The sequence below is a fragment of the Rutidosis leptorrhynchoides genome, chromosome 5 (genome assembly GCF_046630445.1).
Source record: "Rutidosis leptorrhynchoides isolate AG116_Rl617_1_P2 chromosome 5, CSIRO_AGI_Rlap_v1, whole genome shotgun sequence".
Lineage (NCBI taxonomy): Eukaryota > Viridiplantae > Streptophyta > Magnoliopsida > Asterales > Asteraceae > Rutidosis > Rutidosis leptorrhynchoides.
Genome location: NC_092337.1, coordinates 36,107,366 through 36,179,454, shown reverse-complemented (window position 1 = coordinate 36,179,454; position 72,089 = coordinate 36,107,366). Strand labels below are relative to the sequence as shown.

The following is a 72,089-nucleotide window of genomic DNA, read 5'->3' as shown; positions in this document are numbered from 1 at the left end:
TATATATTAATTGAGATTGATATTTACATGATTAAATGTTTCCAACATGTTAAGCAATCAAACTTGTTAAGACTTGATTAATTGAAATATGTTTCATATAGACAATTGACCACCCAAGTTGACCGGCGATTCACGAACGTTAAAACTTGTAAAAATGACTTGACGATATATATATGGATATACATATGGTTAACATGAGATTATGATAAGTAAGTATCTCCATAAGTATATTAACAATGAGTTATATACATATAAACAAGACTACTAACTTAAGGATTTCGAAACGAGACATATATGTAACGATTATCGTTGTAACGACATTTAAATGTATATATATCATATTAAGATATATTAATATATCATAATATCATGATAATATAATAATTTAACATCTCATTAGATATAATAAACAATGGGTTAACAACATTAATCGAGATCGTTAACTTAAAGGTTTCAAAACAACACTTACATGTAACGACTAACGATGACTTAACGACTCCGTTAAAATGTATATACATGTAGTGTATTTAGATGTATTAAAATACTTTTGGAAGACTTCAAGACATATATCAAAACACTCATACTTAACGAAAATGGTTACAGTTACTTTCCCATTCTTTTCTTTCATCAAGAATTCTAGTCGTATTCTTACCCGTATTATACACAGCTTCAAAACGTACTTACTATGGGTATATACCAATAGGAACTAGCATGGGATTCCACTCTTGATTATGTCATGTATGACTAATCAATTTTAACTTCTACCATGAGCTAGTCAACTAACTAGAACTCCTTTTAACCCCACTCACCACTCACCAATTAACACTCATCATTCACTCCATTTCACTTCCAAATCTCTTTCTAATTCTCTCTCAACACACCCACACTATTATGAACGTATTTTTCCAGTAGTTAATCATCATCTTCATCAAAAATCACTTCAAGAATCAAGCTATAATCATCATAGGAAGAACACTTCAAGAATACTTCAAAAATCCCTTCAAGTTTACTAATTTACTTCCAAGCTTTCTAATCCATTCCAAGTAATCATCTAAGATCAAGAAACCTTTGTTATATACAGTAGGTTATCTTTCTTATTCAAGGTAATATTCATATTCAAACTTTGATTCAATTTCAATAACTATAAACTATCTTAATTCGAGCAAAAATCTTACTTGAACTTGTTTTTGTGTCATGATCCTACTTCAAGAACTTTCAAGCCATCCAAGATCCTTTGAAGCTAGATCATTTCTTGTCACTTCCAGTAGGTTTACCTACTAAACTTGAGGTAGTAATGATGTTCATAACATCATTCGATTCATATATATAAAACTATCTTATTCGAAGGTTTAAACTCGTAATCACTAGAACATAGTTTAGTTAATTCTAAAATTGTTCGCAAACAAAAGTTAATCCTTCTAACTTGACTTTTAAAATTAACTAAACACATGTTCTATATCTATATGATATGCTAACTTAATGATTTAAAACCTGGAAACACGAAAAACACCGTAAAACCGGATTTACGCCGTCGTAGTAACACCGCGGGCTGTTTTGGGTTAGTTAATTAAAAACTATGATAAACTTTGATTTAAAAGTTGTTATTCTGAGAAAATGATTTTTATTATGAACATGAAACTATATCCAAAAATTATGGTTAAACTCAAAGTGGAAGTATGTTTTCTAAAATGGTCATCTAGACGTCGTTCTTTCGACTGAAATGACTACCTTTACAAAAATGACTTGTAACTTATTTTTCCGACTATAAACCTATACTTTTTCTGTTTAGATTCATAAAATACAGTTCATTATGAAACCATAGCAATTTGATTCATTCAAAACGGATTTAAAATGAAGAAGTTATGGGTAAAACAAGATTGGATAATTTTTCTCATTTTAGCTACGTGAAAATTTGTAACAAATCTATTCCAACCATAACTTAATCAACTTGTATTGTATATTATGTAATCTTGAGATACCATAGACACGTATACAATGTTTCGACCTATCATGTCGACACATCTATATATATTTCGGAACAACCATAGACACTCTATATGTGAATGTTGGAGTTAGCTATACAGGGTTGAGGTTGATTCCAAAATATATATAGTTTGAGTTGTGATCAATACTGAGATACGTATACACTGGGTCGTGGATTGATTCAAGATAATATTTATTGATTTATTTCTGTACATCTAACTGTGGACAACTAGTTGTAGGTTACTAACGAGGACAGCTGACTTAATAAACTTAAAACATCAAAATATATTAAAAGTGTTGTAAATATATTTTGAACATACTTTAATATATATGTATATATTGTTATAGGTTCGTGAATCAACAGTGGCCAAGTCTTACTTCTCGACGAAGTAAAAATCTGTGAAAGTGAGTTATAGTCCCACTTTTAAAATCTAATATTTTTGGGATGAGAATACATGCAGGTTTTATAAATGATTTACAAAATAGACACAAGTACGTGAAACTACATTCTATGGTTGAATTATCGAAATCGAATATGCCCCTTTTTATTAAGTCTGGTAATCTAAGAATTAGGGAACAGACACCCTAATTGACGCGAATCCTAAAGATAGATCTATTGGGCTTAACAAACCCCATCCAAAGTACCGGATGCTTTAGTACTTCGAAATTTATATCATATCCGAAGGGTGTCCCGGAATGATGGGGATATTCTTATATATGCATCTTGTTAATGTCGGTTACCAGGTGTTCACCATATGAATGATTTTTTATCTCTATGTATGGGATATGTATTGAAATATGAAATCTTGTGGTCTATTATTATGATTTGATATATATAGGTTAAACCTATAACTCACCAACATTTTTGTTGACGTTTTAAAGCATGTTTATTCTCAGGTGATTATTAAGAGCTTCCGCTGTCGCATACTTAAATAAGGACGAGATTTGGAGTCCACGCTTGTATGATATTGTGTAAAAACTGCATTCAAGAAACTTATTTTGTTGTAACATATTTGTATTGTAAACCATTATGTAATGGTCGTGTGTAAACAGGATATTTTAGATTATCATTATTTGATAATCTACGTAAAACTTTTAAACCTTTATTGATGAAATAAAGGTTATGGTTTGTTTTAAAATGAATGCAGTCTTTGAAAAACGTCTCATATAGAGGTCAAAACCTCGCAACGAAATCAATTAATATGGAACGTTTTTAATCAATAAGAACGGGACATTTCAGTTGGTATCAGAGCGTTGGTCTTAGAGAACCAGAATTTTGCATTAGTGTGTCTTATGTAGTTTGTTAGGATGCATTAGTGAGTCTGGACTTCGACCGTGTTTATTTGAAAAATGATTGCTTAACAAATTTTGTTGGAAACTATATATTTTTAACATGTGAATATTATGTGATATATTAATCTCTTAACGCGTTTGATATTATGTGATAGATGTCTACCTCTAGAACAAGTCCCATTGACTCACCTAATAATAATGAAGAGTCAAATGTAAATTGGAATGATTCGTGGACTGATTCACAAGTTCCCGAAGAGGAACCGGAAGAAGAGTCGGAACCAGAAGAAGAATCGGAATCGGAAGAAGAATCGGAACCGGATGAAGAAATAGAACCGGTGGGGGAAATAATAAAACGGTTAAGTAAAAGAAAATCCTCAACCAACCGACCAAGGTTAATTATGGTCAATGGTGTTTCCGCTAAGGAAGCAAAATATTGGGAGGATTACCAATTCTCCGATGAATCGGATTCCGACGAGAATTCCGATGATGTTATAGAAATTACCCCAACTGAATTTAAAAAAAAGAAAATAATAAGGGAAAGGGCATAAAAATAGAGAAATCTAATTCCAACCCCGATGAACTTTATATGTATCGTCAACCCCCGAAGTCCTTAAGTTGTAACAATGACCCGGGAACCTCTAAACCACCAGGTTTTTCTAAACCAATGTGGAAAATAACGGCTCGTATTAGGGGAACATCATATATCCCTAGAAACTTGGGAAAACGAACCAAAATCAAAAAAGAAGAAACAAGCGAGTCGGAATAAGATAGTTGTATTCGTGTGGTGTAATATATGTAATATAGTGTGCTTATGCTTTATGATATATGTAAAAATTGCTTGTATTAATAAGTATTTTTTTTATGAATCTAACTCTTGTCTATTTTACAGTATAAAAACACAAAATGGATAGACAACCCAATATTTTAAGAGACCTACCCGGAGACATGATTGATGAAATCTTGTCTAGAGTCGGTCAGAATTCCTCGGCACAACTATTTAAGGCGAGATCAGTTTGTAAGACATTCGAAGAACGTTCCAAGAATGATTTGGTTTATAAAAGGCTTTCGTTCGGAAGATGGGGGATATCACATTGGGAAATCCATAAGTTACGATGTGTTTACTTTGACGCATATATTGCGGGGAACCCAAATGCTATTTTACGCAACGGGTTAAGAAATTATTTTGACTCAGTATATCCAAATATAGGACTTCGTGATTTAGAAAAAGCGGCTAACATGCAACATAAAGAAGCATGTTATGCTTACGGGTTAGTAATGTTCGCTTCTCACCAAAGTGAGAACAAGAACATCGGGCTACAACTATTAAACAAAACGTTCCCTCAAGTGACGGAGTCGGTAATTGGGGTAAGAAATGAGGTTTTTAGGTTATTACGAGACTGTTGGTCATTACGTAACCCTCGTCCCTTTGACGACGTTACAACACGCTGTCTTATCAACGGCCATAACGGTTATGTTGCACAAGACCAAGGATGGGAAGTAGTCCTAGTAAAACCAGAATGCATGACTTGTTTCTGGACGTATGAATTACGTGTCTTTATTGCCTTTGCTGAACGACTTGTGTACTAGCTAGAATTGTCTTCACAACTATCTTGTATCAAAGTTATTGTGTGCTATATTTTATGCTTTATGTAAAATAAGCGGTATTGTAAGTTTGTAAAATATTGTATAAAAGTTTGAACGCGAAATATTATTATAATCAGTTTTTCATATAGAATTGTAGTAGTTGAATTGTATATTAGCTACTAAGTATGAACTTAACGGGTAGGTACTACCCGAATTTAAACTTATAAAACGCTAATATGAAGAAAAAGCTTTTATAAATGAGTTCATATTATGCTACGAAATACTATTAACTACTCTTAATATTCTGTATGATTAACTTGTTCCATTTAACTATTTTGAAGGAAATGGCACCGACTACTCGACACACCGTGAATATGAATGAAGAGGAATTCCGTACTTTTCTAGCTTCAAACATAGCCGCAGTACAGGCTGCGCTATATACCAACAATAATCTTGGATCTGGCAGTACAGGAAATCGTGTAGGATGCACCTACAAAGAATTCACTGCCTGCAAACCTTTGGAATTTGATGGAACCGAAGGACCGATCGGATTGAAACGGTGGACCGAGAAGGTCGAATCGGTGTTTGCCATAAGTAAGTGTACTGAAGAGGACAAAGTGAAGTACGCTACGCATACCTTTACAGGTTCTGCGTTAACATGGTGGAATACCTATCTAGAGCAAGTGGGACAAGATGATGCGTACGCACTACCGTGGTCAGCATTCAAGCACTTGATGAACGAGAAGTACCGTCCCAGAACCGAGGTCAATAAGCTCAAGACAGAACTTAGAGGGTTACGAACCCAAGGATTTGATATTACCACGTATGAAAGACGATTCACAGAATTGTGCCTATTGTGTCCGGGAGCATTCGAAGATGAGGAAGAGAAGATCGACGCGTTTGTGAAAGGATTACCAGAAAGAATCCAAGAAGATATAAGTTCACACGAGCCCGCCTCCATACAACAGGCATGTAGAATGGCTCACAAACTAGTGAACCAGATTGAAGAAAGAATTAAAGAACAGACTGCTGAAGAGGCCAATGTGAAGCAAGTCAAAAGAAAGTGGGAGGAAAACGGTGATAAGAATCACCAATACAATAACAACAGCAATTATAACAATAATCGCAACAACTATCCTAACAATCGCAACATCAATCGCAACTACAACAAACGGCCCAACAACAACAACAACAACAACAGCAACCACAACAATCATCTTAACAACAATAATAACCGCAACAACAACAACAATCAGAAGCAGCTATGCCAAAGGTGTGAAAGGTATCACTCGGGGTTCTGCACCAAATTTTGCAACAAGTGTAAAAGAAATGGTCATAGCGCTGCGAAGTGTGATGTCTACGGACCAGGGGTTAACAGAACGAAAGGAACAAATGGTGTCGGAACAAGTAATGGCGGAGCAAGTAGTGTCGGAGCAAGTTATGCCAATGTAGTTTGTTATAAATGTGGAAAACCGGGCCACATTATTAGAAATTGCCCGAACCAGGAGAACACGAATGGACAAGGCCGCGGAAGAGTTTTCAATATTAATGCGGCAGAGGCACAGGAAGACCCGGAGCTTGTTACGGGTACGTTTCTTATTGACAATAAATCTGCTTACGTTTTATTTGATTCGGGTGCGGATAGAAGCTATATGAGTAGAGACTTTTGTGCTAAATTAAGTTGTCCATTGACGCCTTTGGATAGTAAATTTTTACTCGAATTAGCAAATGGTAAATTAATTTCAGCAGATAATATATGTCGGAATCGAGAAATTAAACTGGTTAGCGAAACATTTAAGATTGATTTGATACCAGTAGAGTTAGGGAGTTTTGATGTGATAATCGGTATGGACTGGTTGAAAGAAGTGAAAGCAGAGATCGTTTGTTACAAAAATGCAATTCGCATTATACGAGAAAAAGGAAAACCCTTAATGGTGTACGGAGAAAAGGGCAACACGAAGCTACATCTTATTAGTAATTTGAAGGCACAAAAACTAATAAGAAAAGGTTGCTATGCTGTTCTAGCACACGTCGAGAAAGTACAAACTGAAGAAAAGAGCATCAATGATGTTCCCATTGCAAAAGAATTTCCCGATGTATTTCCGAAAGAATTACCGGGATTACCCCCACAGCGATCCGTTGAATTTCAAATAGATCTTGTACCAGGAGCTGCACCAATAGCTCGTGCTCCTTACAGACTCGCACCCAGCGAGATGAAAGAACTGCAAAGCCAATTACAAGAACTTTTAGAGCGTGGTTTCATTCGACCAAGCACATCACCGTGGGGAGCTCCTGTTTTGTTTGTCAAGAAGAAAGATGGTACATTCAGGTTGTGTATCGACTACCGAGAGTTGAACAAACTTACCATCAAGAACCGCTACCCACTACCGAGAATCGACGACTTATTTGATCAACTACAAGGCTCGTCTGTTTATTCAAAGATTGACTTACGTTCCGGGTATCATCAAATGCGGGTGAAAGAAGATGATATTCCAAAGACTGCTTTCAGAACACGTTACGGTCATTACGAGTTTATGGTCATGCCGTTTGGTTTAACTAATGCACCAGCTGTGTTCATGGACCTTATGAACCGAGTGTGTGGACCATACCTTGACAAGTTTGTCATTGTTTTCATTGATGACATACTTATTTACTCAAAGAATGACCAAGAACACGGTGAACATTTGAGAAAGGTGTTAGAAGTATTGAGGAAGGAAGAATTGTATGCTAAGTTTTCAAAGTGTGCATTTTGGTTGGAAGAAGTTCAATTCCTCGGTCACATAGTTAACAAAGAAGGTATTAAGGTGGATCCGGCAAAGATAGAAACTGTTGAAAAGTGGGAAACCCCGAAAACTCCGAAACACATACGCCAGTTTTTAGGACTAGCTGGTTACTACAGAAGGTTCATCCAAGACTTTTCCAGAATAGCAAAACCCTTGACTGCATTAACGCATAAAGGGAAGAAATTTGAATGGAATGATGAACAAGAGAAAGCGTTTCAGTTATTGAAGAAAAAGCTAACTACGGCACCTATATTGTCATTGCCTGAAGGGAATGATGATTTTGTGATTTATTGTGACGCATCAAAGCAAGGTCTCGGTTGTGTATTAATGCAACGAACGAAGGTGATTGCTTATGCGTCTAGACAATTGAAAATTCACGAACAAAATTATACGACGCATGATTTGGAATTAGGCGCGGTTGTTTTTGCATTAAAGACTTGGAGGCACTACTTATATGGGGTCAAAAGTATTATATATACCGACCACAAAAGTCTTCAACACATATTTAATCAGAAACAACTGAATATGAGGCAGCGTAGGTGGATTGAATTATTGAATGATTACGACTTTGAGATTCGTTACCACCCGGGAAAGGCAAATGTGGTAGCCGATGCCTTGAGCAGGAAGGACAGAGAACCCATTCGAGTAAAATCTATGAATATAATGATTCATAATAACCTTACTACTCAAATAAAGGAGGCGCAACAAGGAGTTTTAAAAGAAGGAAATTTAAAGGATGAAATACCCAAAGGATCGGAGAAGCATCTTAATATTCGGGAAAACGGAACCCGGTATAGGGCTGAAAGGATTTGGGTACCAAGATTTGGAGATATGAGAGAAATGGTACTTAGAGAAGCTCATAAAACCAGATACTCAATACATCCTGGAACGGGGAAGATGTACAAGGATCTCAAGAAACATTTTTGGTGGCCGGGTATGAAAGCCGATGTTGCTAAATATGTAGGAGAATGTTTGACGTGTTCTAAGGTCAAAGCTGAGCATCAGAAACCATCAGGTCTACTTCAACAACCCAAAATCCCAGAATGGAAATGGGAAAACATTACCATGGATTTCATCACTAAATTGCCAAGGACGGCAAGTGGTTTTGATACTATTTGGGTAATAGTTGATCGTCTCACCAAATCAGCACACTTTCTGCCAATAAGAGAAGATGATAAGATGGAGAAGTTAGCACGACTGTATTTGAAGGAAGTCGTCTCCAGACATGGAATACCAATCTCTATTATCTCTGATAGGGATGGCAGATTTATTTCAAGATTCTGGCAGACATTACAGCAAGCATTAGGAACTCGTCTAGACATGAGTACTGCCTATCATCCACAAACTGATGGGCAGAGCGAAAGGACGATACAAACGCTTGAAGACATGCTACGAGCATGTGTTATTGATTTCGGAAATAGTTGGGATCGACATCTACCGTTAGCAGAATTTTCCTACAACAACAGCTACCATTCAAGCATTGAGATGGCGCTGTTTGAAGCACTTTATGGTAGAAAGTGCAGGTCTCCGATTTGTTGGAGTGAAGTGGGGGATAGACAGATTACGGGTCCGGAGATTATACAAGAAACTACCGAGAAGATCATCCAAATTCAACAACGGTTGAAAACCGCCCAAAGTCGACAAAAGAGCTACGCTGACATTAAAAGAAAAGATATAGAATTTGAAATTGGAGAGATGGTCATGCTTAAAGTTGCACCTTGGAAAGGCGTTGTTCGATTTGGTAAACGAGGGAAATTAAATCCAAGGTATATTGGACCATTCAAGATTATTGATCGTGTCGGACCAGTAGCTTACCGACTTGAGTTACCTCAACAACTCGCGGCTGTACATAACACTTTCCACGTCTCGAATTTGAAGAAATGTTTTGCTAAAGAAGATCTCACTATTCCGTTAGATGAAATCCAAATCAATGAAAAACTCCAATTCATCGAAGAACCCGTCGAAATAATGGATCGTGAGGTTAAAAGACTTAAGCAAAACAAGATACCAATTGTTAAGGTTCGATGGAATGCTCGTAGAGGACCCGAGTTCACCTGGGAGCGTGAAGATCAGATGAAGAAGAAATACCCGCATCTATTTCCAGAAGATTCGTCAACACCTTCAACAGCTTAAAATTTCGGGACGAAATTTATTTAACGGGTAGGTACTGTAGTGACCCGAACTTTTCCATGTTTATATATATTAATTGAGATTGATATTTACATGATTAAATGTTTCCAACATGTTAAGCAATCAAACTTGTTAAGACTTGATTAATTGAAATATGTTTCATATAGACAATTGACCACCCAAGTTGACCGGCGATTCACGAACGTTAAAACTTGTAAAAATGACTTGACGATATATATATGGATATACATATGGTTAACATGAGATTATGATAAGTAAGTATCTCCATAAGTATATTAACAATGAGTTATATACATATAAACAAGACTACTAACTTAAGGATTTCGAAACGAGACATATATGTAACGATTATCGTTGTAACGACATTTAAATGTATATATATCATATTAAGATATATTAATATATCATAATATCATGATAATATAATAATTTAACATCTCATTAGATATAATAAACAATGGGTTAACAACATTAATCGAGATCGTTAACTTAAAGGTTTCAAAACAACACTTACATGTAACGACTAACGATGACTTAACGACTCCGTTAAAATGTATATACATGTAGTGTATTTAGATGTATTAAAATACTTTTGGAAGACTTCAAGACATATATCAAAACACTCATACTTAACGAAAATGGTTACAGTTACTTTCCCATTCTTTTCTTTCATCAAGAATTCTAGTCGTATTCTTACCCGTATTATACACAGCTTCAAAACGTACTTACTATGGGTATATACCAATAGGAACTAGCATGGGATTCCACTCTTGATTATGTCATGTATGACTAATCAATTTTAACTTCTACCATGAGCTAGTCAACTAACTAGAACTCCTTTTAACCCCACTCACCACTCACCAATTAACACTCATCATTCACTCCATTTCACTTCCAAATCTCTTTCTAATTCTCTCTCAACACACCCACACTATTATGAACGTATTTTTCCAGTAGTTAATCATCATCTTCATCAAAAATCACTTCAAGAATCAAGCTATAATCATCATAGGAAGAACACTTCAAGAATACTTCAAAAATCCCTTCAAGTTTACTAATTTACTTCCAAGCTTTCTAATCCATTCCAAGTAATCATCTAAGATCAAGAAACCTTTGTTATATACAGTAGGTTATCTTTCTTATTCAAGGTAATATTCATATTCAAACTTTGATTCAATTTCAATAACTATAAACTATCTTAATTCGAGCAAAAATCTTACTTGAACTTGTTTTTGTGTCATGATCCTACTTCAAGAACTTTCAAGCCATCCAAGATCCTTTGAAGCTAGATCATTTCTTGTCACTTCCAGTAGGTTTACCTACTAAACTTGAGGTAGTAATGATGTTCATAACATCATTCGATTCATATATATAAAACTATCTTATTCGAAGGTTTAAACTCGTAATCACTAGAACATAGTTTAGTTAATTCTAAAATTGTTCGCAAACAAAAGTTAATCCTTCTAACTTGACTTTTAAAATTAACTAAACACATGTTCTATATCTATATGATATGCTAACTTAATGATTTAAAACCTGGAAACACGAAAAACACCGTAAAACCGGATTTACGCCGTCGTAGTAACACCGCGGGCTGTTTTGGGTTAGTTAATTAAAAACTATGATAAACTTTGATTTAAAAGTTGTTATTCTGAGAAAATGATTTTTATTATGAACATGAAACTATATCCAAAAATTATGGTTAAACTCAAAGTGGAAGTATGTTTTCTAAAATGGTCATCTAGACGTCGTTCTTTCGACTGAAATGACTACCTTTACAAAAATGACTTGTAACTTATTTTTCCGACTATAAACCTATACTTTTTCTGTTTAGATTCATAAAATACAGTTCATTATGAAACCATAGCAATTTGATTCATTCAAAACGGATTTAAAATGAAGAAGTTATGGGTAAAACAAGATTGGATAATTTTTCTCATTTTAGCTACGTGAAAATTTGTAACAAATCTATTCCAACCATAACTTAATCAACTTGTATTGTATATTATGTAATCTTGAGATACCATAGACACGTATACAATGTTTCGACCTATCATGTCGACACATCTATATATATTTCGGAACAACCATAGACACTCTATATGTGAATGTTGGAGTTAGCTATACAGGGTTGAGGTTGATTCCAAAATATATATAGTTTGAGTTGTGATCAATACTGAGATACGTATACACTGGGTCGTGGATTGATTCAAGATAATATTTATTGATTTATTTCTGTACATCTAACTGTGGACAACTAGTTGTAGGTTACTAACGAGGACAGCTGACTTAATAAACTTAAAACATCAAAATATATTAAAAGTGTTGTAAATATATTTTGAACATACTTTAATATATATGTATATATTGTTATAGGTTCGTGAATCAACAGTGGCCAAGTCTTACTTCTCGACGAAGTAAAAATCTGTGAAAGTGAGTTATAGTCCCACTTTTAAAATCTAATATTTTTGGGATGAGAATACATGCAGGTTTTATAAATGATTTACAAAATAGACACAAGTACGTGAAACTACATTCTATGGTTGAATTATCGAAATCGAATATGCCCCTTTTTATTAAGTCTGGTAATCTAAGAATTAGGGAACAGACACCCTAATTGACGCGAATCCTAAAGATAGATCTATTGGGCTTAACAAACCCCATCCAAAGTACCGGATGCTTTAGTACTTCGAAATTTATATCATATCCGAAGGGTGTCCCGGAATGATGGGGATATTCTTATATATGCATCTTGTTAATGTCGGTTACCAGGTGTTCACCATATGAATGATTTTTTATCTCTATGTATGGGATATGTATTGAAATATGAAATCTTGTGGTCTATTATTATGATTTGATATATATAGGTTAAACCTATAACTCACCAACATTTTTGTTGACGTTTTAAAGCATGTTTATTCTCAGGTGATTATTAAGAGCTTCCGCTGTCGCATACTTAAATAAGGACGAGATTTGGAGTCCATGCTTGTATGATATTGTGTAAAAACTGCATTCAAGAAACTTATTTTGTTGTAACATATTTGTATTGTAAACCATTATGTAATGGTCGTGTGTAAACAGGATATTTTAGATTATCATTATTTGATAATCTACGTAAAACTTTTAAACCTTTATTGATGAAATAAAGGTTATGGTTTGTTTTAAAATGAATGCAGTCTTTGAAAAACGTCTCATATAGAGGTCAAAACCTCGCAACGAAATCAATTAATATGGAACGTTTTTAATCAATAAGAACGGGACATTTCAATTAACACCTAGTTTTATCGTTCATAAATATGTATAAACATGATTTTGAATTCATTTAGTTGAAATTTTTTCAAATTTTCACAAAATTTGGCAATTAAAACAAGTGTAAACCCGAAAGAATTTATAACCCTTCCCCACACTTGAGATCTTGCAATGCCCTCATTTGCAAGAAATCGGTAAAAATTTAAATTCATGAGGGTGATTAGTGTAGAAAAATGATTAAAAATACCGAGTTTGCAAACATATTGTTGTTATTTCACATTTGATATTTTGTTTCTTGTCGTCAAAATTAGTACCTTTTTCTGAACTTAATGACAGTCTTTGAAAGTGCGTTGTTTTACCCTGTTTTGTATATAACATAAAATACAAACATACATAATTTTGAAGTTGGGTATATTACCCCACGTTCAAAAATTTATAAAATCTAATATTTTTTTTGGCATACTTTAAATCAATTAAATTAAAAATAATGATAACAAAATTTCTCGTCCCGCCTTCGGTTAAAGTAATTTCGGTTCAACTACCTAATCTTCAACTCACGACGAATTTTAGAAATCATTTTTTTACTTAATGAAATAAAGTAAATTTTGTTTTTAAATTCACACAAAACTTAAATTTTAAAAGCATATTAATTTCATATAAAACCTACAAAATAAAATAAAAAAAATCAGAATGGGGGGAGAAAACTAGTTCTTTAGTGTCTGCTAGCGGAAAAGACCAATCGGATTCCATTCTCGAAACTACACGAGAACAGAACAACTAACTCTAGAGAGCATTTTCTTTTTAGAACACTTGAATCTCCCCACACTTAGGTAGCTGTGGTGTCGAAATTGTGAATAACTTCATCTTCAATTTCTCTTGGACCATAATCAACTTGCATATCTATGACTTTTTTTTAAGCCATTGGTCGGATTCCTGTGTAATATCCACAATTTCAACTAGTTTTGCCTTTTCTTTAGGCGATAGATTGGATACTAACCGGTTACATAACTTAGAGTTCCCCTTGGTTCTAGCATCGCGAATCCGTTTAATAAGTTTCTTCATTGAACTATTAATAACGGGATCATTTAATTTCGTATCAACAACGGGGTTCTTTGTTATCAGGTCATCATTAGGTGTTACTTCATTTTCCCCACACTTAGGCGTTTTATTATTGTTAAGCACTACCGTTGGAGTTGGTAAAACAACATGGTTCTTACCAATCGTTTCCGCTGGTTCAACGGTTTTGGTTGGTGGAGATTTAGACTTTCGAATCATAAAGGTGATCGATTTCTCATCATTACTAAGTGTCATTCTACCCTTTCTTACATCAAATAACGCCCCGGTGGACGCTAAGAATGGTCGACCTAAAATTAGAGGAACGTTTGAGTCCTCTTCTATGTCAATGACAATGAATTCGACTAGAAAGGTTAAATTACCTAATTGAACGGGTAGGTTATCAGCAATTCTAACTGGGTGCTTAATGGTTTGATCAAGGAGTCGAACACTCATATCCGTTGGACTTAACTCACCTACACCTAATCTCTTATATAATGAAAGAGGCATAATACTTACACTTGCACCTAAATCTGCTAGTGCATCATACATGACACAATCACTAAGTAGACAAGGAACAATAAATTCACCTGGATCACCTATCCTAGGTAGAGGTTTTGGTGGAACTGTCTTCACCGGGTTTACTTCTACGGTTTTTATTTCTTGCACTTTCTTATTCTTTTTCTTCTTCTTTCCAGAGGTATCACAAACTTTATTACCTATCACTTGCTCATACTCAACTCCTTTTCTTGAAAACGGGATGGGTGTTTGTATGGTGCCACCACTGGCTTTACATACTTGGGTGGTGGTGGTGTTGTAACTTCTTCATTGTTACTTACATCTAAAACTTTCCCATCTTCTGGTATTGGTTTTTCAGAATTTGTTGATATCATGTTAACATTTTCATTCCGAGGATTTACTTCATTATTACTCGGTAGCTTTCCTTGTTCCCTTTCACTCATCAATCTAACAAGAGTACCTACTTGTTTTTCTAGATTCAAAATGGAAGCTTGTTGAGTTCTAAATGACTGATCAAACCTCTCATTCGTTTGGGTTTGAGTTTCAATAAATTGTGTTTGAGATTCAACTAGCTTAAATACCACTTCTTCTAGATTTGACTTCTTCTCGTCGGTTTGTTGTGGTGGTTTATATAAGCCAGGTCTTTGTTGATTGAAAGTGTTGTTTTGAGTTGGTTGGTTATTCGTACCTTGTTGGTTGTACGAGTTATTGTTGGTTCTATTTGGATTGTAAAGAATGTTTTGATTTCGATTGAAGTTTAGCCTTGGCGGTTGATAATTATTTCCCGACCTTTGGTTCATGTAGGAAACATTCTCACGTTGTTCCATCGTTTGTTCAACATTACAATCTTTCGTTAAGTGTGGTCCACCGCATTGCTCACAACTGATTCGTATTGCGTGAATGTCTTTAGTCATCTTTTCCATTCATCTCTCGAAAGCATCTATTTTTGCGAAAACAGAATCAAAGTTATGGCTAGAATCGGCTCTAGCTGCTTTAGATGATCTAACGATATCTTTTTCTTGGTGCCACTCATGTGAGTGGGAAGCAGTGTTATCAATAATTTTGTAAGCATCAGTTTCGATTTTCTTCATAATAGAACCACCAGCTGCTGTGTCGATATCTTTTCCTGTAGCGATGTTTACGCCTTTATAGAAGATTTGCACTATTTGAAAAGTATCTAATCCGTGTTGAGGACATCCTCTCAACATCCTTCCGAATCTTGTTCACGCCTCATATAATGTTTCATTTGGTTTTTGCACGAACGTGGCAATTTCTCCTTGAAGTCTCACGGCTTTAGATGCCGGAAAGAATCTTTGAAGAAATTTCTCAACTAAAACATCCCATGTGTCAATCGTTCCTCCGGGTAATGATTCTAACCAATCTTTGGCTTCTCCCTTTAAAGTCCATGGGAACAACATAAGATAAATAGTTTCATCCTCAACTTCTCGGATTTTAAAGAGATTACAAATCCGATTAAAAGTTCGAAGATGTTCGTTTGGATCTTCTTTTGTTGTACCACCAAATTGGCACTGATTAGTGATCATGTGTAGGATTTGTCCTTTGATTTCAAAATCTGATGCTCTAACATCTGGCTGAATAATGGCGTGACCTTGGCCCGTGCGTGTGGCTCTCATTCGATCTTCCATACTTAGAGGTTCTGTTACTTCCATAATTGAATTTGTTGAATACGAATCACTAGAAGATTCCGATTTAACGGTTTGTGGTTCAGGAGGAATGATTAGTGGTTCAGGATCTTGGAATTGTCCTTGAATATCCTCCGGGTTCTTGGTTGTGAGAGCCTTTATATTTAGGGTTTAAAAATTGGATTATCGGAAATTTGAGTTGGAGTACTTGGTCGTCTAGATGGTGATTCTAAAGAAAAATCAACGGCGATAATATTGGCTAGATGTCTTGATCGAGTTACAGGTAGTGAATGTATGAAAGGTGGTGAACGTTTTGCTCGGTGCATTCACAGAATATCCTATTAGTTATAAAAATAGAAAAACTTATATAAGTTGTCCAATTAATAGACTTTTCTGATTTTGCCCACGTTTCGAATAGCCAAAAGATGCAGCAGAGGGGCAGGATTCGTTTGGTCTCAATATAATTGAGGACTGTTTGGCTCCAATAACCCGGTCCACGTACAAATCCAACTATTACTACGAACCAGAAAATTTTGATGTCTATCAATTTAACCACTTAAAATAAATTTTTGTAATTTTAAGAAATTTAGATAAGAAGTAGAATAAAAATCTATGTCCTAAAACTAGAATAGCGAGAAATAAGAAAGAAAAAGATTGCGCGTCGAAAAAGGTCGAAAAATAAAAGGTCGAAAAATAGGCGTCGAAAAATAAAAATAAGAAAGTAGCGCGAAAAACGGCGTCGCAAAATTCTAAAGCACATAAATCTTAGTCTAAGGAATAAGCACTTAAGGGATTTTACGGCAAACCTAAAAATTCTAGAAATAAAAATAACTATGGCAAAACTAAACTTAATACTAAAAATTGTAACTAGAGTCTAAAAATCTAAAGGTAATAAAAAAAAAAACTTTTTTTTTTAATTTTTTTTTATATTTCGCTTTTTAAGGATTTTAAATTTTTTTTTTTATATATTTTTTTTTAAAACTTTTTTTTAAAAAATAAAAAAAAATTTCTTTAAAAAAAACGATTTTTTTACAATTTTTTTTTAAAACGAATTTTTTTCTTTAAAAAAAACGATTTTTTTTACACAAATTTTTTTTTTTAAAAGGAATTAATAATTTTTTTATTATTATAATTTTTTTTCAAAACTTTTTTTTAACTCATTTACTATTCATGAATTGTAAATGAAAAGAAATTAATTAATTTACTATTCACATGAAAGCGACATGATAGAAATTATTAATTGCAAGTTACATAATATACCCCTGAAATATTTAATAAATACGACTTTTTAAAACTTTTAAAACTTTTACGATTCAAAATAGTAAAGGAAAGAAATTAATTAATTTACTATTCACATAAAAGCGACATTATAGAAATTATTAATTATAAGTTACATAATATATCCCTGAAATATTTAATAAATACGACTTTTTAAAACTTTTAAAACTTTTACGTATCAAATTTGATTCTAAAATATTATTATATTATTATATTTTATTTCAATATTATTATATTATTATATTTATTAAATTATTATATTTAAATTAATATATCTTTAAACAATCAAAAATTAAAAAAAAACTTAAATACCCCGTGAAAACACAAAAAGTGTCCCCGAAATTACTTTTTTTTATAACTATATTTTTACAGATATAAATTAAAAATATAGCGTTTTAGCGCTCCCCGGCAGCGGCGCCAAAAACTTGATGTTGTGTCGTGAGGGTACGAAATATACTATTATTTTTAATACAAAATACGTTACAAATTACACAAGTTATTTATTTATTTATAGAGTGGGATACACCTAAACCTTGCTACAACACTATAGGCAGTGTACCTAATCGTAGAGTAGTGTAGTTTTTAGTAAGTCCGGTTCGTTCCACAGGGAGCTGGTGATATTTACTATATTTTTAACAACTATATTTATACAAAATATATATAATTATATAAGTAGTAATATTATTATAAAAGGGGGGTTTTACCGTTTAATGACCGGTTAGTCGATTCTATATTTTAAGCGCAAAGATAAATGACGATAATTAAAGTGCGTAAAATAATGACAGTAAATAAAATTGCGAGTAATAAAATGACAGTAAATAAAGATACGATGAGAAATACAATAAAAGAATTATGCTTATTTAAACTTCCGTAATCATGATGTTTGAAGTGTTGATTTTAATTTATTACCATGGGTTAATTGTCCTTTGTCCTGGTTTATTTGATACGTCTATCTGGTTTTTGTCCATAATAGTCCATCGGTCATAAATATAAAGTGCGAGTATCCTCGTCAAATTACCCTTATACCCGAAGTCAAATATTCCAGCTGATTAAGGATTTAAACTGTGACGCAGTTATCACTTCTGTCAACAATTACACCAGTTATCACTGTATGTAATCCACCCCTGTTTTAATTAGTTTATGAATATTAATTCATCCACTTGATCAGAATGAATAATCAATTACCCAACCCAATTGATTAATTAAATGATTATAACAGATTCCATATGAACGTCACTAAATAGGACAACCATAATCATTATTAATTATTAGGTTAATTAATTTGAAGATAGGTTCGACAGACTCCAATGAGTTGTCACTCAATTAGACAATACCCCCATCTATTAATAGTCAATAGTCCAATTTCCACAAGTGTCGGTCTTTTGCCCAAACCTTAATTATGGTCCAAAGTTCAATAACCTCATCTTAATATTTTAGCCTAACATCACGATTACTTCGGCTCAAATAAGCATAATAATAACTTAGTTACGAGACATTAAATTAAAAAGGAAGAACATAGCTTACAGTGGTGATTAATCGCGTAGCGTTGCACGGACATAATTTCGACTTAAAACCCGTAAAACATTTCTTACAATAACCCAACTAAACCATAACTTTATTATTAAAATTAACTTATATTAAAATTATAATATAAATATATATTACATATTACAGAAGAGAGAAAGAAATATGAAGAAAGGTGTTCTTTTCATTACACCATGAATTTCATTTTATAGACAATTGGTTATTTGAAATTTTCACTTATGACCCCTTAACTATGCTCAATTAATAACTTTTTATTATTTATTATTATTCTTATTATGAATTATTTAAATATTATATTATATTCTTGAGCATAGTTAACTTGTAATTTTAGCTCCGTTGCGTCGAGCGTTGAAAGTTGGTTCATGTCTCGGTTCCGAATTTTCGAACGTCCTTGCGTACAATTTAATATCTTGTACTTTGCGTTTTGTAACTTGTACTCTTGTCATTTTTAGAAGTTTCTCATCAATAATTTGAACCACTTGGATTGTATCTTGTACATTTGAGCTTTTTGGACGTTTGCGTCTTCAAATCTTCGTTTTCGCCTTTTGTCTTCGCACTTATTTATTTAAACAATTACAATGAAAATATAATACAATTACATATGAAAACCTATTATTTAGGAGGGATATTGCTATGAAATATATGTTCCTTTTTAGCCTTATCAGTGAGTCTGGACTTCGACCGTGTTTTCTTTAAAAATAATTGCTTAACATTTTTGTTGGAAACTATATATTATTAACATGTATATATTATGTGATATATTAATCTCTTAACATATTTGATATTGTGTGATAGATGTCTACCTCTAGCACAAATCCCATTGACTCACCTAATAATAACGAAGAGTCGAATATATATTAGACTGATTCACAAGTTCCCGAAGAAGAACCAGAAGAAGAATCAGAACCGGAAGAAGAATCAGAACCGGAAGAGGAGGAACCGGAGGAGGAAATAGAACCGGTGGGGGAAATAATAAAACGGTTAAGTAAAAGAAAATCCTCAACCAACCGACCAAGGTTAATTATGGTCAATGGTGTTTCCGCCAAGGAAGCAAAATATTGGGAGGATTACCAATTCTCCGATGAATCGGATTCCGACGAGAATTCCGATGATGTTATAGAAATTACCCCAACTGAATTTAAAAAGGCAAAAGAAAATAATAAGGGAATTACGATTTGATATATATAGGTTAAACCTATAACTCACCAACATTTTTGTTGACGTTTAAAGCATGTTTATTCTCAGGTGAATACTAAGAGCTTCCGCTGTTGCATACTAAAATAAGGACAAGATTTGGAGTCCATGTTTGTATAATATTGTGTAAAAACTGCATTCAAGAAACTGATTTCGATGTAACATACTTGTATTGTAAACCATTATGTAATGGTCGTGTGTAAACAGGATATTTTAGATTATCATTATTTGATAATCTACGTAAAGCTTTTTAAACCTTTATTTATGAAATAAAGGTTATGGTTTGTTTTAAAAAATGAATGCAGTCTTTGAAAAACGTCTCATATAGAGGTCAAAACCTCGCAACGAAATCAATTAATATGGAACGTTTTTAATCAATAAGAACGGGACATTTCATAGTTCAACCACCCGGGCCAGCTAATCCTCCACTTAGGGTGAACCTCAAACGATCTAGGGTAGCACACCAAGCTCAACCCGTGAGGATCAGGGAACCTAGTCCAACTAGGATTGAACCAACCCTTTCCACAACACCCGAAGTAAGCAGTGACACTTCAGCAACAGCATCTGAATCATCTCCTTGAACATTCTCCTAAGAGAACTCGATACATGCCTGATGAGATGATTCAGACTCCGCCAACCCAACGAGTAACTAGATCTAGGACTTAGACACCCATCGTCCGCCAAACAGTTACTCCAACCATTGGTGATACGGACCAAGACCAAGAGCCAATTAGGTCACCCTCACCTATCTCCGTATCACATCCAAGAATAACAGTAAGCCCTACGCTAAATGAAGCGCAAGCTTCGGTAGGCAAGAGATCTAAACGCACGGATGGTAAAAAGAACACTAAGCCCATCCAATCTAAACAGGACTTAATAATAAATCCTACAAAGCAAGGTGCTTCGGCATCTAAGGAAGTAAAGTCTTCCTCTGTAGTAAAGTCTGCGTTGACTCAATCGATTGAGGAAACTCAATCATTGAAGTCCAGAACGGCCGAAGGGGAGCCGAAAAATCTTGAAAAGGCACCCTGCGTATCGGCTGGAAATCCTCCTGTACCTCAACGTACAACAGGGTCTCGAGGTCCGACTTATCTTGATGAGGAAGATCTGCCGCGTCCCATGGAAACGAGTCAACATGACAATCCTTCGGGATATTTATCAGACTTCCAGCAGACTGTTCCCTTGGTTCATGAAAGTGATCCATTGGTTCAAACCACTTCTCTTCCGGATTCTGAATCTCAGGGTCTGGAGGAACACCGATGGTCATTCGCGAGTATCATTCCCTTGTGCTTATGGTTAACCATGGTTGTGTGACTTTTGTATTAGCATATTAAATTGTGAACTATATGTTATTGGCGATGCTAGCTTATTGTGAAATGCGAATATTTAGTATGCATTGTGATTGCATGGTTGTTGAATTGCTAGCTCGTATGCGGTTTGTGTAAGTGTTTGCAAGTAAGTAGATTATATATGTATATGTATAATTATTGCATTCACTAAGCTTTATGCTTACCACTCTCGTTGTTTACCTTTTTACGGGTATTGTGATTGTGAAGCTAGCTAGTTGTTAGACTAGATATGTGTTGGAGCGCTTGGGCTCCATGAGTAGCTTTTGGATATTTGGACGCGGATTGGGGATTTGGTAGTCTCCGGGATTATGCTCTTGATATCGGGTTGGGTTATTGAGTATTAAACCGTATTTTGTGTGATTGAGTCATTATTACAATTGCTTTTGTAATGTGTCATTTGTGTACCAAGGGTCATTACAAATTGTTAAACGTATCGTTATGATATTATGTTTTTGGTTAAAACGGAGTTGTAAATGCTATGAACGCTTTAATGGGACATAACTTATATTAAAAAAATGTGTTTCGTTTTTGGTAAGCGGATTTGGGTCGTTACACAATGTGGAAGCTCGCGGTCGCGAGCTTCCACCCAACAACACCTTTCTCGTTTTTCGATTCCTTGTTTAACTCGCTTCGGACTCCTAACATCCTTGTGTCTTTGTTGGTTTAGAGTTTGGTGTCTTTGTTAATTTGTTTATAGCGTTGGCTTGTGTCCGGTTTGTTGTTCCTAAGTATTTCGGTTTTGGTTCCGTATGTTCAGGATGAGGCTTGGTTATAAGTTAACCGCTTTCTATGTACGAGCCTCATCGGGGTTATCACGTTGTATCCTTGTTGAAGACGTTTTCTTTTCGAAAACGTTTTCCGTTTTTATGCAAGTTCTCGTTTTTTTTGTCAAAAAAAAAAATTAAATAAAAAAATAAAAAAATGAGACTTTAACTGCCGGAATATGTTGTGAATTAAGATATGAAGGCTTAATTGTAACTCCATGATAGGTTTACATGAATGTACGATGTTTCATATAGGATGTTCCTCTATTACATGGACAATGTGTACACGTTCACATGGATAACATATCTATTACAGTAACATTTGAATTTTTGCCACCATCACAAAACTCATATTTTCATCTTTTGTGGAGATGATAAACGGCGATGAAGAATGTTGAGGCATGTAAAATTACTGCAAGAGACGGTGGCGACGGTGGTGAGGGAAAAAAATGCCGGAGATGTTGGTAAGGGAATGATCGCCAGAGGATATAGGTGAAGGCGGTGGAGAAGAAATGGAAAGGGGTAGGAATGTAGGTAGTAAATAACCATCTATTTTAATACACAAATAAAATAAATAAATAAAACCTATCAATTATCAATTATAATTTATAAACCCAAGTTCATTATCATTTAATATAACACGAGTTGATAAATAGAAATATTAACTTTTTTGTGAATATATCGCCTTATTTGGCGTTTTTGAAGTCTAATATACAAGAGAATCTCAAGTAAAAACCACGAAACCGGCAATTTTCACAATATTATACGTATAATTATTATTTGATTATATTTATATATTAAATTAATATGTACTCCGGATATATTACTCCGTAGTAAGTATTAAAATGTAAATTTACCGTATAAATAAATTTTAATTTTAAATTTTAATATAACGTCCAATAAATAAATAATAAATTAATAACACTTGTCAATACACCATTCATCCATATTTTTCATAATCCAATCCTGTCTTTATTTCCCCGGGTATTTAATTTAATTTAATTAATTAACTAATTCTGTAACCCAAACACGCTGATGCGATCGGCAGGAACACACCATTGTACGGACACTCAAATCTCTCGTGTAAGTTAATTGATATACTAATCAGTATTTATCAATCTATAATTACACCGTTTAGATCCAAATTACATTTTAATTTCTTGTCCACAATTCAATTCACTCTTAATGTAATAGTATCTCGTTGTTGAATTGGTTGTTCTATCTGACTTCGCTATCTGTAAGTATCATCAATCACACAGATATGAACGTTATGCCTGTTTTATTTACTTGATTTGCTACTGTATAATATAAACAATTTATTTGTATTGTCAATAGCAGTACGTTAAATTTGAAATAGTTCCGTACATTTATTTTGAATATTTGATTAATTGTATCATTTGAACTATATTAGGTTTGCAAATATGAGGTGAAATCAATTAGATGCGGTGTATGTTTTGTAAGTGTTGTTTATTTAATTAAGTGATGATTCTAGTGTTTTAGGGATTAATATGCAGGTTGATTAGTGAATATGGGTATTTACTTGAGTACGCCTAAAACCGATAAGACGTATGAGGATGGTGAGAATGAGAAATTAAGATATGGAGTTTCATCAATGCAAGGGTGGCGTATGTCGATGGAAGATGCTGTAAGTGGCTTGTCTTGGTTACATTGTTAGTATCAGATTTTAAACGATAAGCTGTTGTGCATAACTATTTGATTTTTTTCTTATTGTGGCTTCATAACCTTAGGGTTTAATTTGTTGCATACGCCTTTGTTCCAAAATTTTGATGTGGACATGGTACATACCAAGCATTTAATCTGCCTATCTGTGCTGTTTGGTAGCATGCTGCTGTACTTGAATTGGATAAATCAGCATCTTTCTTTGGTGTTTATGATGGCCATGGAGGTCAGTACATGGACATACATAATACAAAAGCGTTTGTTTCTTCATTTGAAATGGACATTATACCTTCATATAAAGTTGTTGGTATATTTAGGGAACAAAGTTAACTTCAATCACTCACCTTCACTCTCTTGACCTTATGTTCCTGCAACAAACACTTATTTATTTACGAGTATTATTTTTCTCAGTTTCACTGTCTTAACTTTGTTTATTGACAATTAATGCTGATTTTAACTTGCTATTGAATTGTTGAATTTTGTGCTATGGTTCAATGGCAGTACTTTATGCAAATCATGTTTTGTTGATGGTTTCCAGTAATAAGACACTAATAGCATAAATTGCAGTAATTTATGGAAGATAATAATGAGGATAACATCCGATATAATAATCTTTATCAAAATTTCAAGATAACAAAACACAAGGGAACAATTTTAAAAATATCCAGAACACATAATTCGTTGAAACATTATTTGCCTCACCAGGTTTATTGGTTAAATTATTAAGGTATCATTTAGATAGATAATTAATATGAAATGAAAATGCATACTTTAAGAAAAGGTCTTAATATTAATGTTGATAACATCTGTAACGAGTTATGCTGACTGTACTTTCTTTGCTAAGTTTTTTTAACTTGCAGGTCAGGCGGTTTCGAAGTTCTGTGCCAAGTTTCTTCACCAACAAGTGCTCAAACATGAAGCTTATTCTGCTGGTGATATCGGCACTGCTGCCCAAAAATCTTTTCTAAGGTTACTCTTATATATTACTTATATCCAGTCATCAATCTAGTGACATAGATTATCTGCAGTTGCAATAATTAGGCTTTAATGATAGACATATTCAGATTCATTATTTAGGTGGTTAATTACACAAGTTTTATGCTGGCTGTAACGAAAGTGAACATCTAAGGTTAAACAAAAACTACTTATCTGAATATTGGAAATTTCAAAAACTACACTATTCTTATTGGGTGTATGATGTATTCTTGAATTTCAGTACATATATAGCTTGGTGAAAATAGATGTTACTTCTTTTGTCTATTATCTTAACAAATTTGTATGCTGATTTAGAATGGACGAAATGATGTGCGGACAACGCGGCTGAAGAGAGTTAGCTATTTTGGGGAACAGAATGGATCAATTCGGTGGCATGATTCAAGGACTAATTTGGTCACCCAGGAGTGGCAACTTAAAAGCTCTAGAAGATAATTGGTCCTCCGAGGAGGTACTTTTTATGTATGCACCAAATAAATAATAATATGTACTTGATTATACCTGGGAACAAACTACTTTTAATTATCATATTATTGGTAATTTGGTTTAGTGTTGCATTCAGGGCTCTTAAACGTTTTATTTTATTTATTGATGTAGGGACCGCACTCCAATTATGAAGGACCAACGTGTGGTAGCACAGCTTGCGTTGCAATCATCCATGATAACCAAATTGTTGTAGCCAATGCTGGTGATTCTCGGTGCGTGATATCTCGTAAGGGTCAGGTATTGTGCAATTTATTATACTATATCTATATTTATATTTTTATTGGAACATATTTATTGGATAGAACTTCTATTTCAACGAGCAAACTATTTTAGAATTTTTTAACATCAAAGGTAAATTTTTGATGGTCTTTTATTACATTTCACAGATGTCATCATGTATAGTTCTGTATTTTCAGTTACGAGGTATGCATTTTTGTAACCATTTATACAGGCTTATGATCTATCGAAAGACCACAAGCCTGATCTTCAAGTTGAGAAAGAAAGAATATACAAAGCTGGTGGTTATATTCAATTTGGCCGAGTTAACGGGAGTCTAAACTTAGCCAGAGCTATTGGTAATTCTTTGTTATTTATTTTCTTGTATCAATGTGTTGATTTCAGATTAGGTTTTTCATTTAACAGATGTAAAAGACTAAATATAAACACCAAATGGTCCAAAGGGGTTGAAATTTGCTCAGAGTGCATCTCAGATGCATTCAACCTCCTATTAGTCATTTTATTCAAATAATTAGATTATCGGGTAATATAATTCTTTGGTACTGTATTATTTAACAACGATGTAAAATTTGGTCAACCCGACCCGTTTTGTTCCTTGCAATGAGTATCTGTTGTGACTCGTGATCGTTTATCATATTTCAGGTGACATGGAGCTGAAAACAGATAAAACACTTCCTCCTGAAGAGCAAATTTTAACTGCCAATCCTGATATAAACTCAGTATGTGCATTTACATTATTAATTTTCTGGACATATATAGCAACATAGTATGATAAGTTGCTTGTATTTTTCCAAAAAACACAAGCTACTTGAATTTATTATTATGTTTTCATTTAAAGCTGATATGCTTATGATTGTGGCATCCGATAACCTGACTTGCTTTTTCGTTTCTTCATCAAACTAGATTGAGCTTTGCGAAGATGATGATTTTCTTGTTCTTGCCTGCGATGGGATATGGTATATCTTTTTCGTCTCTTATGTTTCTTATTCTATGCAAGATTATTAGATAACTTCAATAAAAATATGTCCGATATATAATATCATGTCACTAAACTAGAGTCTCTTAGTTTATCTGTATAATTAATTTGAGGATATCACTATCAGCAATAGTGCATGAATAATTTTGTCAGCCAATAACCGTATTGTTGAAATAATAATAAAATTGGTTGTTGGTGGATGTAGTTGGTGAAATAAGTGGATGGTTGTTGGTGAGTTGTAGGTAAGACTTTTCATTACCTAACCTGCCTAACTCTTACCAAATCCTAATTCTTACTACTATAAATAGAGCCATAAGCAAGCATTCAAATCATCCCAAAACACATTCTTCTTCTTATATTCTAAGAGTGTAATAGAGAGTTTGAGTTTAGTCTCCTAATTGCAAGAGATATAAGCATTAGTAATTATCCTTGTAATTAGAGAGAAGTTGTAATTCCTATTATTCTTATTAGTGAAACGTTTCTTTCCTTGCCCGTGGTTTTTACCCTATTGGGGTTTTCCACGTTAAATCTCGGTGTTCCTTTATTATCGTTTTCATATTATTACTAGTGGTTTGCTATAATTCGGTGTCACTTTTCTCAACAAGTGGTATCAAGAGCTAAGGTCTAATATCTAGTGTGTATTAATCTACTTATCGTATGCTCTGTGGTTGCCACGAGAGTGGATCGTCCACATCAGAAAATAAGTAAGATTATTTTCACTCGGTAAAAGTCCTTGGGTGTTATTTCAAGAAAAATAGTATTGTCGAAAAGAAGATTGTAATTATAGCAATGTCTACGAAATTTGAAATTGAAAAGTTCAACGGGAGTAACTTCTCGTTATGGAAACTAAAGATGAAAGCTATCCTGAGAAAGGATAAGTGTTTGGAAGCCATCAGTGGACGTTCCGCCGAAGTCACTGATGAAAAATGGGAAGAGATGGACGGCCAGGCTATCGCAAATCTTCATCTGGCACTAGCAGATGGTGTTTTGTCTAGCATTGAAGAAAAGAAGACGGCGAAAGAGATTTGGGATCACCTCGTAAAATTGTACGAGACCAAATCACTCCACAACAAGATATTCCTTAAGAGGAAACTTTATGCGCTACGTATGAATGAATCTACTTCAGTTAATGAGCACATTAATTCTTTGAATACTCTATTTTCTCAACTCGCTTCGTTAAGTTGCAATATAGAGCCAAAAGAACGTGCTGAACTTTTACTTCAGAGTCTACCTGACTCGTATGATCAACTCATTATTAACTTAACCAATAATGTTCTCTCGGAGTATCTAGTCTATGATGAAGTTGCGGCTGCTATTCTAGAAGAAGAAAATCGGCGCAATAACAAGGAGGACAAACAGGCCGGTTCACGACAAGTGGAGGCCTTGGTGATTGAAATGTCCCGTTCTTATTGATTAAAAACGTTCCATATTAATTGATTTCGTTGCGAGGTTTTGACCTCTATATGAGACGTTTTTCAAAGACTGCATTCATTTTAAAACAAACCATAACCTTTATTTCATCAATAAAGGTTTAAAAAGCTTTACGTAGATTATCAAATAATGATAATCTAAAATATCCTGTTTACACACGACCATTACATAATGGTTTACAATACAAATATGTTACAACAAAATAAGTTTCTTGAATGCAGTTTTTACATAATATCATACAAGCATGGACTCCAAATCTCGTCCTTATTTAAGTATGCGACAGCGGAAGCTCTTAATAATCACCTGAGAATAAACATGCTTAAAACGTCAACAAAAATGTTGGTGAGTTATAGGTTTAAACTATATATATATCAAATCATAATAATAGACCACAAGATTTCATATTTCAATACACACCCCATACATAGAGATAAAAATCATTCATATGGTGAACACCTGGTAACCGACATTAACAAGATGCATATATAAGAATATCCCCATCATTCCGGGACACCCTTCGGATATGATATAAATTTCGAAGTACTAAAGCATCCGGTACTTTGGATGGGGTTTGTTAGGCCCAATAGATCTATCTTTAGGATTCGCGTCAATTAGGGTGTCTGTTCCCTAATTCTTAGATTACCAGACTTAATAAAAAGGGGCATATTCGATTTCGATAATTCAACCATAGAATGTAGTTTCACGTACTTGTGTCTATTTCGTAAATCATTTATAAAACCTGCATGTATTCTCATCCCAAAAATATTAGATTTTAAAAGTGGGACTATAACTCACTTTCACAGATTTTTACTTCGTCGGGAAGTAAGACTTGGCCACTGGTTGATTCACGAACCTATAACAATATATACATATATATCAAAGTATGTTTAAAATATATTTACAACACTTTTAATATATTTTGATGTTTTAAGTTTATTAAGTCAGCTGTCCTCGTTAGTAACCTACCACTAGTTGTCCACAGTTAGATGTACAGAAATAAATCGATAAATATTATCTTGAATCAATCCACGACCCAGTGTATACGTATCTCAGTATTGATCACAACTCAAACTATATATATTTTGGAATCAACCTCAACCCTGTATAGCTAACTCCAACATTCACATATATAGAGTGTCTATGGTTGTTCCGAAATATATATAGATGTGTCGACATGATAGGTCGAAACATTGTATACGTGTCTATGGTATCTCAAGATTACATAATATACAATACAAGTTGATTAAGTTATGGTTGGAATAGATTTGTTACCAATTTTCACGTAGCTAAAATGAGAAAAATTATCCAATCTTGTTTTACCCATAACTTCTTCATTTTAAATCCGTTTTGAGTGAATCAAATTGCTATGGTTTCATATTGAACTCTATTTTATGAATCTAAACAGAAAAAGTATAGGTTTATAGTCGGAAAAATAAGTTACAAGTCGTTTTTGTAAAGGTAGTCATTTCAGTCGAAAGAACGACGTCTAGATGACCATTTTAGAAAACATACTTCCACTTTGAGTTTAACCATAATTTTTGGATATAGTTTCATGTTCATAATAAAAATCATTTTCTCAGAATAACAACTTTTAAATCAAAGTTTATCATAGTTTTTAATTAACTAACCCAAAACAGCCCGCGGTGTTACTACGACGGCGTAAATCCGGTTTTACGGTGTTTTTCATGTTTCCAGGTTTTAAATCATTAAGTTAGCATATCATATAGATATAGAACATGTGTTTAGTTGATTTTAAAAGTCAAGTTAGAAGGATTAACTTTTGTTTGCGAACAAGTTTAGAATTAACTAAACTATGTTCTAGTGATTACAAGTTTAAACCTTCGAATAAGATAGCTTTATATGTATGAATCGAATGATGTTATGAACATCATTACTACCTTAAGTTCCTTGGATAAACCTACTGGAAAAGAGAAAAATGGATCTAGCTTCAACGGATCCTTGGATGGCTCGAAGTTCTTGAAGCAGAATCATTACACGAAAACAAGTTCAAGTAAGATCATCACTTGAAATAAGATTGTTATAGTTATAGAAATTGAACCAAAGTTTGAATATGATTATTACCTTGTATTAGAATGATAACCTACTGTAAGAAACAAAGATTTCTTGAGGTTGGATGATCACCTTACAAGATTGGAAGTGAGGTAGCAAACTTGAAAGTATTCTTGATTTTATGTAACTAGAACTTGTAGAATTTATGAAGAACACTTAGAACTTGAAGATAGAACTTGAGAGAGATCAATTAGATGAAGAAAATTGAAGAATGAAAGTGTTTGTAGGTGTTTTTGGTCGTTGGTGTATGGATTAGATATAAAGGATATGTAATTTTGTTTTCATGTAAATAAGTCATGAATGATTACTCATATTTTTGTAATTTTATGAGATATTTCATGCTAGTTCCCAAATGATGGTTCCCACATGTGTTAGGTGACTCACATGGGCTGCTAAGAGCTGATCATTGGAGTGTATATACCAATAGTACATACATCTAAAAGCTGTGTATTGTACGAGTACGAATACGGGTGCATACGAGTAGAATTGTTGATGAAACTGAACGAGGATGTAATTGTAAGCATTTTTGTTAAGTAGAAGTATTTTGATAAGTGTATCGAAGTCTTTCAAAAGTGTATAAATACATATTAAAACACTACATGTATATACATTTTAACTGAGTCGTTAAGTCATCGTTAGTCGTTACATGTAAGTGTTGTTTTGAAACCTTTAGGTTAACGATCTTGTTAAATGTTGTTAACCCAATGTTTATAATATCAAATGAGATTTTAAATTATTATATTATCATGATATTATCATGTATGAATATCTCTTAATATGATATATATACATTAAATGTCTTTACAACGATAATCGTTACATATATGTCTCGTTTAAAAATCATTAAGTTAGTAGTCTTGTTTTTACATATGTAGTTCATTGTTAATATACTTAATGATATGTTTACTTATCATAGTATCATGTTAACTATATATATATCTATATATATGTCATCATATAGTTTTTACAAGTTTTAACGTTCGTGAATCACCGGTCAACTTGGGTGGTCAATTGTCTATATGAAACATATTTCAATTAATCAAGTCTTAACAAGTTTGATTGCTTAACATGTTGGAAACATTTAATCATGTAAATATCAATCTCAATTAATATATATAAACATGGAAAAGTTCGGGTCACTACAGTACCTACCCGTTAAATAAATTTCGTCCCGAAATTTTAAGCTGTTGAAGGTGTTGACGAATCTTCTGGAAATAGATGCGGGTATTTCTTCTTCATCTGATTTTCACGCTCCCAGGTGAACTCGGGTCCTCTACGAGCATTCCATCGAACCTTAACAATTGGTATCTTGTTTTGCTTAAGTCTTTTAACCTCACGATCCATTATTTCGACGGGTTCTTCGATGAATTGAAGTTTTTCGTTGATTTGGATTTCATCTAACGGAATAGTGAGATCTTCTTTAGCAAAACATTTCTTCAAATTCGAGACGTGGAAAGTGTTATGTACAGCCGCGAGTTGTTGAGGTAACTCAAGTCGGTAAGCTACTGGTCCGACACGATCAATAATCTTGAATGGTCCAATATACCTTGGATTTAATTTCCCTCGTTTACCAAATCGAACAACGCCTTTCCAAGGTGCAACTTTAAGCATGACCATCTCTCCAATTTCAAATTCTATATCTTTTCTTTTAATGTCAGCGTAGCTCTTTTGTCGACTTTGGGCGGTTTTCAACCGTTGTTGAATTTGGATGATCTTCTCGGTAGTTTCTTGTATAATCTCCGGACCCGTAATCTGTCTATCCCCCACTTCACTCCAATAAATCGGAGACCTGCACTTTCTACCATAAAGTGCTTCAAACGGCGCCATCTCAATGCTTGAATGGTAGCTGTTGTTGTAGGAAAATTCTGCTAACGGTAGATGTCGATCCCTGATAATGCTAAAAACGAACATATATTTCATAGCATTATTCCTCAAGAAAGACAAGCTTTTAGTTGCAATTGTTCTATTTACAAGTGATATTCGTTTAAATAATAAAAGGTGAAGACCAAAGACAGATTCGACGATTTGAAGACGCAAACTACCAAAAAGCTCAAAAGAACAAAAGACAATCAAAGAGGTTCCAATTATTGATAAGAAACGTCTCGAAATTACAAAAGTACAAGATTCAAAACACAAAGTACAAAATATTAAATTGTACGCGAGGACGTTCGAAAATCCGGAACCGGGACCAGAGTCAACTCTTAACGCTCGACGCAACGGACTAAAAATTACAAGTTAACTATGTATATAAATATAATATAATATATAATTAATTATATTAATTATATATATATTATATATATATATTAAAAACCGTCGGCAGAGAAAACTCCAAGGACTGAGCTGTAAATACTATCTCCGCGACTCGCGGAGTTTGAAGAGCATTTTGCCGCGAGTCGCGGAGCCCCAAAATTCAACTCTGGCTATAAAGCAAACCGAATTCTGATCAAATTTGATAATCTTTTTCTATCTCTCTCTCAATATATACGTAATATATATATATATAATTTATATTTTAATTTTAATTTTAATTTTAAATCCTAATAATAAGGGTATGTTAGCGAATGTTGTAAGGGTGTAAGTCGAAATTATGTCCGTGTAACGCTACGCTATTTTTTAATCATTGTAAGTTATGTTCAACCTTTTTACATTAATGTCTCGTAGCTAAGTTATTATTATGCTTATTTAAAACGAAGTAATCATGATGTTGGGCTAATTACTAAAATTGGGTAATTGGGCTTTGTACCATAATTGGGGTTTGGACAAAAGAACGACACTTGTGGAAACTAGACTATGGGCTATTAATGGGCTTTATATTTGTTTAACTAAATGAAAGTTTGTTAATGTTAATATAAAGATTTACAATTGAGCGTCCCTATAAATTACCATATACACTCGATCGGACACGATGGGCGGGGTATTTATATGTACGAATAATCGTTCATTTAACCAGACAGGGGAATGGATTAATAGCCACTAGAATAATTAAAACAGGGGTGAAATTACATTCAAGGGTAATTGGTGTAATTGTTAACAAAGTAGTAAAACCTTGGTTTACACGCAGTCGATAACCTGGTGTATTCATTAAACAAAGTATTAAAACCTTGTTACAATTCGAATCCCCAATTAGTTGGAATATTTAACTTCGGGTATAATAATAATTTGACGAGGACACTCGCACTTTATATTTATGACTGATGGACTGTTATGGACAAAAACCAGATGGACATATTGAATAATCCAGGACAAAGGACAATTAACCCATGGACATAAAACTAAAATCAACACGTCAAACATCATGATTACGGAAGTTTAAATAAGCATAATTCTTTTATTTCATATTTAATTTCCTTTATTTTATATTTAATTGCACTTCTAATTATCGCACTTTTATTTATTGTTATTTAATCGCACTTTTAATTATCGTACTTTTTAATTATCGCAATTTCATTATCGTTATTTACTTTATGCTTTAATTTAAGTCTTGTATTTATTTTATATTTTACATTAGGTTTTAACTGCGACTAAAGTTTTAAAATCGACAAACCGGTCATTAAACGGTAAAAACCCCCCTTTATATAATAATAATATTACTTATATATATATTTGTATTTTTATAAAAGTAAACTAATATAGCGTTGAACTTTGTTTAAAGATTTCCCTGTGGAACGAACCGGACTTACTAAAAACTACACTACTGTACGATTAGGTACACTGCCTATAAGTGTTGTAGCAAGGTTTAAGTATATCCATTCTATAAATAAATAAATATCTTGTGTAAAATTGTATCGTATTAAATAGTGTTTTCTAATAAAATTTAATAGTATTTTATACCCCTTAGCTTTAACATCAAGTATTTTTGGCGCCGCTGCCGGGGAATCATCTTAAAAGCCGGAAGCGCAACGCTAATATAAAAAAAAAAAAAAATTTTAGTTAACTTTTATTAAAATTCGTTTTTGTAAAAATACGTGTTAAAAAATATAAAAAGAAAAACAAAAATATAAGTATTTTTAAGATTTTGTTAAATATTTAAGTTTTATAAGTTTCTTTATTTTTATTTTAGTTTATAAAAATATAAGTTTTATTTTAAAATCTTTTATTTATTTAAAAAACAGAAAACATAAAATAAAAAAAATAAAAAAATAAAAATAAAGAAAACGCGTAAAATTTCAAACCTGTCAGCTGAAATTCTGAACCCCGCGACTCGCGGGGTTTTCTTTATAAATTGCCGCAACTCGCGGAGATTGTCTGACACGCGAACAGATGCCCTAATTCAGCATTTATTACGGGATTTAATTAATTATTATTATTATTTAACCCTTATTATTATTATTATTATTATTATTATTATTATTATTATTTTTAGTTTTATTTTTACTTTTACTTTTTATTATATATTTAGTTTAAATAAGTTTAATTAATTTGTAAAATTAATAGTTTAATAAAATAAATAATATAAAAATAATATTTTTATAAAAATTGTACTTTTTACAACTTTTTGTATATTTTTATATTTTGTCCCTTTTTAATCGTTGTAGCGTAATATTTGTATTTTTTGCTCATATTTAATTTTAAACTTAGTTTTTGCTATAGTTATTTTTACTCCTAGATTTTTAGGCTTTGCCGTAGAATTCCTTAAGTGCTTTTTCTTTAGACTAAGATTTAGGTGCTTTAGAATTTTGCGACGCCTTTTTAAGTTTTAGTTTCTTTTTAAGTTATTTCCATTTGGGATTTAGTTTTTCCTTGTAAGCTTTAATATTTTTAGACCTTTTACTATGTATCAATTATCATTCCAATTAGTAATATCAATTTGCGATTATAATTTTAAGTTAGTTGTAGTAATAAGGTTAAATTAGGTTAGTATTTTTAAGTTTTTATAAGTTTCTTTTATTTTTCCGTCACCTTTTATTTTTCAACCATTTTTTTCTTTTTCTACCTTTTTCGACGCGCAATCTTTTTCTCTCTTATTTCTCGCCATTCTAGTTTTTAGGACTTAGAATTTTTTCTACTTCTTATCTAAATTTCTTAAAATTACGAAAATTTATTTTGAGTGGTTAAATTAATAGACATCAAAATTTTCTGGTTCGTAGTAATAGTTGGATTTGTACGTGGACCGGGTTATTGGAGCCAAACAGTCCTCAATTATATTGAGACCAAACGAATCCTGCCCCTCTGCTGCATCTTTTGGCTATTCGAAACGTGGGCAAAATCAGAAAAGTCTATTGATTGGATAACTTATTATAATTTTTCTTTCCTTTTTAAAACTAATAGGATATTCAGTGAATGCACCGAGCAAGACGTTCACCACCTTTTGTACGTTCACCACCTGTAACTAGATCAAGACATTTAGCAAATATAACCGCCGTTGATTTTTCTTTAGAATCGTCATCTAGTCGACCAAGTACTTCAGTTCAAATTTCCGATAATCCATTTTTTGAACCCAACCTCACAATTGAGAATCCAGAAAATATTCAGGAACGGTTCATAGATCCTGAACCACTAAACTTTCCTCCGGAACCACCAATCATTCAAACAGAGATTGTTGAGGAACGAACCATTAAATCTGAAGCATCTAGTGATACCGATTCAACAAATTCAATTATGGAGAATCTGGAACCTTTAAGTATGGAAGACCGAATGAGAGCTAAACGCACTGGCCAAGGTCACGCAATTACTCATCCAGACATTAATGCGCCAGATTATGAAATCAAAGGACAAATTCTACACATGGTGACTAATCAATGCCAGTTTAGTGGTGCGCCGAAGGAAGATCCAAATGAACATCTACGTACCTTTAATAGGATCTGCACACTATTTAAAATCCGAGAAGTGGAGGATGAACAGATATATCTCATGTTATTTCCCTGGACTTTAAAGGGAGAAGCCAAAGATTGGTTGGAATCGTTACCTGAAGGGGCGATCGATACATGGGACGTTTTAATTGACAAATTTCTTAAACAATTCTTTCCTGCATCTAAAGCCGTAAGACTTCAAGCAGAAATTGTTACGTTCACACAGAAGCCAAATGAAACTCTATATGAGGCGTGGACAAGATATGGAAAGTTGTTAAGAGGATGTCCGCAACATGGTTTAGACACCTGTCAAATAGTACAAATATTCTACCGAGGATGCGACATCACTACAAGGAAAGACATAGATATAGCAGCTGGTGGTTCTATTATGAAGAAAACCGAAACTGATGCTTACAAAATTATTGATAATACTGCTTCCCACTCACATGAGTGGCACCAAGAAAAAGACATCATTAGATCATCTAAAGCAGCTAGAGCCGATTCTAGCCATGACTTAGATTCCATTTCGGCAAAGATAGATGCTTTCGAGAGACGAATGGAAAAGATGACTAAGGATATTCACTCAATACGAATTAGTTGTGAGCAGTGTGGAGGACCACATTTGACAAAAGATTGTCTAAGTATTGAATTAACAATGGAACAAAGAGAGAATATTTCATACATAAACCAAAGGCCTGGAAATAATTATCAGAATAATTATCAACCGCCAAGACCGATTTACAATCAAAACCAGAATTATAACCGAAATATTCCATACAATAACCAACAAGGTCCTAGCAATCAACAAGTATCCAATAATACTTACAATCAGCAAAGACCAAATTTTCAAAACAAACCACCACAACAAACCGATGATAAAAAGCCGAATTTAGAAGATATGATGACAAAGCTAGTTGAAACTCAAACGCAGTTTTTCACATCTCAAAAACAAACCAATGAACAAAATGCTCAAGCATTTAGAAATCAACAAGCTTCTATTCAAAATCTGGAACAAGAAGTAAGTAACCTAGCAAGGTTAATAGGTGAAAGAAAACCGGGAAGTTTACCTAGTGATACAAATGCTAACCCCCGGAATGAAACAGCTAAAGCTATTACCACAAGAAGTGGTACAACACTTAAATCACCTGAAATACCTGTAACTTCTGATGAAACTATTCCTACTCCACAAGAACCACAACCTGATCAAGATAAGGAAAAAGAACCGGTAGTTGAAAAGGTTAATGAAGATAACACAGTTAAGGATAAACCTTATGTTAAACCATACCAACCACCACTTCCTTACCCGAGTAAAATGAAGAAAGAAAAACTTGAAGCAGAGCAATCCAAATTTTTGGATATGTTTAAACAGATAAATGTAAATCTTCCTTTCATTGATGTGATTTCAGGAATGCCTAGATATGCTAAATTCTTGAAAGATCTGATCACGAATAGAAAGAAAATGGAAGAACTTTCGGCTGTTACTATGAATGCTAATTGTTCAGCAGTGCTGTTGAATAAGATACCAGAAAAATTATCTGATCCAGGAAGTTTCACAATTCCATGTTTTCTGGGTAGTCTTAGTTCAATAGAAGCATTGGCAGACTTAGGTGCTAGTATAAATCTAATGCCGTATTCACTATACGCTAAACTAGACCTTGGAGAATTGAAACCAACAAGAATAAGTATACAACTAGCCGACCGATCAATAAAATATCCTAGAGGGATAATGGAGAACATGCTAGTTAAAGTTGGTACTTTAGTATTTCCAGTAGATTTTGTTGTTTTGGACATGGAAGAAGATTCTCAAGTTCCTCTCATATTAGGAAGACCATTCTTAAACACGGCTAAAGCAATGATAGACGTGTTCGGTAAGAAACTGACCCTAAGTATAGAGGACGAGAGTGTTACCTTTTCAGTTGATAGAGCAATGCAACAACCGCAATCTGCAGATGATACATGTTATTATATTCAAACTATAGATGCACATGCAGAATTGTTAGAAGAATTTCCAGAATTACAAGGAACAGGAGAATGTTCTTTAGGAGAAGGTAATGAACCAATTGATGAAGCTGAAATGTTAGCTACACTTATAGCTAATGGATATGAACCAACAACAGAAGAAATTCAAATGCTAAAAGAAGAAGACAGATATCGATATAAATCATCAATAGAAGAACCTCCGAAATTAGAGTTAAAGCCACTTCCAAACCATTTGGAATACGCTTATTTACATGGTGAATCTGAATTACCTGTAATAATATCGTCTTCTCTTACTGAAAATGAGAAAACACAACTCATTTCTGTGTTGAAAGCTCATAAACCAGCCATTGCATGGAAAATTCATGATATTAAAGGAATAAGTCCTTCGTATTGCACACATAAAATCCTTATGGAAGAAGGTCAGAAAACGTATGTGCAACGTCAACGAAGACTAAATCCTAATATGCAAGATGTTGTTAAAAAGGAAATTATTAAACTGCTAGATGCAGGTTTGATATATCCAATTTCTGATAGTCCATGGGTAAGCCCAGTTCAATGCGTACCTAAGAAGGGTGGCATGACTGTCATTATAAATGAGAAAAATGAGCTTATTCCTACTAGGACTGTAACAGGATGGCGTGTATGTATTGATTATAGAAAATTAAATGACGCCACCAGAAAAGATCACTTTCCCTTACCTTTCATAGATCAAATGTTGGAAAGATTAGCCGGAAATAGTTACTATTGTTTTCTAGATGGATTTTCCGGATATTTTCAAATTCCAATAGCACCCGAAGATCAAGAGAAAACCACATTCACGTGCCCTTATGGTACTTTTGCTTACAAACGCATGCCATTTGGACTTTGTAACGCCCCTGCAACCTTTCAAAGGTGTATGATGGCGATTTTTCATGACATGATAGAAGAATGCATGGAAGTTTTCATGGATGACTTTTCAGTCTTCGGTGATACATTTAAATCATGTCTAGTTAATCTGGAACGAATGCTAATTAGATGCGAAAAATCAAATCTAGTACTTAATTGGGAGAAATGCCATTTCATGGTTAAAGAAGGCATCGTTCTTGGACATAAACTTTCAAAAGAAGGAATTGAAGTGGATAGAGCTAAAGTAGATGTAATTGCTAAACTTTCACATCCCACCAATGTTAGAGGAGTTAGGAGTTTTCTAGGGCATGCCGGTTTTTACCGACGTTTCATAAAAGATTTTTCTAAAATTGCCACTCCTATGAATAAACTCCTAGAAAAGGATGCTCCATTCATCTTTTCAGATGAGTGTATCAAATCTTTTAATATTCTTAAAGAAAAACTCACTAATGCACCGATCATGATAACACCAAATTGGAATCTACCATTTGAACTAATGTGCGATGCAAGTGATTTTGCAATGGGAGCCGTTTTAGGACAAAGGATTGAAAAACGATTTCAACCTATATACTATGCTAGTAAAACGTTACAAGGAGCACAAACGAACTATACAACTACTGAAAAAGAACTCCTTGCTATTGTCTTTGCTTTTGACAAATTCCGAGCATATCTCGTTTTAGCAAAAACGGTGGTCTATACCGACCATTCTGCTCTTAGATACCTATTTTCAAAACAAGATGCTAAACCAAGATTAATCCGTTGGATCTTACTCTTACAAGAGTTTGATATTGAAATCCGAGATAAAAGAGGAGCAGAAAATCTTGCCGCTGATCATCTTTCTCGTCTTGAAAATCCCGATCTAGAAGTTCTAAATGAATCAGCCATACAAGACAACTTTCCTGATGAATATCTATTGAAGATAGATTATAAAGAAATCCCATGGTTTGCAGACTATGCAAACTACTTAGTTTGTGGATTCCTTGAAAAAGGATTATCGTACCAAAGACGAAAGAAATTCTTCAGTGATATAAAACACTATTTCTGGGAAGATCCACATCTGTTTAAAAGTTGTCCCGATGGAATAATACGCCGATGTGTATTTGGAGATGAAGCTAGTAAAATTTTAAACCATTGTCACACAGGACCAACAGGAGGGCATTATGGGCCTCAACTAACAGCAAGAAAAGTTTATGAAGCTGGATTCTATTGGCCTACAATTTACAAAGACGCACACCTTCTTTGCAAATCCTGTGATGCATGTCAAAGGGCCGGAAAAATAAGTCAACGTGATGAAATGCCACAAAATGTCATCCAAGTATGTGAAGTATTTGACATTTGGGGTATTGACTTTATGGGTCCATTTCCAAAATCTCATAATAATCTATATATACTCGTAGCCATTGATTATGTATCTAAATGGCCGGAAGCACAAGCTCTCCCAACTAACGATGCACGAGTTGTAGTCAACTTTTTAAAACGTCTTTTTGCAAGGTTTGGAACACCGAAAGCTTTAATAAGTGATCGGGGTACTCATTTCTGTAATAATCAACTTGAGAAAGTTCTTAAAAGATATGGAGTAACTCATAAAATCTCCACCGCATATCATCCACAAACAAGTGGACAAGTTGAAAATACCAACCGAGCTTTAAAACGTATTCTAGAGAAAACCGTAGGATCAAATTCGAAGGAATGGTCCATTAAATTGGAGGATGCACTCTGGGCTTTTAGAACAGCCTACAAAACTCCAATTGGAACCACACCTTTTAGACTTGTTTATGGAAAAGCATGTCATCTTCCAGTAGAAATTGAACACAAAGCATTTTGGGCTTTGAAGACATGTAATCTTGATTTACATGAAGCTGGACGTCTACGATTAAGTCAACTAAATGAATTAGAAGAATTAAGACATGAAGCATACGAAAATTCATTAATCTATAAAGAACGAACGAAGAAATGGCATGATAAAAGAATCAGAAGTTCAAAAGAATTTAAAGAAGGAGACAGAGTTCTTCTTTTCAATTCACGATTCAAGCTATTCCCTGGAAAATTGAAATCAAGATGGTCTGGACCATTCATAGTCAAAAGAGTTTTCCCATACGGAACGATAGAATTAATAAATTCAAATGGGATGGCATTTAAAGTTAATGGTCACAGAGTTAAACATTACATACATGGTCCGATGGAAGTCGACAACGAAGTTAATCACAATTTCGACACCACAGCTAACTAAGTGTGGGGAGAATCAAGTCTTTAAAGGATAATATGTATTTCTGTTAGAGTTAGATTGTCTGTTTTCGTGTAGTTCTCGAAAATGGAACACGTATGGTCTTTCCCTAGCAGACCCTAAAGAACTAGTCTTCTCCCCCCATTCTGAATTTTTATTTTTTTTAGGTTTTTACGATATGAAGACTGCCTGTGAACTAAACCATGGTCTAATGCTACATGCTTTGATCACTAAAAGAAATAATGACATACTACCGAGCGAATTAGTATCAGTAATCAGAGAAAGAATGGACGGAGTTAGAAAAGGATCCAGATGCGAAGATAATAAGTTACAATTTGGTAAAGGAAAATCAAAATCCGCAGCGAAAAGAAGAGCACGACACCTAGAACGATGTCACAAATGCGGAAAATGGTCACATGGAGGTAAATGTTCAAATAATCAAACCTATTCAAATACCGAATTTGTTACTTTATGCAGAGACGGACCGTTCATATGTTTAGAAGAAAAGACACTGAATGCTCGAGGTTACGCCTTTGGAGCCATGGAAAACCAATTAAACCGACTATCTTATGAATGGAATAGATCATATAACTAAGAAATCTATTTCACAGGTATGTCTGTACAGTTTTTATTTTTATTTTTATTTTTAACCTTTTGATAATAAACGCTAATTTGTTCGCTAAAAAGTATTAAATTGGTATTGAATAAAATTAGGTTTGGCGACCGAAATTATTGATATCATTCAAAAATTTATTACATCACTGCGAAATTTAACGTTTATTCTTAAGGTATAAATATCTTTAATCAATCAACCCAAAATATTTCAAAAATTCGTCATGAGTTAAATTAGGTCTTGGAACCGAAATTACTTTACCGAAAAGAGGGGCGCATATTTTTGATAATATTTGATTGATTAAAGTGGGATAAAAAGACAAAAAGATTTTTAATTTTATTTTTACCATGTTTAATATTTAAATCTTAAATTAATATTGTAAACTTTGTAAAAACAATATATTTAAAATTGTAAATATTTGAAAAATTAATATAAGTTTGATATGAATTTATAAATTTTTAAATTAAGTTTGGTGTGAATTTTTAATTTTTAAAATATTAATTTTTAATTTTATGCATTTTAAATTTTGAGTTTGGTGTGAATTTTTAATATTAATTTTGAATTTTATATTTATGTTGTGTGAATTTAAAAACAAAAATTTACTTTATCTCATTAAGTTAAGAATATGATTTTTAAAATTCGTCGTAAGTTGAAGACTAGGTCTTTGAACCGAAATTGCTTTACCCGAGGGAGGGACGAGAACTTTTATTATCATTATTTTTAATCTTATTGATTTAAAGTATGCCAAAAACATTGAAAAAACCCAAAAATCTTAGCTTTTAAAACAATCGCTACAAAAAGACAAATTTTAAAATTTTGTCGAAGGACGGACTAGGACATCGATCCGAAACGACCTCGTCCTAAATAACAAGGGAAACAAAATTTTAAAATTAATTACTAAATTGTTTTAATAAGTTAAAGATTATATAAAAAAAAAAAAAAATACCAAACTCCGCGAGTCGCGGAGTTTGGAGGGTAAATCCCCGCGACTCGCGGAGGGACCAAAACCCAGAAAAAAAAATAAAAGAGCTGCACGAACTGATCAGCTCCCACACACAAAAACAACTCGAAAACACTGCGAAAAACCCACGAAAAACCACCCAAAAACACCCCAAAAATCCCAATTTTTAACCGTTAATCACCAAATTTTTTGCTAAAATCATGTTGAGAAGGATGCTATCTAAGAATTACTCAAGAAAAACGGTAAATTTCTACACCTAAACACCATTAATTCGAAATTAGGTGTTCTTGAGCTATTTTTTCCCCAATTTGATTTTGATGCTTTTTAGTGTAATTAGACTTAAATTGTTTATGTATTATGCTTGTATAACCTAGATTGATGCTGTTTAACATGATTAGAAGCCTTAAACTTCAAATTTTGAATAATCTAGGGTTTGTGTTCTTGAGCAAATTTGGGGCTTTTTGATATAAACAGGTTATGGCCGATTTTTGTCATGAATTGTTGCTAAATTAAGTAGTGTAACATGTCTAGGTAGTTAAATGATCCAAACTTTGAGCCTAAACATGATTTTGAGAATTAAAGTGGACTTTTTCAAGTCCAAAATTCATGAACTTGATTTTTGAAAGATAATGCCATTTGAGACTTGTTTGATTGCTAGTAATGATTATTTTGACATGTTATTTGAGTTGAATGCTTATGAACTTGGCGAACATTTTTGTATATGCTTATTTGAAAAAGTGTAGATTTGATAAAAATATGAAAATGAGCTTAAGTTTGATATAAATTGATAATGTCATTGTAATTATTTTGATTGATGATTTTGCTGACACTAATGCATATTTGGATGCACAAAATTTGTGTTTGATGTGTTTTACAGAATGAAAGGGGTGAATCTTCATCCCAAGCCCGCAATGCTCCTGCCGAGAATTTGGAACAACAGGAGGTAGATAACTATTACAAGCAGGATGTACCTCATCCAGTCATGACCTTTTCCGATATGCATTTGGAAGAGTTGCACCCGAACCTGAGATTTGACAGACTTTGGATAGATTATCCAAAATATCAACGGGGTTTGCATACTCTTCACTCCAAGGTTGTTGAGGTACCGAGGGTCATAGAATGGGGACCCTTAGAAGCTGTAGAATTGGCCGGGCCAATTAGGGAATTACTTGTACAGAGGTATGGTAATTCTTCTTTTAATGACTGGATATGTTTATTCACCATACGCAGACCTGTATATAAAGTATGGTGTGAAGAGTTGTTATGTAGTATAGAGTTGAATGATCGGGTAGCTAGTTTAACCGATCGTTCTTTTATTAGATTTTTGTTAGGCGGTTCGATGCGCCACATGTCTTTACTGGACATGGCTCAGGCTTTACGTATATATACGCCTGAGGAGTTAGCGTCTGCCGATTGTAGAGGATTGATACTAAACGGTAGAAGGATAGATGAGAATTTTGATACACACGGTGTGTGGAGTCAAATGACAAGCCATCACCGTTTCAAAGGGGGAAACTACTCTTATTTGGATATAGATAGAGCCGAATTAAGAGTGATACATAGGTTTGTAGCTAATTCGATTACACAAAGGGGTAAGAACAAAGAAAAAGTAAATGAACAAGATTTGTTTTACCATATGTGTATTCGAGACCCACAGAGCGCTGTAAGTATACCATATTGTGTGGGTTATTATTTATCAGCTATGGTTCGGGGGATGCGACCACATAGCATAATAGGAGGTGGTATTTTTATTACTTTGATTGGTGAATATCTCGGTGTGGATATAAGTCGGGGGGGATTATTACTAGAAGAGCCGGAACCCCGCGACACTATAGGTTTAAATGTATACCATGGTGCGAAAGTTTTGAAGAGGCGAAATAACGCCGCAGTACGATACCATGGTAGACATCCACAGGTGGAGAGAAACCAGCAGCAAGGTAATGTAGGAGGGGGGAATGAGATGCAAGAAATGCATAGGTTTATAGCTTCTCAGGAATACGAAAATGCTAGACAGAGAGCATTTGAAGATTGGCAAGTTCATCAGAACCAGATCATAGCTCATTGCCAACACATAGGTAGAAACTATATTCCTACACCGAAACCCGTCTTCCCTCCTTGGTCTATAGAGATGCAGCCACCATATCCTACGTATGACCCTGCCGAAGCATTCTATAGCACTTATGGTTATGCCTGGAACCCCTATTGGTACCAATATCATCCTTAGTTTACTTATTTTTATTTTTTTATTTTGTAATTTGTAATTATTGATACATTTAATATTTTTGTTAATATTGTAATCATTTTTATAATTATCTAACTTTTATTCTTAGATTTTAATAATTTTTGAACGTGGGGTAATATACCAAACTTCAAAAATATGTATATATGTTTGCAGTTTATCTTATGTACACAACAGGGTCAAACAACGCATTTTCAAAGACTGGCATTAAGTTCAGCAAAAACAACTAATTTTGACGACAAGATGCAAAATATATGTGAAATAACAACAAGACGGAATGAACAAATGATGTGCACCATTTATCATTCAGCAAACAAACGCCAATATATTTGGAAACTTTGGTAAAAATTTAATCATTTTCACACAAATCACCCTCAATAATTTAAATTGTTACTGATTTCTTGCAAATGAGGGCATTGCAAGATCTTAAGTGTGGGAAGGGATTAAATTCTTTCGGATTTTAAAATTTTTATATTAAACACTTGGTTACCATTAAAAATACTAGTAAAGCAGTAGTTGTATTAGAATCTAGTGCTCTCTGATAAAAAAGAACAGCCCTAGTCTTATATACTGACTACCCAATTCTAGTAAAATTTTTCAAAATTTTCAATTAAATGAATTCAAAATCATGTTTATACATATTTATGAACGATAAAACTAGGTTTTAACACCGAAATTATTGTTACCTCGGAAAGGACATAAATTGAGAAACAAACTAAAATGTTAAAATTCATTTAAAATGGAATAGAGGACGATAAAAAGGAAAATAAAAGCCAAGTGTGAGAAAATTTACCAAGTTATTTTAAACATATGTCACATATATCTGTAACAAATAACTGAAAATACTTTTGCTTTGAACTAAACTAAACTGTTTTACCCGATGAAAGAAAAGAAAAGATGGATCTACACGATGAATCAATTCCATCATTAAAAGGAAGTAAAGTCTTCCGAAAAAGACACGCGCTTCTTGATTTAGGTCATGAAGTTGTCGTCCAGACCAGCTGTAGGTTGACGAAAAATCTAGAAAAGTCATCACTAAAATCAGCAGGAAATCCACGGACCTCAGCATTAAACAGGGTCGCCAAGTGGTCAGATTTATCCTAACCATGAGAAGGATTTATCTTGTACAATGGGGGGGCACCATGCAAATTAGCTGGATAAGACTAATGAATCAGATCCCCAGAAAGGATAATCTCCTTAAAGATTAAAAATCAGCTTTTAAGACTGATATTACTCAATCCTTGAGATTGACCTTAAAGATTGAGAATTCAAACTCATGGAATTCAATGATATCTAAACTCGAGCTTGAACGAGAAAATATTTTGATCAAAATTACAAACCAATTTGTTTTCTGAAAATCCATTTTCAATGCGTTCATTACCATTGAACGTAAAATCCTAGGAATTCACCTGGAATTCATTAGGTCACCTGAACTAAATCGGGTGTCAACCGTAAGAACGGTGGTTGCATAGTGGTCAAAGACAGGACCTTGTGCCATACCGAAAAATTATAAGGATGAGCTTTACTATTGCTCCTACCAAGGATAGTAATTGCGTCCGACACGTTATAGACCATAATCAAAAGCATGTCACGGGACATTGCCTTAACAGTTGCTTGTTCAACGCTTTCCTTTACAACCGGACGGTAGTTTACCGAAAGGTAATATACGGGACAAGTAAACTGGACGTGTTGCTTTCCAAATACAAGGTTAGCAAGTGGGTGACACAAAACCGCAAGTTTTGAGCTAAAATTTTCAAATCTGAAACCCACCAAACCCACAAAAATATTTTGCAAACACCGGTAAAGGGTTATTCCGGAAAACTTATCTAGGGTAAAAACTAGATTTCAAAAGATCAAATGTTTTCATAAAGATCCAATTTCCTTAATGGATCTAAATTTTTATAGTCATGTGGGACTGTAAACCATATCGTTACTACCATTGTTTATACCGCCGTATAGAAATCACTGATGTACAAAGTGTGAAGAATAAAGAAGTGATTCTAGTATTTCAAGACGATATTGCTTGAGGACAAGCAACGCTCAAGTGTGGGAATATTTGATAATGCTAAAAACGAACATATATTTCATAGCATTATTCCTCAAGAAAGACAAGCTTTTAGTTGCAATTGTTCTATTTACAAGTGATATTCGTTTAAATAATAAAAGGTGAAGACCAAAGACAGATTCGACGATTTGAAGACGCAAACGACCAAAAAGCTCAAAAGAACAAAAGACAATCAAAGAGGTTCCAATTATTGATAAGAAACGTCTCGAAATTACAAAAGTACAAGATTCAAAACACAAAGTACAAAATATTAAATTGTACGCGAGGACGTTCGAAAATCCGGAACCGGGACCAGAGTCAACTCTTAACGCTCGACGCAACGGACTAAAAATTACAAGTTAACTATGTATATAAATATAATATAATATATAATTAATTATATTAATTATATATATATTATATATATATATTAAAAACCGTCGGCAGAGAAAACTCCAAGGACTGAGCTGTAAATACTATCTCCGCGACTCGCGGAGTTTGAAGAGCATTTTTCCGCGAGTCGCGGAGCCCCAAAATTCAACTCTGGCTATAAAGCAAACCGAATTCTGATCAAATTTGATAATCTTTTTCTATCTCTCTCTCAATATATACGTAATATATATATATAATTTATATTTTAATTTTAATTTTAATTTTAAATCCTAATAATAAGGGTATGTTAGCGAATGTTGTAAGGGTGTAAGTCGAAATTCTGTCCGTGTAACGCTACGCTATTTTTTAATCATTGTAAGTTATGTTCAACCTTTTTACATTAATGTCTCGTAGCTAAGTTATTATTATGCTTATTTAAAACGAAGTAATCATGATGTTGGGCTAATTACTAAAATTGGGTAATTGGGCTTTGTACCATAATTGGGGTTTGGACAAAAGAACGACACTTGTGGAAACTAGACTATGGGCTATTAATGGGCTTTATATTTGTTTAACTAAATGAAAGTTTGTTAATGTTAATATAAAGATTTACAATTGAGCGTCCCTATAAATTACCATATACACTCGATCGGACACGATGGGCGGGGTATTTATATGTACGAATAATCGTTCATTTAACCAGACACGGGAATGGATTAATAGCCACTAGAATAATTAAAACAGGGGTGAAATTACATTCAAGGGTAATTGGTGTAATTGTTAACAAAGTAGTAAAACCTTGGTTTACACGCAGTCGATAACCTGGTGTATTCATTAAACAAAGTATTAAAACCTTGTTACAATTCGAATCCCCAATTAGTTGGAATATTTAACTTCGGGTATAATAATAATTTGACGAGGACACTCGCACTTTATATTTATGACTGATGGACTGTTATGGACAAAAACCAGATGGACATATTGAATAATCCAGGACAAAGGACAATTAACCCATGGGCATAAAACTAAAATCAACACGTCAAACATCATGATTACGGAAGTTTAAATAAGCATAATTCTTTTATTTCATATTTAATTTCCTTTATTTTATATTTAATTGCACTTCTAATTATCGCACTTTTATTTATTGTTATTTAATCGCACTTTTAATTATCGTACTTTTTAATTATCGCAATTTCATTATCGTTATTTACTTTATGCTTTAATTTAAGTCTTGTATTTATTTTATATTTTACATTAGGTTTTAACTGCGACTAAAGTTTTAAAATCGACAAACCGGTCATTAAACGGTAAAAACCCCCCTTTATATAATAATAATATTACTTATATATATATTTGTATTTTTATAAAAGTAAACTAATATAGCGTTGAACTTTGTTTAAAGATTTCCCTGTGGAACGAACCGGACTTACTAAAAACTACACTACTGTACGATTAGGTACACTGCCTATAAGTGTTGTAGCAAGGTTTAAGTATATCCATTCTATAAATAAATAAATATCTTGTGTAAAATTGTATCGTATTAAATAGTGTTTTCTAATAAAATTTAATAGTATTTTATACCCCTTAGCTTTAACATCAATCCCAACTGTTTCCGAAATCAATAACACATGCTCGTAGCATGTCTTCAAGCGTTTGTATAGTCCTTTCGCTCTGCCCATCAGTTTGTGGATGATAGGCAGTACTCATGTGTAGACGAGTTCCTAATGCTTGCTGTAATGTCTGCCAGAATCTTGAAATAAATCTACCATCCCTATCAGAGATAATAGAGATTGGTATTCCATGTCTGGAGACGACTTCCTTCAAATACAGTCGTGCTAACTTCTCCATCTTGTCATCTTCTCTTATTGGCAGGAAGTGTGCTGATTTGGTGAGACGATCAACTATTACCCAAATAGTAACAAAACCACTTGCAGTCCTTGGCAATTTAGTGATGAAATCCATGGTAATGTTTTCCCATTTCCATTCCGGGATTTCGGGTTGTTGAAGTAGACCTGATGGTTTCTGATGCTCAGCTTTGACCTTAGAACACGTCAAACATTCTCCTACATATTTAGCAACATCGGCTTTCATACCCGGCCACCAAAAATGTTTCTTGAGATCCTTGTACATCTTCCCCGTTCCAGGATGTATTGAGTATCTGGTTTTATGAGCTTCTCTAAGTACCATTTCTCTCATATCTCCAACTTTTGGTACCCAAATCCTTTCAGCCCTATACCGGGTTCCGTCTTCCCGAATATTAAGATGCTTCTCCGATCCTTTGGGTATTTCATCCTTTAAATTTCCCTCTTTTAAAACTCCTTGTTGCGCCTCCTTTATTTGAGTAGTAAGGTTAGTGTGAATCATTATATTCATAGATTTTACTCGAATGTGTTCTCTGTCCTTTCTGCTCAAGGCGTCGGCTACCACATTTGCCTTCCCCGGGTGGTAACGAATCTCAAAGTCGTAATCATTCAACAATTCAATCCACCTACGCTGCCTCATATTCAGTTGTTTCTGATTAAATATGTGTTGAAGACTTTTGTGGTCGGTATATATAATACTTTTGACCCCATATAAGTAGTGCCTCCAAGTCTTTAATGCAAAAACAACCGCGCCTAATTCCAAATCATGCGTTGTATAATTTTGTTCGTGAATCTTCAATTGTCTAGACGCATAAGCAATCACCTTCGTTCGTTGCATTAATACACAACCGAGACCTTGCTTTGATGCGTCACAATAAATCACAAAATCATCATTCCCTTCAGGCAATGACAATATAGGTGCCGTAGTTAGCTTTTTCTTCAATAACTGAAACGCTTTCTCTTGTTCATCATTCCATTCAAATTTCTTCCCTTTATGCGTTAATGCAGTCAAGGGTTTTGCTATTCTGGAAAAGTCTTGGATGAACCTTCTGTAGTAACCAGCTAGTCCTAAAAACTGGCGTATGTGTTTCGGAGTTTTCGGGGTTTCTCACTTTTCAACAGTTTCTATCTTTGCCGGATCCACCTTAATACCTTCTTTGTTCACTATGTGACCGAGGAATTGAACTTCTTCCAACCAAAATGCACACTTTGAAAACTTAGCGTACAATTCTTCCTTCCTCAATACTTCTAACAACTTTCTCAAATGTTCACCGTGTTCTTGGTCATTCTTTGAGTAAATAAGTATGTCATCAATGAAAACAATGACAAACTTGTCAAGGTATGGTCCACACACTCGGTTCATAAGGTCCATGAACACAGCTGGTGCATTAGTTAAACCAAACGGCATGACCATAAACTCGTAATGACCGTAACGTGTTCTGAAAGTAGTCTTTGGAATATCATCTTCTTTCACCCGCATTTGATGATACCCGGAACGTAAGTCAATCTTTGAATAAATAGACGAGCCTTGTAGTTGATCAAATAAGTCGTCGATTCTCGGTAGTGGGTAGCGGTTCTTGATGGTAAGTTTGTTCAACTCTCGGTAGTCGATACACAACCTGAATGTACCATCTTTCTTCTTGACAAACAAAACAGGAGCTCCCCACGGTGATGTGCTTGGTCGAATGAAACCACGCTCTAAAAGTTCTTGTAATTGGCTTTGCAGTTCTTTCATCTCGCTGGGTGCGAGTCTGTAAGGAGCACGAGCTATTGGTGCAGCTCCTGGTACAAGATCTATTTGAAATTCAACGGATCGATGTGGGGGTAATCCCGGTAATTCTTTCGGAAATACATCGGAAAATTCTTTTGCAATGGGAAGATCATTGATGCTCTTTTCTTCAGTTTGTACTTTCTCGAAGTGTGCTAAAACAGCATAGCAACCTTTTCTTATTAGTTTTTGTGCCTTCAAATTACTAATAAGATGTAGCTTCGTGTTGCCCTTTTCTCCGTACACCATTAAGGGTTTTCCTTTTTCTCGTATAATGCGAATTGCATTTTTGTAACAAACGATCTCTGCTTTCACTTCTTTCAACCAGTCCATACCGATTATCACATCAAAACTCCCTAACTCTACTGGTATCAAATCAATCTTAAATGTTTCGCTAACCAGTTTAATTTCTCGATTCCGACATATATTATCTGTTGAAATTAATTTACCATTTGCTAATTCGAGTAAAAATTTACTATCCAAAGGCGTCAATGGACAACTTAATTTAGCACAAAAATCTCTACTCATATAGCTTCTATCCGCACCCGAATCAAATAAAACATAAGCAGATTTATTGTCAATAAGAAACGTACCCGTAACAAGCTCCGGGTCTTCTTGTGCCTCTGCCGCATTAATATTGAAAACTCTTCCGCGGCCTTGTCCATTCGTGTTCTCCTGGTTCGGGCAATTTCTAATAATGTGGCCCGGTTTTTCACATTTATAACAAACTACATTGGCATAACTTGCTCCGACACTACTTGCTCCGCCATTACTCGTTCCGACACCATTTGTTCCTTTCGTTCTATTAACCCCTGGTCCGTAGACCTCACACTTCGCCGCGCTATGACCATTTCTTTTACACTTGTTGCAAAATTTAGTGCAGAACCCCGAGTGATACTTTTCACACCTTTGGCATAGTTGCTTCTGATTGTTGTTGTTGCGGTTATTATTGTTGTTGGGATGATTGTTGTAGTTGCTGTTGTTGCTGTTGTTGTTGTTGTTGTTGTTGGGCCGTTTGTTGTAGTTGCGATTGATGTTGCGATTGTTGGGATAATTGTTGCGATTATTGTTGTAATTGCTGTTGTTGTTGTATTGGTGATTCTTATCACCGTTTTCCTCCCATTTTCTTTTGACTTGCTTCACATTGGCCTCTTCAGCAGTCTGTTCTTTAATTCTTTCTTCAATCTAGTTCACTTGTTTATGAGCCATTCTACATGCCTGTTGTATGGAGGCGGGCTCGTGTGAACTTATATCTTCTTGGATTCTTTCCGGTAATCCTTTCACAAACGCGTCGATCTTCTCTTCCTCATCTTCGAATGCTCCCGGACACAATAGGCACAATTCTGTGAATCGTCTTTCGTACTTGGTAATATCAAATCCTTGGGTTCGTAACCCTCTAAGTTCTGTCTTGAGCTTATTGACCTCGGTTCTGGGACGGTACTTCTCGTTCATCAAGTGCTTGAATGCTGACCACGGTAGTGCGTACGCATCGGCTTGTCCCACTTGCTCTAGATAGGTATTCCACCATGTTAACGCAGAACCTGTGAAGGTATGCGTAGCGTACTTCACTTTGTCCTCTTCAGTACACTTACTTATGGCAAACACCGATTCGACCTTCTCGGTCCACCGTTTCAATCCGATCGGTCCTTCGGTTCCATCAAATTCTAAAGGTTTGCAGGCAGTGAATTCTTTGTAGGTGCATCCTACACAATTTCCTGTACTGCTAGATCCAAGGTTATTGTTGGTATGTAGCGCAGCCTGTACTGCGGCTATGTTTGAAGCTAGAAAAGTACGGAATTCCTCTTCGTTCATATTCATGGTGTGTCGAGTAGTCGGTGCCATTTCCTTCAAAATAGTCAAATGGAACAAGTTAATCATACAGAATATTAAGAGTAGTTAATAGTATTTCGTAGCATAATATGAACTCATTTATAAAAGCTTTTTCTTCATATTAGCGTTTTATAAGTTTAAATTCGGGTAGTACCTACCCGTTAAGTTCATACTTAGTAGCTAATATACAATTCAACTACTACAATTCTATATGAAAAAACTGATTATAATAATATTTCGCGTTCAAACTTTTACACAATATTTTACAAACTTACAATACCGCTTATTTTACATATAGCATGAAATATAGCACACAATAAATTTGATACAAGATGGTTGTGAAGATAATTCTAGCTAGTACACAAGTCGTTCAGCAAAGGCAATAAAGACACGTAATTCATACGTCCAGAAACAAGTCATGCATTCTGGTTTTACTAGGATTACTTCCCATCCTTGGTCTTGTGGAACATAACCGTTATGGCCGTTGATAAGACAGTGTGTTGTAACATCGTCAAAGGGACGAGGGTTACGTAATGTCCAACAGTCCCGTAACAATCTAAAAACCTCATTTCTTACCCCAATTACCGACTCCGTCACTTGTGGGAACGTTTTGTTTAATAGTTGTAGCCCGATGTTCTTGTTCTCACTTTGGTGAGAAGCGAACATTACTAATCCGTAAGCATAACATGCTTCTTTATGTTGCATGTAAGCCGCTTTTTCTAAATCACGAAGTCCAATATTCGGATATATTGAGTCAAAATAATTTCTTAACCCATTGCGTAAAATAGCATTTGGGTTCCCCGCAATAAATGCGTCAAAGTAAACACATCGTAACTTATGGATTTCTCAATGTGATATCCCCCATCTTTCGAACGAAAGCCTTTTATAAACCAAGGTATTCTTGGAACGTTCTTCGAATGTCTTACAAACTGATCTCGCCTTAAATAGTTGTGCCGAAGAATTCTGACCGACTCTAGACAAGATTTCATCAATCATGTCTCCGGGTAGGTCTCTTAAAATATTGGGTTGTCTATCCATTTTGTATTTTTATACTGTAAAATAGACAAGAGTTAGATTCATAAAAAAAAATACTTATTAATACAAGCAATTTTTACATATATCATAAAGCATAAGCACACTATATTACATATATTACACCACACGAATACAACTATCTTATTCTGACTCGCTTGTTTCTTCTTCTTCGGTTTTGGTTCATTTTGCCAAGTTTCTAGGGATATATGATGTTTCCCTAATACGATCCGTCGTTTTCCACATTGGTTTAGAAAAACCTGGTGGTTTAGAGGTTCCCGGGTCATTGTTACAACTTAAGGACTTCGGGGGTTGACGATACATATAAAGTTCATCGGGGTTGGAATTAGATTTCTCTATTTTTATGCCCTTTCCCTTATTATTTTCTTTTGCCTTTTTAAATTCAATTGGGGTAATTTCTATAACATCATCGGAATTCTCGTCGGAATCCGATTCATCGGAGAATTGGTAATCCTCCCAATATTTTGCTTCCTTGGCGGAAACACCATTGACCATAATTAACCTTGGTCGGTTGGTTGAGGATTTTCTTTTACTTAACCGTTTTATTATTTCCCCCACCGGTTCTATTTCTTCATCTGGTTCCGATTCTTCTTCCGGTTCCGATTCTTCTTCCGGTTCCGACTCTTCTTCCGGTTCCTCTTCGGGAACTTATGAATCAGTCCACAAATCATTCCAATTTATATTTGACTCTTCATTATTATTAGGTGAGTCAATGGGACTTGTTCTAGAGGTAGACATCTATCACATAATATCAAACGCGTTAAGAGATTAATATATCACATAATATTCACATGTTAAAAATATATAGTTTCCAACAAAATTTGTTAAGCAATCATTTTTCAAGTAAACACGGTCGAAGTCCAGACTCACTAATGCATCCTAACAAACTCGATAAGACACACTAATGCAAAATTCTGGTTCTCTAAGACCAACGCTCGGATACCAACTGAAATGTCCCGTTCTTATTGATTAAAAACGTTCCATATTAATTGATTTCGTTGCGAGGTTTTGACCTCTATATGAGACGTTTTTCAAAGACTGCATTCATTTTAAAACAAACCATAACCTTTATTTCATCAATAAAGGTTTAAAAAGCTTTACGTAGATTATCAAATAATGATAATTTAAAATATCCTGTTTACACACGACCATTACATAATGGTTTACAATACAAATATGTTACAACAAAATAAGTTTCTTGAATGCAGTTTTTACATAATATCATACAAGCATGGACTCCAAATCTCGTCCTTATTTAAGTATGCGACAGCGGAAGCTCTTAATAATCACCTGAGAATAAACATGCTTAAAACGTCAACAAAAATGTTGGTGAGTTATAGGTTTAACCTATATATATATCAAATCATAATAATAGACCACAAGATTTCATATTTCAATACACACCCCATACATAGAGATAAAAATCATTCATATGGTGAACACCTGGTAACCGACATTAACAAGATGCATATATAAGAATATCCCCATCATTCCGGGACACCCTTCGGATATGATATAAATTTCGAAGTACTAAAGCATCCGGTACTTTGGATGGGGTTTGTTAGGCCCAATAGATCTATCTTTAGGATTCGCGTCAATTAGGGTGTCTGTTCCCTAATTCTTAGATTACCAGACTTAATAAAAAGGGGCATATTCGATTTCGATAATTCAACCATAGAATGTAGTTTCACGTACTTGTGTCTATTTCGTAAATCATTTATAAAACCTGCATGTATTCTCATCCCAAAAATATTAGATTTTAAAAGTGGGACTATAACTCACTTTCACAGATTTTTACTTCGTCGGGAAGTAAGACTTGGCCACTGGTTGATTCACGAACCTATAACAATATATACATATATATCAAAGTATGTTTAAAATATATTTACAACACTTTTAATATATTTTGATGTTTTAAGTTTATTAAGTCAGCTGTCCTCGTTAGTAACCTACCACTAGTTGTCCACAGTTAGATGTACAGAAATAAATCGATAAATATTATCTTGAATCAATCCACGACCCAGTGTATACGTATCTCAGTATTGATCACAACTCAAACTATATATATTTTGGAATCAACCTCAACCCTGTATAGCTAACTCCAACATTCACATATAGAGTGTCTATGGTTGTTCCGAAATATATATAGATGTGTCGACATGATAGGTCGAAACATTGTATACGTGTCTATGGTATCTCAAGATTACATAATATACAATACAAGTTGATTAAGTTATGGTTGGAATAGATTTGTTACCAATTTTCACGTAGCTAAAATGAGAAAAATTATCCAATCTTGTTTTACCCATAACTTCTTCATTTTAAATCCGTTTTGAGTGAATCAAATTGCTATGATTTCATATTGAACTCTATTTTATGAATCTAAACAGAAAAAGTATAGGTTTATAGTTGGAAAAATAAGTTACAAGTCGTTTTTGTAAAGGTAGTCATTTCAGTCGAAAGAACGACGTCTAGATGACCATTTTAGAAAACATACTTCCACTTTGAGTTTAACCATAATTTTTGGATATAGTTTCATGTTCATAATAAAAATCATTTTCTCAGAATAACAACTTTTAAATCAAAGTTTATCATAGTTTTTAATTAACTAACCCAAAACAGCCCGCGGTGTTACTACGACGGCGTAAATCCGGTTTTACGGTGTTTTTCATGTTTTCAGGTTTTAAATCATTAAGTTAGCATATCATATAGATATAGAACATGTGTTTAGTTGATTTTAAAAGTCAAGTTAGAAGGATTAACTTTTGTTTGCGAACAAGTTTAGAATTAACTAAACTATGTTCTAGTGATTACAAGTTTAAACCTTCGAATAAGATAGCTTTATATGTATGAATCGAATGATGTTATGAACATCATTACTACCTTAAGTTCCTTGGATAAACCTACTGGAAAAGAGAAAAATGGATCTAGCTTCAACGGATCCTTGGATGGCTCGAAGTTCTTGAAGCAGAATCATTACACGAAAACAAGTTCAAGTAAGATCATCACTTGAAATAAGATTGTTATAGTTATAGAAATTGAACCAAAGTTTGAATATGATTATTACCTTGTATTAGAATGATAACCTACTGTAAGAAACAAAGATTTCTTGAGGTTGGATGATCACCTTACAAGATTGGAAGTGAGCTAGCAAACTTGAAAGTATTCTTGATTTTATGTAACTAGAACTTGTAGAATTTATGAAGAACACTTAGAACTTGAAGATAGAACTTGAGAGAGATCAATTAGATGAAGAAAATTGAAGAATGAAAGTGTTTGTAGGTGTTTTTGGTCGTTGGTGTATGGATTAGATATAAAGGATATGTAATTTTGTTTTCATGTAAATAAGTCATGAATGATTACTCATATTTTTGTAATTTTATGAGATATTTCATGCTAGTTGCCAAATGATGGTTCCCACATGTGTTAGGTGACTCACATGGGCTGCTAAGAGCTGATCATTGGAGTGTATATACCAATAGTACATACATCTAAAAGCTGTGTATTGTACGAGTACGAATACGGGTGCATACGAGTAGAATTGTTGATGAAACTGAACGAGGATGTAATTGTAAGCATTTTTGTTAAGTAGAAGTATTTTGATAAGTGTATCGAAGTCTTTCAAAAGTGTATAAATACATATTAAAACACTACATGTATATACATTTTAACTGAGTCGTTAAGTCATCGTTAGTCGTTACATGTAAGTGTTGTTTTGAAACCTTTAGGTTAACGATCTTGTTAAATGTTGTTAACCCAATGTTTATAATATCAAATGAGATTTTAAATTATTATATTATCATGATATTATCATGTATGAATATCTCTTAATATGATATATATACATTAAATGTCTTTACAACGATAATCGTTACATATATGTCTCGTTTAAAAATCATTAAGTTAGTAGTCTTGTTTTTACATATGTAGTTCATTGTTAATATACTTAATGATATGTTTACTTATCATCATGTTAACTATATATATATCCATATATATGTCATCATATAGTTTTTACAAGTTTTAACGTTCGTGAATCACCGGTCAACTTGGGTGGTCAATTGTCTATATGAAACATATTTCAATTAATCAAGTCTTAACAAGTTTGATTGCTTAACATGTTGGAAACATTTAATCATGTAAATATCAATCTCAATTAATATATATAAACATGGAAAAGTTCGGGTCACTACAGTGATGTCAGGAGGTAGATCAACGGAACGTGGCCCAAGTGGGAGTCACAATCATGGTAAACCGAAGTCTAAAAAGAAGAAGACCTATACATGCTACAATTGTGGCAAGAAAGGTCACCTGAAGAAGGATTGTCGGAGTTTAAATAACTCAAATCCTCAAGGAAATATTGTAAGCACTTCAGATGATGGGACTGCTTTGGTTAGTGAAGCAGTGGTAGCAAATGAAGGCAGAAAGACATTTGTTGATGTCTGGTTATTTGACTCGGGAGCTACTTTTCACATGACCCCTAGAAGAGAATGGTTCAAACAATATGAACGTATCTCAGGAGGATCTGTATACAGTTGCAATGATCATGAACTAAAGATCATTGGAATTGGAGATATCATTCTGAAGATGCACGATGGTACAGTTCGTACTATTCAAGGTGTACGACACGTGGAGGGTTTGAAGAAGAACTTATTGTCTTTAGGACAATTGGATGATCTTGGTTGTAAAATGGTGATACATGAGAAGATCATGATAATCAAGAAAGGCGCGGTTGTACTTATAAAAGGAGAAAAGGTGGGTGCTAATTTATACATTCTGAAAGGCGAGACGGTACAGGAATCGGAAGCATCTGTTGCTTCGAATAGTTCAAGTGATAAAGTTGCTATGACATGGCATCAAAAGCTTGGACACATGTCTGAGCAAGGTATGAAGATTCTTGTTGAAAGAAATCTTATTCCTGGTCTTACAAAGGTATCGCTACCTTTCTGTGAGCATTGTGTAATCAGCAAGCAACATCGCCTGAAGTTTAACACATCAAATTCTAGAAGTAAATTGGTTCTAGAATTGGTTCACTCTGATGTGTGACAAGCACCAGTTCAATCCCTAGGAGAAGCAAAGTATTTTGTATCATTTATTGATGATTACACTAGGAGATGTTGGGTGTACCCAATCAAGAGGAAGGCGGATGTGTTTGAAGTTTTCAAAGTTTACAAAGCGCGGGTTGAACTTGAATCTGGTAAAAAGATCAAGTGTTTGAGGACAGATAATGGAGGAGAATACACTGGTGATGAATTTGATAAGTTTTGCAAACAAGAAGGTATCAAAAGGCAGTTCACAACAGCATACACTCCTCAACAAAACGGAGTGGCAGAGCGGATGAACAGAACCTTGTTAGATAGAACAAGGGCGATGTTGGCAACTGCAAGCTTGGAAAAATCATTCTGGGCAGAAGCAGTAAGTACTGCCTGTTACGTGATAAATCGGTCACCATCAACTGCAATTGATTTGAAATCGCCGATGGAAATGTGGACTGAAAAACCAGTTAATTATTCTGACCTTCATGTATTTGGAAGTCCTGTGTACGCAATGTACAATTCTCAAGAAACGACAAAGTTGGATCCGAAGTCCAGAAAGTGTTTGTTCTTGGGGTATGCTGATGGAGTTAAGGGGTATCGCTTGTGGGACCCCACTGCCCACAAAGTAGTCATCAGCAGAGATGTTGTCTTTACAGAAGACAAAGATCTTGAAGATGTTAGCACTTCAAAAGAAACTATACCGATACAGGTGGGTAATGAATTTCATAAAGATTCTTCTGAAGCAGTACCAGAGCACGATGAAAATCAAGTAGTCGTTGATGAAGCTCCAGTGACTCGTATTTCTAATCGGGAAAGGAAACGTCCAGGGTGGCACTCAGATTATATTATGGAAAGCAATGTTGCATATTGTCTTCTAACAGAGGAAGGAGAGCCAACAACTCTTCGCGAGGCACTAAATCATTCAGATGCATCTCAGTGTATGACGGCTATGCAGGAAGAAATTGAAGCTCTTCATAAAAATAAAACATGGGAACTTGTGCCATTGCCGAAAGGTAGAAAACCTATTGGAAATAAATGGGTGTATAAGATCAAGCGAAATGGCGATGATCAAGTGGAGCGGTATCGTGCAAGACTGGTGGTTAAAGGATATGCTCAGAAAAAAGGTACAGACTTTAATGAAATATTTTCTCCTGTGGTTCGACTTACAACAATTCGAGTAGTTCTAGCGATGTGTGCTACATTTGATTTGCATCTAGAGCAGCTAGATGTGAAAAATACATTTCTTCATGGAAATCTTGAAGAAGAAATTTATATGCTTCAACCATAAGGTTTTGAACTACAAGGAAAAAAGAACTTGGTTTGCAGGTTAAAGAAATCTCTGTATGGTCTCAAACAGGCGCCGAGATGTTGGTACAAGAGATTTGATTCTTTCATAATGAGCCTTGAATATAACAGACTTTATGCAGACCCTTGTGCATATTTCAAGAGGTTTGGGGACAATGATTTTGTCATTTTGCTGTTATATGTAGACGACATGTTGGTTGCAGGCCCCAACAAAGATCGTATTAATAAGCTGAAGGCTCAATTGGCTAGGGAGTTTGAAATGAAAGACTTGGGTGCCGCAAACAAGATTCTAGGGATGCAAATTCACCGAGACAGAGATAATAGGAAGATATGGCTTTCTCAAAAGAATTATTTGAGGAAAATCTTAGAGCGTTTCAATATGCAAGATAGTAAGTCAATCTCAACCCCACTTCCTACTAATCTCAAGTTATCCTCCGTTATGTGTCCTAGCAGTGAAGACGAGAGGAAGGAGATGTCTCGAGTACCGTATGCATCAGCAGTGGGAAGTTTAATGTTCGCAATGATATGTACAAGACCAGACATTGCACATGCAGTGGGAGTAGTTAGTCGGTACATGGCGAATCCTGGTAAAGAGCATTGGAATGCGGTAAAGAGGATCCTTAAATACATCAAGGGAACCTTAGATGTTGCATTATGTTATGGGGAACCGAAATTTATTGTCAAAGGGTATGTTGATTCAGATTATGCAGGTGATATCGATAAAAGTAAATCTACCACTGCATATGTTTTCACACTTTGTGGTGGAATAGTAAGCTGGGTTTCAAAACTGCAGTCAGTTGTGGCGACGTCAACAACAGAGGTAGAATATGTAGCAGCTACTCAAGCTACTAAAGAGGCAGTATGGTTGAAAATGTTGTTGGAGGAACTCGGGCACAAACAAGAGAATATCACTCTATTCTGTGACAACCAGAGTGCCTTGCATCTTGCAAGGAATCCGGCATTTCATTCAAAGACAAAGCATATACGAGTTCAGTATCACTTCGTTCGTGAGAAAGTGGAAGAAGGAACCGTGGATATGCAGAAAATTCATACTGACGACAATGTGGCCGATTTTCTAACAAAGTCAATCAATCGTGACAAGTTTATTTGGTGCCGTTCCTCATGCGGCCTAGCAGAAACGTAAAGAACATCATTGGCAAGGAAGGATTATCGTGTGAAGATTGATTGAGTCTTAAATCAAATCTTCAAGTGGGAGATTGTTGAAATAATAATAAAATTGGTTGTTGGTGGATGTAGTTGGTGAAATAAGTGGATGGTTGTTGGTGAGTTGTAGGTAAGACTTTTCATTACCTAACTTGCCTAACTCTCACCAAATCCTAATTCTTACTACTATAAATAGAGCCATAAGCAAGCATTCAAATCATCCCAAAACACATTCTTCTGCTTATATTCTAAGAGTGTAATAGAGAGTTTGAGTTTAGTCTCCTAATTGCAAGAGATATAAGCATTAGTAATTATCCTTGTAATTAGAGAGAAGTTGTAATTCCTATTATTCTTATTAGTGAAACGTTTCTTTCCTTGCCCGTGGTTTTTACCCTATTGGGGTTTTCCACGTTAAATCTCGGTGTTCCTTTATTATTGTTTTCATATTATTACTAGTGGTTTGCTATAATTCGGTGTCACTTTTCTCAACACGTATGGTACCTATCTATGGGCTTTTGGTCTTCAATGGGATTAAGTTGGCGTTGCAGAACCGTTTTAAACATATTTTATCGCAATCTCGATGTGTTTTTCCAAAATGACTTAGTCGAAGGCGACGCTTATAAATTCTGTTGGTGCATATAAATCCCCAGTTCTTATCAACCGAGGCAAACATGACTGTCGACCGACTGTCATATCAATCGACCGATGTTGGAGACAGTCGACCGACTGTCTCCCTGAGAATATAAATACGGGTTGCCTTGTTCATTTGAGTTGTTGACGGTTCCAACACTATTCACTGCCGCCGCTCGTTTTCTCTCGTCCCAAAAACCCACACAAGTCGAATCTAGACTCTAGGCATCGATCTAATCCGGTCCAAAAGGATCCGGTTCGACCCATTCGATCCCGAACGTCAACGATTCACGAAAACCTTCGATCCCAAGATCCATCGAGCTCCAACAAAGTGGTATCAGAGCTACGGCTTGTAGGATCGATCGTTCATAGCGTGAATTCGTTTTTGAGTCATAAAGAAATTCGATTTTTAAAGTTTTTTCCGGTTCAAACATTGGTTTGTAAAGTCAAATCGAGTATTGTTTTTGAAAATCTAAAATTGCAAAAGTGTTCTAAATAGTGTCACGTACCTTTCTGCAAGTTTACAACTTCTAATTCGTTCATTTGAATCTCCTCCACCGTGAACCACCACCTCCCGTCGCTGCCATTTTCTGCAAATAAAATTGTTCTAAGTCGACCCATTGTCAACCTACTTCGACCGATTGTCCTTACTCCTCGACCGACTTGTGTAGTAAACCGACCGACTTTGATAAACCGGCCAATTGAATAAAGTAATACCAAAGTGACATAATACACCCAGACTATCGACCTATTGTCCTTAGACAGTCGACCGACTGTCTAATCCTCGACCGATTGTCTATTTTCATCGACCGACGTTGGTTCTTAAAAAAAAAAAAAAAAAGCAAGCAAGAAGTAGATTTAATAAATTGTTTTTGCTGATCACAAGGAAAGAAAACGTAAATACGAGCTTTTGGTTCTTTTTGATCGAGCAATATAAACAAAGAACAAGAGAGGAGTTTTGGTGTTTTGATTTCAATTGAATTAAGAAGGTGATTGAAATTTAATTAAAAAAATTGATTGATTGATTTTAGTGATTTTTGAGGCGTGAGAGCTTCATACGAGAAGCAAACTCAAAGGAAAGAAGTAGAGCATTTGATTATTAAATATTAAGTGAAGTGTTGGTGTGCAGTCAAGTCATGAAACTCACTTTTGGTTTCTAGTGTTGAGAAGGTTATATAATTGAGTTATACTACGTACAGTATATGTTAATAGAGGATATAATTGAGGTAAGATCACATTGTGTGTAAACACGTGTTGGTCTTGTTGCTGTGAGTCACGCAAGGCAGAGAAGCAAATATTATTTAATTGTTTTTGTGTTGGTGTTTGGAATTGTATAGAACAAAGAAAGAAAAGAGCAACTTAATTAATTTTTGTGGAGTTGGTTGGTCACGTGAAAGAATAAGGAAAGTGTGATTGAATGATATAGCTGTGGGACCCTCTTGATGCTTGTTTTCCTTGTGTAGAACGATAGCATAAGTCAAAGAATGGATGCTACCACATGATGAAATTAAATGAAATTGTGGAATTATAAAGAAAATGACTGAATACTTTATTGATGTATTTTTTGGTGGAAATTTGGCAGACCCCACTTCCATTTCTTTCTTTTAATTTCGATGAGCCCACAAGGTTTACTAGAAATCAGAAATTTTTTCTAAGACAGATAAGCAAGTGTTATTTGACTTGAGCTCCTTGGTCCAACACACATATTCTTAGTGATAATTTTTTATATTTGGACCAAATTTCAATATTTTGCGAGATTTTTGTGAGATTTTTGTGAGATTTTAAGGATTTAAACGGTTTTATTCATCACAATGTTTTATTCAATTTACTCGTGTGACGAAATGAAGGAAAATAAGGGACAAACGTTGAAACGGGAATGGAAAAGATTTGCAGCACGGAGTACTGAGACTTTAGAGGACACGATAACGAGATATTGTCATTTAATATCCGAGATGAAAAATTGTAGAATCGAGGTGACACAAGATAAGGCTGTAAAAGTTCTAAAAGAGGGATTGCCAAGGAAATGGAATGCATGTATTGAGCAACTTGAAGAGAGAGCTTGGGTTAGAGATACTGTTCTCACTCTCAATTCAGTTATTTCCATGTTGAGAGAGAAGATATCAGAACAATATGCTATAAGAAATATGCTTCAAGATCTTAAGATAAATGATAAGTCTTCATCCGGGTCTAAGAATGAAGTTAATTCTAGTGATTGCTATACGGTTAAATCTTCCAGTGATCATGTTGATGCTGATACTGAGATTGAAAATCTGGCTAGAGTTGAAGAGCCGGTTGTGAATGCTGTTGCTGATGATTCAGATAATGTTGAGCAGGATGCGGTCATCACTAAATCAGTATTGAATTCAGAATCTGAAGAAGACAGTTGCGCTAAGGAGAATAGTACGTTCATGAAAGATGCATCTAGCAGCTCTAAGGTACATGTTGAACCTTCCTTTGTATGTAATAATTGTGTTAGTCATAAACGTGAGATTGCTAAACTGGAATGCATAGTTTCTAAACTGAATGGAATCCCCTTAGATTGTGTTTACTGTCCCGAGTTAAAACGGGAGCTTCAGATTTTTAAGGCGAGTTATCTAGAGATGAAATCCCTGTACGAGACTAATTTAATTCAGTTTAACAATAAAAAGGAATTCAGGGAGACAATCAAAACTCTAGAAAATCAAGTTCATGATTTAAGAGCTACAATTTCAGGGGACCAAAAGTCCATAATGATGTACTTAAATCAACTTGAATGTGCTAAGAGAGAAAAGGAAGAGTTTAAGATTAAGTATGAGTCAGAAAAAGCTAGAAATGACACTTGGCAGCGAATGTCATATGTCATTGACTATACTGTCTACAACAAGAATGATGGTAAAAAGGGTTTAGGTTATAATGAATGTCCTCCTCCTCTTAAGAATGAGTACATTAATAAGCCTTCTGACTCTTGTCTTAGTGAAATCCTAAGTGCTAAATCTGTAGAGACTGAGAAGGTTGAGACTCCTAAGCTTGTTAAGAAAGATCTAGGTAAGTCCCATGAGTTAGTTGATGGAATTGTTGAAGATTCGATTTCTGAGGATGAGTCTGGTACTCTAGGTTTAGCAACATCGGATCCCACCCCTGTGCAAAAACCTGTTGAAAAACCTGAGTCAGAATTTAGAAAAACTTCCAAACCCAAATCCTCTAGGTCTAAATCGAAATCAAAGGTTAAGCCTGATTACAGTTATGTGACCAATCCTGTTAAATTTATTAATGAAGGAGAATTACCAAAGGTACCTCTCCCGAGTCAAAATGTGAAAACTGGATACGTACCGCCGCATAGGAGAAATGTTAATCAGGAACCTATTTTGAAAGAGAAAGTGACTCATCGTCCTAGAAAGTTTGTAGACCGTAGGACATGTTTTGATTATGGAGAATATGGACACGTTGCTTGGAAATGTCCAAACTACGTGCGTACACCACATAGGAAGGTTGACCTAAACCAAACGTTTATTGAAAATTCTTCTAGGCCAAATTGGAAGAATAATAAATTTTTCAAAAATCGTTCAACCTCACATATTAAAAACCGTGTTTTTACTCCAATTGCTAAGATTTCCACGCCCATTAATGTTAATGAAACACCGGTTTATCATAAACAGTCGCCATCTAAGCGTCGTGTCTGGAAATCTAAGTCTGAGGGATGAGGTAGTTCAAGTAGTGATAATGGTAATGTGACACCTTTGGGATCCACGGGAAAATGGGTGGATTTACAGGTTGTTGGTGTCGACGGGAAACCCACTGCCATTCGGGCTTGGGTTCCCATTTTGAACTAATTTTATTTTTGAGATTTTGCAGGTCGCCATGTTTGTTTGACCTTGTTGATAGTACCTGGATTATCGACAATGGAGCGGTCTAGCACGTATGTGACCAGGACTGATGGTTTGCATATATTTCAGTATGCAACCCGAAATGAAACGTATTTTATTGACTTCTACATAATTCAGTGTAGAACTTGTTTAATAATGTCATTTGGTGTCAAAATCTGATATCGTCCGAGAAACGAAACGTCAAATGAGTAACCAACTCTTTTTATGTTTTCTTTACTGTATTATTTGCATCTACATGTTAGATTATTTATGATTTGCATGCTATTTTTATTTTCTATTCTGCATATTTTCTTATATTTTTGTAAATCCAAAAAGCCAAAAAGATTTTAGGTTTTTAGTATTTTAGGGGGAGAAATGATGCAAACATCAACATCAGAAATTCAGAAAATTAAAAATTAATGCTACATCATAATTAGAAAACCATAAAAATGAGTTGTATGATCTAAATGTGGAAAATGAGATACAGACTTAATCATAGAATGAGATGATCATAATCACAATCATGTAAATATCTTGATAAGGAACTCATGGAAAGGTTTACAGCGGTTGAGGGTAGTCACTTAATTACCACAGGTGCATACTTTAAAGAAAATTGTTGAGGAAATCAACAAAAGGTGAGGGTATCCCCTATCATGACGTATAATCTAGAAACACATGATGTAGAATATCCCCAAGCAAATTCCAAATTGCTGCACCATTGAGTCTCACGACTAATTGAGATATTAATAAGCGTTGAAAATGTTCTAATTGACTATGCATACCGACTTCTATCAAACTTTAATTCTTGAATCGTACCTAAACTCCAAAATAGTAAGTTTATCTCAATAAGAGTGTCTTTCCTGTGAACGGGTTGAAAAGTGTGGTTCTATATTACAGACGGTCCATGAATGAATGATTTAAGTTAATTGATACATAAATGAAGAAAAGAGATCTTCATCGCAAGGAAGTCAATTCGAGAACTAAATCAAAGTCAAGACTGCAATGTGTTGTTTAAAAAAAAAAATGGCACATTGCATATCAAGTTATTATATCATGAAAACAAAAGTGAAATCATGGAAGACGAAAATATCAAGGTCAAGATAATGATGAAATCGAGAAGAGAAGTCTTTGCAAGAATACAAATGAGTGTGAAGATTACCAAGAAGAACTTAAATCATTCATACTTCAACAAAACCATTCTATTGGACTTATTATCATTGTCTGTGATATGGGACTGTACCCATTAAGGCCTAGACAGCGAAAGATATTTTCAGAGAGATATTATGAATACTTACTTATTAAGAAAGCTACGTCTTTCATTCCGTTTCCTCCAATAACTTTAATAATAAAGAAGGAATGAGATTGATAGCAGTTGGTTGATTGCACGATTGATAGAATATTGAATATACTATGAGATCCATCAGAATCATATGAATTGAAAAGTATACGTTACGATAGAAGCTAATGGCTGACAGGGATATTCCAAAAATTACTATGAGAATCTTCCTGTTCAATTAGACCTATCGTATGTGCTTGTGGTAACGGAAAGCGTCAATAGACTTGTGCTCAATTGACTACCTAATAAATCGTGCGATCTCAAATGATGTCTAAGTCAATGATTGAATCTAACATAGCAATATGTTAATGTAATTAATTAACTTGATCATCAAAATGTCTAAGAGGAAAGTCTGTAAAAGGTTGATGAAAATAGAAACCATGTTAAAATCATTTCTCTGTTATTGTTTGCTTTTATTTGTGAAATTTTGTGTACATACTGTTGTCTGAATGTTAATTGAACATGTATACATTTTGATAATTTAGCTTCCTTAGGTTTATGACTTACAGAAACTGCTTCCTGTAAATAACATGTTTTTGTGCCATACAATCTTGGATCTTTCTTAACCTTGATCATTGACTTTCTGACATGAATTGTACTTCATTTGCATTTTTATTGTGATAAGTTTTAAAATCCTAAAAAAAAAAAAAATTCAGTGTGTTGATATTTATTTTGAAAAATACAAAAACATTTTAATTGATTGTATGATTATGTGTGCTTTTGCATGATAGTTGTAGTTTTTTGCGTGTTTTATTGTATCTGCATATAGATTACTTTATGTATCTTAGTTGTTGCATGCATGCATTCATATTATACAAAACAAAAAGATTTTTGGTATGTTTTAGCATAAATTTTAGAAAATTCAAAAATATTTTCGGTCTTATTTATTTTCTGGTTACTCATGTGAGATGAAACTGACGTGTCAGACTGAAGTTAAGTTTTGTTGAAAAGCAATAAGTGTTTTTGCTGTTTGAAAATTCAAGAGTTTTGAACGTTTACAACAATGTGATTTGAATTTTGAATGTATGTGAAAAATGTTGAGTCAAAATGGTTAAACCTGTGTTTGTTTGAACTGTATGTTTGTATGACCAACATTTTGTCAGAGTTGATATACGTACGAGCCATGTTAACTGAAAGAAGAAGTTAAAGTTGGAGCTTCGGGAGTTCTGATGAACATGAAGGAATGGCGTACGTGATAGAAAGGAATAAAGCTGCTTAATTAATAGTCTCGATGATTATAATGTTAAGAAGCTTTTGAAGAAAATAGAACTTATTGTGGGATAATCAGAAGCGTCTGATTATTTATGGGCCAAACATTGTCAAATCTTAAGACTCCGCTGCTTCTAAGAAGATTTGAAGAGATTGAAGAACCTGAAGTCACAACAGTCATAAGTTAGGGTTAATCTAATGACTGTCGAGCTTTGAAGATTGCTGAGTATAAGTCTCCGAGTATCAAAAGAGATTTTACTTAAAGGTTCAACAAATTGTATTTCTTGATAATTGTATCGACTTGCAATTGTCACTGGAATATGATAAGGATAAAGATGAAGAGAGAAGACGAGTAGAGAAAATATGTGCCATATAAGGGAGTTTATTGGTGCATAAGGGTATTCAAGTAAATCAGAATGTAATACCACATCCTAGGGGGAGTATGTTGATCCTCAATGGAGTTTGGTGGTGTTTATGTCCGAGTTAAGAAGAAATGTTGATAGAACTAGGTCTTAGGGGGAGTTTGTTGGTGCATATAAATCCCCAGTTCTTATCAACCGAGGCAAACATGACTGTCGACCGACTGTCATATCAATCGACCGATGTTGGAGACAGTCGACCGACTGTCTCCCTGAGAATATAAATACGGGTTTCCTTGTTCATTTGAGTAGTTGACGGTTCCAACACTATTCACTGCCGCCGCTCGTTTTCTCTCGTCCCAAAAACCCACACAAGTCGAATCTAGACTCTAGGCATCGATCTAATCCGGTCCAAAAGGATCCGGTTCGACCCATTCGATCCCGAACGTCAACGATTCACGAAAACCTTCGATCCCAAGATCCATCGAGCTCCAACAAATTCTTCTATTATTCAGGGATTGCATGTCAAGCCAACAACTGGTGGACTTTGTTCACGAACAACTAAAAACCGCAAGTCTATTAACACATCACTAATAGGGTATTTGGATTTTGTGTGTTGACATTGATTATTATTATTGTTGCTTCTAGTTAGTTTTAAAGTAGCTGCAACAATAATGATAATCAGAATTACCTAAATACCCCTACCTTTGACTTGTTTTTAACTTGCAACTTTGCAAGGCATCTCATTATTCCACAAAAAAGGACCTTTCTGGTCATTTTTGAAATAATAAGAAAAATAACAGAAAATGTCAAACGCGCAGACAGTTGTGTATAGTTTATAACTACCACCTCGAACAACAACGTTGAAAGTTGAAACATTCTCCTATAGTTTATTTTATAACAAAAGATTATTTGATTCTATGCTTTGACTAAGGCAGCAGCCATGAATGATACAGGAAAGTAAACTCTCGGCCGTTTGTGAGAAGGTTTTCGACAGGTGTTTAGCACCCGTTTCTGGTGGTGAAGGATGTGACAATATGACTATGATCTTGGTCCAATTCAAGAAACCTGAATCTGGTCCTTCCACTTCACAACTGTCATATGCATCTAATGATCAAGAAGAACCTGGATCAAATTAGCTGTTATCTTTTGTATCTTGACATGTTTTTTTTTTTTTTTCCTTATTCTGTAAATGTTGAAGGTTAAAACTTCATTGCTACTTGGCTGACATACATGGCCGTCCTTTAGGGTGTACCACTGTACCGGCCTTCATCCTACAAAATTATTATTTATACTGGTACACTCATGCGGGATCAAGGGTTATCATTAATTATATGTGTTGTTTTGTTTTGTTTTTTTTTTTTTTTTTTTTTTTGTTTGAACGGCCCTTCAGTATATGTTAGGTGAAACTGTTAGTTGTCAGTTGTCATATTAATTATCGATAGCACTTTGATAGTATCTTACTTTTTTTTTTTTTTTTAAAGGCCATTCAGTATATGTTAGGTGAAACTGTTAATTGAATACTTGAACCGAAAGTGTGGAATAATGAATAAAACTCAATCTAAGGCAATCAATAAAGAATAAGTATATATACATGAGAGGCCATTTATACAATATATATTATATACTCCATATAACAAACAAATGACTTCCTAATTTTGCATATGTGTGACTCTTTTTCACTTTAAGACTCGTATAATCTTTGTTGAAAACAGTGGTTTTGTTAGAGAATTGATAAGAAAGAATATAGTTGTTTCTCTCCATTAAATGGTGTTTAATCAATTATTATTTTAAGTCATGATGTAACAATAACCATTTGGTTCTTTTCTTAGATAATGTTAGCAGGATCTATCCATAATAAAACAAACTGAGTCTTTTGACCCCTTCAGCCTATTTGACACCTGTTACTAATGGTTAGGTCCATAACCTTTGCGCCCTAAAATAGGAGTTGGCAGAATGAAAATTCGGGTTAAAGTTGTAAATGCTGAACCGTACTAAAATCTTGCTTTACTAAATAAAGTTTTGATATTTTGATCTGCAGGATTATGTCAGAAACCAGCTCATACAGTTTGAGTAAATACTTACAACAGAGATATTTGTTGTTGCCATCTTCGGGTTGAGGCGTGAATATTTGGGACGAATTTTGAGATAGCGTTGTTGGTGGGTCCACCGGCGTTTAAGTGGGTACTTGTGATTACAAGGGTTTGTGGATCCATTTTGTTCGGTACATTTTTTTTTTGGTTTTTGAAGTACAAAAGACTAATGCCATTGTAGATGATCAGTGAAAGCTTGTAGTTACCATTTTGTAGTGACTGATTATGAATGCAAATCATTTTAAAGGGAGTTTGAACTTGGAATTTTTGGTTCAAAAGTGAAAATGTAAAACTGAACAATCAAAATCATATAAGCAATTAAAACTTGTTATACAGCAAAACACTCAGAATTGTAAGCTTTAGGCCTTTATGTGTTCCAATCTAAGATGGAAATTTTTTTTGACAAATAAGATTCAATAGAATTATAACAAGCCAAAGAACCTTTTGATTGTGTCTAGGAGTAGGAGCAGTAACTAGCAATATCTAAAACTGAGCTACCATTATTTCTCTCTCAATTTCAGATCAAATATAAAAAAAAATAATAAAATGCTGGTGCTCATTCATTTAACAGTCATAATAAAATATATCAACAATGAGACTTCCTTCATGACAACAGCATACAATCAAGGAGATCAGTGTAGAGGAGCAGAGACTGTTGGACTTATTTATTTGAAGCAGGTGGAGATGAGTGAAGCCGTGCGTTACGAGCTCTGTCAGCTTTCTCCAAGTAGTCTTGATGTGATAGTTGTTTTGTACCTTGAATAAGCAAACATCAGTTAAATCTACCTAATAATATAAAGTACAGTACGGAGTATTTGCTACTCTAGAAAGCACACAAGCTGTCACACAAGATATGCTGTTGGCCAAAAAGGATGGATGAATATATGATAATTGAAACCCATGTATGTAAAAAAGGGGCACTTTGAGTTGTAATTCCTGGAAGCTAAAACAGATTTATTACAACGGAACGCGTTAAATGGGTCAAACTCAAACGTCACCTAGCGTGTATATAGATACCTAAAAGTTGCAGCTCCAGAAACATTCTATTTATAAAACTTTGCTGTTATTTGAAAATTTGGAAATACAACACAGTTTCTTATATATAAAAGTGGTGACAAGAATGCTCACCAGATTTGTACCTGTTAAGGCTTGAACCTGCACTTGATCAGAGTAACACACACTAGCCGAATAAAACACAGAAAAAAGAACACGACACGAGAATTATAGC

The 72,089-nt window shown here is 34.3% G+C and overlaps 1 pseudogene; it reads left to right on the top strand.

Annotated features, from left to right (window-relative positions):
- Nucleotides 1-23,436: 23,436 nt before the first annotated feature.
- LOC139847707 (probable protein phosphatase 2C 60) lies at nt 23,437-69,907 on the top strand (annotated as a pseudogene).
- The last annotated feature ends 2,182 nt before the right edge of the window (nt 69,908-72,089 follow it).